Source organism: Nuphar pumila, chromosome 4 (assembly GCF_984573655.1).
Source record: "Nuphar pumila chromosome 4, dmNupPumi1.hap1.1, whole genome shotgun sequence".
NCBI classification, from domain to species: domain Eukaryota; kingdom Viridiplantae; phylum Streptophyta; class Magnoliopsida; order Nymphaeales; family Nymphaeaceae; genus Nuphar; species Nuphar pumila.
This window is the reverse complement of record NC_143252.1, coordinates 138,594,788-138,666,876: the sequence shown is the minus strand read 5'-3', so window position 1 is coordinate 138,666,876 and position 72,089 is coordinate 138,594,788. Positions and strand designations below refer to the sequence as shown.

Here is a 72,089-nt window from a genome sequence, read left to right as displayed (position 1 = left end):
TTAAGAACCGACACGTGTCGCCAATGAACAGTACGGTCGAGCAGGCGAGCCCATGTGATGGCCAGTTGGCCCATAGGGCAATGCATTAACCCGACTCGATCGTCCTTTTTCTCTCGCTCAGACGATTCCTCCCACCCCACACGGAGAGAGTTGCTGCTTTTCACTACATACCACTGAGTACCTGTGCTTTGATCTCAGCCGTTGATTTTATGTGATGGACGATTGGATGAACACGGTGTGTCCCATATTAAAGCATGATCACAGTGGGACTCTGTTGGAGGTGACCATTGTGAAAACTCTCTCTCTCTCTCTCTCTCATCATCATCATAACAGTAAAGATGCTAGTGCCTGAACAAACTGACAGGCAATGGGATGAGTTATTGTATGAGGGTTGATGGACCATTAGTAAATTTCTTTTGCTGGCAATCACGAAAACGCTGGATCTGTTTAAAAAAAAGATTAAACAAGATTTTTACATGTTAAAATTTTACAATGGCAGGATTTTAATCTGAACCTGAATTAGATCCAATAAAAGCTACTGATCTGAATCTGACGTAAATATTAAAAGACTCTGATTTAGCAATTTCGAATTCTATCCCAGAATATATTTGGATCCTACCGTAAGGATCATAATCAGGAAATAGTATGTCAGATTCAGATGGGATATCAGACTATATCCTAACCTTTTCACCCCTATTTTGCACCAATGGATGAAACATAAAATGTGAAGTAGAAGAGAAAGTAAGAAGCGTTAATGAAAATGAGTTATGGGTAGGAAGTAATACAAAAAGAAAAAGATAAAACCTTGCTTTTATTCAAATGCATCCTTTAAGCCTTTTGTTCAAAACCATCTATTATATTTTTTAGGTTTTAGAATAAGTGCAATTTTTAAAATTTGAAACATGTAATTCCAACATCAAGGAAGTTCAAATTCATATAAAAAAACGAACCAAAATGAGCTTCTCATACAGTTCCAAACATGTGAATGAAGTGCATGATTTTATGCTCTCTATTAAGGTGATCTTTTGAAGTTTTTAAAAGCTTCTAATAATTATGCATGGAATTATGATTATTATTATTATTATTATTATTATTATTATTATTATTATTATTTGACTAGGCCAAGGGAAAACAACTCCAAACAGAAAACAACACATTAGTAGGCCTTTGGTTGGTAAAATAGTTGAGGTCCCCACTACCTGCTAGGAATATACACAGCTTCAACCTTGTGGCAAAGAATGTCCCTTATAGGTAGGGATGGCAGTGGACCCAGGGGAATCAGGCCCCACCCTGCCTCGCCCCGTTTGAACAGGAGATGGAGGACATGAAATGGATTAAGGATACAAGTTAAAATCAAAACCCGTGCAGGGATGAAGGCGAGGATGAACTTACACCTACCTCCGCCCCACCCCATCTCTCTCTCTATATATATATATATATATATATATATATATATATATATATATATATATATATATATATATATATATATATATATATATATATATATATTATAAAATCTTATATATTCCTAATCCTAACGTAAAACCAATTTTTGAATCTCTCTTTCTTCTAATGAGCCGCACAAGCTCTCATTTTCTCTCTTCTTTTCCTCTAATGGCGGAAGACGGCAGTGGCAGGACTGAAAAATGGAGTCTCGCCTCATCCCGTTTGGACCGGTGAGAGAGGACATGAAATGAAAAATAGACTGGTAATGAAGGGCAAAATTTTCAGATGGGGCAGGGATGGAGACCTTGTTCCCCGCCCCCACCTGGTCCACTGTCATCCCTACTCGCATGTTAGGTAAGAGACCACAAAAACTAGGAATAGGACTTGACAATCATCAGTAAAGGTATCAATGGATTGGATCTGGTTTGGATCTAAGTAGGTTCAAGCTTAAATCTGACTTTGAGGTACTGGTATCAGATCCAGACCCAGATTTAATAGTTCCACCATAAGAAAAACCATAGTTCTATAAGGATTGCATTAGCCACATCTCATAAAATAATATTTGTTGACTTTTTTACATTGAAAATTCATAAATCTTAATTGGAACTTGGGTCGGACCCAAATCCATTAGGGAATTTCACAAACCATATCTTGCTCCATATACTAATAAGACCCTTTGGGTCTCACCTGAATTTTTGATTGGGCCTCCTTTATTACCAAACCCTGACCCTATATATTTTATGAGTGTAGTAGGAGTCAAACCCGACCCATTGACACACCTAAAGGTCGGTAATGAAGTAAGAATAGAAAATGAAAGATAGATAAATTTAGGGTAATGTAGAAGCGAGAGTAACGAAGTAACTAACTAAGAGTTATAAGGTTAGAGAGACTGCAGGAACCAAAGGACTTCTCAGTTAGATGTTTCATCTTGGTGAGAGTTTGCAATTCAGTCATGTTCAGACCCTGTCAGGCTAGTTTAAGATGAATGGACTTACAGTCAAAGACCAACAAGCCCCTTGATGTTTATTGTTCGGCCCTTTTCACATGAACATTGACTGTATTGTCAGGCATCTAGCCGAGACTGACTTGAATATGAGAGAGAGAGAGAGAGAGAGAGAGTATTTCCTTCTCGTTTACTGAAGACATTCATTTCCTAGATTAAGTGATTAGCAACTATGGCAACTAGGGGTGGCAAAACCTGACCCGACCCGCCAACCCGCCTCTTAGGCGGGTTCGGGTTTGGAAAAAACAAACCCGTTTAATAAACGGGTCGACCCACCCACCTAACCCGTTTATTAAACGGGTCGGGTTCGTGTTAGGTGTATGCCAACCCGGCTAACCCGTTTAATAAACGGGTTAGGCGGGTGGGTCAACCCACCAACCCGCCAACCCGACCCGCGAACCTGAGAACCCGTTTACCCGACCCAACCCATTTATTAAATGGGTTGGCGGGTTGTGTCGGGTTACCCGTTTATTAAACGGGCCGGGTTCGTGTTTGCCACAGCCGACCCGTTAAATAAACGGGTCGGGTTCGGGTTGAGGTATGCTGACCCGCCAACCCCACACGATTGCCACCCCTAATGGCAACCTAGCCGTGTAATGACCCCAAGTCCCCAACAACTACTGAAACATGTAGGTTATAAGTCTTCTATTTATCGCTTTCCTATCTTAGAACTATAAGAACACTCCTAGAGAGAGAGAGAGACCCCAACAACTACTGAAACATGTAGGTTATAAGTCTTCTATTTATCGCTTTCCTATCTTAGAACTAAGAACACTCCTAGAGAGAGAGACCCCAACAACTTCTACTGAAACATGTAGTTTATAAGCCTTCTATTTATCGCTTTCCTATCTTAAAGTATAAGAAGTTAAGAACACTTATATATATATATATATATATATATATATATATATATATATATATATATATATAGAGAGAGAGAGAGAGAGAGAGAGAGAGAGGACAAAGGTGACACAGAAATAAAAGCAAAGAGCAGAGTGCTATTATTATAACTTGGCCGGTGTGGCATAGTTCACCTCTCCCCTTGTCACATTCTCATAAAGGAATTTTTGTGGTGCCTAGCTCTGCTCTGACCGATCAGGCAACTACTGAGAACTCAGTTATAGCTTACAGGTAAATTCCACGCCTAACATTTAGGATATTTCCTGTATATCTTAAATAGCATAGAGGGCTACCCAGTTTGTCTTGTATGATCTGAGTTTATCTCAATCCATATCCCTCTTGTTAGGTATCGACCTATGTTAATTGGAGACGAGGATACGTGATGTGGGTCCTACTCATAAGTTCGATTTTTTTTTTTTGAAAAACAAGGCATGAGGGCACAAAATTTCTTACTTTTTAGTTAATAAAATTTATTTTTTGACCTTTTAATGTTAAAGATATATTTTTTGTTGGAGTGATATCCAAAGGCAATAAAAATATTAAAATAATATATGTACATAGTGTCTGTTCACGTCACCAAGGACACGTTGCAAAAATGGTGTGCCCCTGTGCCCCAGGTATCAACCCTGATCTAACTGGTTTCAACCCTAAAGAAACCATTGATGTTGATCATTTGTGGGACATGGCCACTTGTTTAATACATATGGCTAAATATTTTGTGCTAATATTAATCAAAAGAAAATATTTGGTACTAATAAAGATATAAAATGTCTATTAATGATGGGACACAGGATCATGTCTTTTCAAACAAAAGAACGCATTCTTTTGGGTCATGAGGTTTTGGTACATTTTGGGCCATTGATGTTTGAAATCTTTGAAAAACTTGCATTATAAATCACATGATTTAAAACCCTTTTTCTATTAAACAAACTATGATGTAGATTATATGTGTTGGGTCCTTTTCGCAAAAAATGTTCATTTTTATTCAATAGTATTGTACCTTCATTTGTACCAAATATTTTATCCCACACACATGCAAGCTTTATGCTAGTTTACCTCAATTTATGAAATGGTTCTTCCAAAAATTGCTACTTGTTAGCTTCTAGACTGTTCAAGACTTTCCATACACTTATTTGCATGTGTTTTTTTGCTTAATCCAAACTTTAGATGTATTTATGATTACTTATTCACTAAACATCATCCTTTGGATTGAATCAATTTAACAAGAATTTTTTATTTTTAGTTAGTCAAGTTTTTAGTGTAATATGAATTGTTAATTTTCTTTTGAGCTAAAAATACATCTAAATGTAAACAAATATTTAAATTAATATATGTTTCTATTAAAAATAAATAAATATCACATTTATAGATTTAGATTAAGCAAAAACACATGCAAGTATGTTTCCTAAAATTGTCTAAGACCGTTTGTGAGATAAGCAGTTTGAAAGCTACATGCCTTCTATATATCTCTGCCTTCATCCTCTCACGGGTTTTGATTTTAACCTCCATCCCCGGTCCAAACGGGGTGAGGCGGGGTGGAGCCCCATTTCTCCCAGGTCCATTGTCCACTGCTATCCCTAAAGATATTTTAGTTATATTACTAACGGGGACAGAGGACGGGACGGGGTGAGAGAAAGCGGAAGTTTATCCCTGCCTCCATCCCCACAGGGGTTTTGATTTTAACCTTCATCCCCCGCTTCCATCTCCGTTTCATCTCCTCCGTCCTCGGTCCAAATGGGGCGAGACTGAAGAAACCCCATTTAAACTCGTCCACTACCATCCCTACTAGCATGTTTTACAAGAATTTACATATTAATCTGATAAGCACAATAATTGACTAGCACTATTAGTATCATACTATCTAGTAGACCATCATTTTTTAACAATTTTTTTGAATGTTGTGAATCAAACCTAGAGATTTTTATATGTTTGATTTATTTAATAAAAAGGCTGAATGTATCATGTAATTGTGACATAGACAAGTTTTTCTAAGAACTAAAAATCAAACATACATGATGCACCAATTTTTTAAAATTGAAAAGTCCAAACTTAGCGTTAGAACAAGTCGATCGAAAGTGCATTTTCTAAAGCAAAACACGAACAAAATTAATGGAGTGTGAAGCAGCAGAGGTAGGGAACAACGACATGACTGTGGTGGACGAGTGGCCTCCACCACCAGACATAGACAGGGGGGAACAGGTAGATGTGGACCAGTATGGTAGCCAAAACATTGTCAAAGGCGTGAATAGGGACAATGGGAACCGATGGTAGGCTCGTGTGGGCTCTAGGGGGGCACCTGCAACCATTTTTGGCAGTGGAAGTGACTAAAGCGAACCCGGATAACCTATGGTTGAGGGTGCAAATTCCGGTGAGCAGATACTCCCAACTCTTGGAGCCAATGGGACTAACGGTATTAGCGAATTTTCTCGAAAGTTTGACGGATAAACGTATGAATTACTGGTTTATGATCGAGTCGCTCAAAGCCGAGCAGGTTGTATGTTACCCCCTGAACACGGGGCCACGTGTTCAGGGGTCCGAATGAGTGCCACATGGCACTCATTCGGCTGGTTATGTACGGAGGAAGGAATATTGCAAAACCCAAGATCTTCCTCCGTATATAACCAGTTGAATGAGTGCCACGTGGCACTCATTCGGACCCCTGAACACGCGGCCCCGTGTTCCAGGGGGAACATACACCACCCTCTCCGCTCAAAGGGCATTGGGATGGAATGAAGGGGATTTCCTTCTCAACTTTCAAAGATTGGGTTGTTTTTCATAACAATGAGCACAATGGAGCAGTTGAAGCATGTATATAAGGTAAGGGGGTAGGAAGAATACTTTTTGAATGACTCATTCCAATATGTACAATGGAATCAAATTCATACTTTTTCTTAGTTGGCTAGCAATTCTGCCAAGCATACAAGGCCAAGTTTCACCCATATTGGGGCAGATGAAAGGAAGGGCTTTTCCAAATCAGCAGCACCATTCTTTTAACACGATTAGTGATCTTCCATTGACAAACCAAGGCCCGGTCGCCTTGGCTCGCACTTCTAAATGAGCACCTCAGGCGAATAGATTCACGGTTTTACATGACGACTCCCCGGAGAAGGAGGAAGCCGAGAAACTCGATTTTTGTTGGACCCGCATTGCAATTGGCATAACCAAGGACCCACAAAGGGAAGCATGGGGGAGAGAGTACACCCAACAACGATGAGAACGATGGACGGAACACCCCAACTTGACTATCCAAAAAACAAAAAAGTGCAGTTTCTAGTTAACAAAGTGATAAATACATGTATTGGATAGTTGAAAATCATACATGTAAGATTTGTCTATCCAATCTATCTCTATAAATGTGTTCACCATGACATACTGGACGTTCTGTAAACTTAAAAACAACTTTTTGAATCGTTTATTTTTGTACATCATGGAGCTTGATTTAAAAACCCTTGAAAAAACACAGTTACAATCGCATGATCTGAGCCACCCAGGTGGTATCCCATGTGGTAAGCGGGGTCCTGTGTCAAGCTGAAGGTCAAGGATCGAATCCCTCTGCTACATGGGGCGGCAGTTGTTCCGGTGGGGGTCCGCCCAACCCCAGCTTGCCTTTAAAAAAATAATATTAATGTTAAAAGTTGCTACAGTCGACTTATCAACGTCCATTTTTTTGTCTTTTTTATCCAAGTGACCCCATGCATGCGATCTACATATTGTTTTCCGTGCAAACCAGCTTTTGAATCACCGGCATCTGGCTGGAAAAAAGTTTTTTGGGTGACACAAAAATCAATGATTGTAAATGCACCTATTTTTTCAACATAAAAACATTTTTTTTTTGTTGAAAAAACATGATCTTCAATGGAGCCTGACCTGGGCCCGACCGGACCCAAACCCAATAAGACTCGGGCTAAGCCCGAGCCAGTAAAGGTTGGATAAGGTTTTCAACAGGTTCTGGCTTGGGTTGGGCTTATCTTGTTGGAATAAACAGGATTTAAAAAAACAAACAATATCCCAAGCTTGGAGGCACACTCTTAAGATCGTTATTTTTAGAACTTTAATCGCTCCATTTCAAGATTTTTGAAAAAGTGAAAAGGGTTTATTTGTTACCGAGTTCTCATAATACAATTAGGCTTGGACCTCAAGAAGGTTACTACTTTGTAACATCAGGTGATCTCTCCTACACGTGAACTTAGCAAGCCAAAACAAGAGCCAAATAATAGAAAAAAAAAAAAGCTTGAGAATAAAAAAAAAATCTAATAAACTAAATAACAAAAATGAAGAGAATTATAGTTTTTTGAAAGGCCAACATATTTTTTGTGATAAATAAAATTAAAAGTCATAAATTCAATGGTTTAACAATTGAACCAAAATAACCTTGAATGGCCATTCGCCTTTAACCAACTGTCAAGGACCTCCAAAACCGTCTAACTGTTACCATGCCTCATAAAAATAATATAAATATATATTTTTAAGTCTTTCAAACTGCCAAACCAATTGAGAAAATGATAAGTCAAAGACGACTTGGTCAAATATTAAGTTGCGATCAAAGTGAACCTTGATGCCTCGCGATGCTGCGAGTGTGCGAAATGCAAGTGCACAATCAAAATGTTACATTACACCTCAAACACCCTTGCGCATAATCTGCAAGCTACCAAACTAAAGAATAAAGAAAAAAGCCAAAAGAATTTTTTTTCTCTTATAATAGAGACTAAACATTTTCAAAGCACTTTTGGTAGAAAGCAATAAAACACCAAAACTTTACAAAATAAAATATATTTTAAAACTTTTTCCAATATATACAACATTGGATCGGGTCAAGTCAGGCTTGTCCAATGGCTGTCCTATCATCTTTGATCCACAAAAACATTCCCAATAAAAAGGAAAAAAAAGTATTTTCCAACAGGGTAAACTGGGTAAAATGTTTCTCTTTTACCTATCGAATAGTTATCCATCATTCCTGTGTAAAGGAAATGTTTAATATGAGAATTGACACAGATTTTTAAAAAGGTACTGCCAGCTTGCCCCATGTGAAAGCTTTTATAGACAGGGGTTGCTCTGGATGAATTTTATTATAAAAAGTGAAAGGTGGAGAGGAAAACTGGGGCTCACTTGTGCCAGCCACTTTTCCACAGTCATGTTTGTTTCATTCATGGTAGGAAAGGACTACATCATAGTTGTCAGCTCTACTTAAGATGCAAGAAACAAATGAAGCCAGTATATGCAACTGATTTCCCGGTTCAAAAATAACCAAGGGGATCATGTCAGAGGTGCTCTTACACGGTTAAATCTCAAGATGAAAGATGAACGGCATCCGAAACCTCAAATATGAAATACCTGTCACATAGGGTCTTCTTCATTCATTCCAGTGTCATTCATCTTGTAGATGGATACACCCACCGAGTCATCCAATTGGCAGAAGGCTTGGAGAGAAGGTGCTGACCCCTTCATCACAGGTTCTACTCCCAGTGGGTGTTTGGGTGCCTTTAATTGGTGGGCTCTGTAAGAACTTGGGTGTTGATGACCCCAATCGGGGTTTACCTTTCAGGGGCGAACCCATTAAGTGACTCGGTTCTCGATGAAGGTTCTTTGTCAAAAAAAAAAAAAAACTTGAAGATGGACAGCTTGGTGTAGTTTAAATGGCTCATTTAGAATTGTTCAAGTGAGCAAAGGACCGGTTTTGGATGCCATTGGTCTTGAGATGAACAATGCCAAGGACAGGGGTTGCCTTTTAGCTAGGAGTGGACATGAGGTGGCATAACTGATGGGTAGTCAGGCACTGACTTTGGTTGGGTCAAGTTTGGGCTGTTGGACATTTTGGGTTTTACGGGTCCAACCCGCAGTCTGACCCGGTTTGACACAGCCATTAGTGGGTCATGTAACTGGCCAAGTAATGGAGATAGTGGGTGGGAGTTACGTGAATGTGGAGAGACCACATTCACGTAACTGCCTAATCTCCCATTACAAATAAGGGGTTAGGGGCTACTGGGATGATGAGTGACTTGTAGCTGTTTCCCTGCCCAAATTCTGCTCCGCATTCGGACGCTGCGGAAAGGGTCCTGCTCACCGTCGACATAAGGCCTGGGCTCATTGTGGGCGTCGACCGGCTGAGGAGAACGCCGAATCACCTACACGATAATGGCGAATCCAAGTACGCACCCTGTCTATTTGTTTTCACAGGGATTTCGTCTAACAATGGGTTATGGGCCCACGGTACCACGCATTCCCGCTGCGCGTGGCCGTGTAGGCTGAAACGGCGTTTTGGCGTCGGTGGAGTCGCCGTGGAGCGACAACCACCGATTAGCCAAAGACTGTCGTTGTGAGGCGACAGTCATCACCGGCAAATGTCACCGGAAAAAGGCGACTTAATATTCCCGGTTCAGGCAAACAAAAAAAAAATCATTTTATACCTGTGGTCGTTGGGCTGCAGAGAGGGTTTGCCATCGCCGGGTTTCATTTGCCGGAGATATTGCCGGGGTTGAACGCCGGATGGCCGGCGTCAGGGGCTTTTGCCGGAAAACAGCAGAACTGCCACTGCAGTCTTGCCGGCGCCCTGGTTTTCCCACCTCATCGCCGGAGTTACCTGTAAACCGGCGACAATAAAAAAAAAAAAAAATATTTAAACCCTTACCTGTCGCCGGGGAGGGGGTGGGTTTTCGCCGGGGCTGTCGCCGGATTGGACCATCGCCGTAGGGCAATATGCCGGCTGAATCTTCCGCCGTTCGCCGGCGATCTTGCCGGCACTGTATTTCCGGTCGTGCCCTTCAGCCATCGGTCGGCACCGCCTCAAATCGTCGCAGTGGGGCGACGTCTTCAATCGGGGATGACGCCGGACCGGCGTCACCGTGGGGTGACGCAGGTCGCCGGCAGTTGCGCCGGTCGCCGTGACGGCGACGTGGGTCGCCGTGACGGCGACGTGGGTCGCCGTGAAATCGGTATAGGGGGAAACCGAAAACCTTTTTTCCCTAAAACCGAAACAGAAACCATCGGGTTTCTGTTTTAGGTTTTTAAAATAAGACCGGATCGGGTCCGGCGAGCTGACCCGTGGACAGACCCGATCCAAACCCTTTTGGGTGGATCGGGTCTGCTCTTTTCTTTTGGATCTGACCCGGACCCATAAAGGTACCGGGTCTGGGTCTGATCCGGAAAGGATCGGGTCCGATCTGGAACCATTAAGGACCGGGTCGGACCCGGATCCGGTTTTGTCCGGATCATACCCGGGTCCATGTTGGACCGGGTCGAACCCGGTATTTGGTTTGAACCGGGTCATACCCGGGTCCATGTTGGACCGGGTCGAACCCGGTATCCGGTCTGGACCGGGCCGTACCCGGGTCCATGATGGACCGGGTCTAACCCGGTATCTGTTTTAGACCGGGTCTAACCCGGTATCTGTTTTGGACCGGGTCTGATCCGGTCCTGTTTCGGACCGGGTCTAACCTGGTTTTTGGTTCGGGCCGGGTCCGACCCGTATTAAGTATGGGTCGGGTCAGACCCGGATCCCATTTGAAACTGGGTTGGATCCATAAAAACAGGATCCAAACACTATTGAGACTGAATCGGATCAGGAACTTGATCTGACCCCTTCCGGAACCGGTTCGGAGCCATTTTTGACCGGTTCTTTCCAGTTTTTCACCGGTTTCGGGACGCTGAGACCCTGTTTTCATAGATTTAAAGAAATATAGGGATGTTGGCATACGGTTATAGGGTTTTATGAACTTTTGTTCATATTATGTATCGGTTTATAAGGTTCAGAACCGGTTCGGACCCTTAGATGACCGGTTCGGGGCGGTTTCGGACCGGTTCAGAGTGTTTTTAGACCGGTTCCTACATATGGATCCTGGGTTTTACCCATATGAGCATGCTTTTGTTATTTTTTATGCTTTATAAAGTATTTATTTTGAATAATGCATGACTTATGCATGTTAATTCATGTATTTAGCGTTGGTTAAGTTATGCATGATGATTTTAAGCATGAATTATGACTAAATTTATGATAATTAGTTTATGCATTTTTGTTATAGTATAAACTAATATTATGTCATGAATATACATGCATTAAAATGTGTGCATGGGTGTGCTCCATAATACGAATAAATTTTTCGGTAAAAGATTTTGATTAACCGATTCATGTAATCACCAAAGTGATCTGAGTCGTGTTAATTGAGGATTCTTTGAACCGTATTAAAATTCGTAATTATGATTGTGTGTGAATTTATGAAACATCGATTCTACCCAAAGGTAGGTCGTTGTGTTCCAAATTTACACAGGGTGTGATAGTAGATATGCATTCCAGCCCATGAAGCATGTTCGTACCCAAAGGTACAGTGCTGAATTGCCTCTGGATTCATGATCTACTAGTTTCACCAATTGAAGTCAATTCCTTGGGAATTGAAGAGACGGAGCAATCATGAGTATTATCGTTTTCACCAAAGTGAAACGATAATGGCTCAACTATGCTTGTCTCAGAAAAGGTGAAAATAAAGGGTCTCACTTTTACCTTTTCAACACGAGTCTCGTTTGAGCAATAATAGTAACATCTTTCTGTTTTTCGTTCATTTTATCAGGTTCCTTCCATATCGACGGTTCTAGTAGTATCCCTATCTTAGACGGATCGAATTTTTCTGATTGGAAAGAAATTGTGTTGTTCACTTTGGGCTATATGGATTTAGATCTGGCCCTTAGAATTGACGAACCTCCCACTCTTACAGAGCAGAGTACAGCTGATCAGAAAGCTGCCTCTGAGAAGTGGGAGCGCTCGAACAGACTTAGCCTGTTGCTTTTGCAATCTCGGGTGGCTAAGAACATTCGAGGTGCAATTCCTCATTGTAGGACTGTGAAGGAATTTCTGAGAGCCATTGAGGCTCAATTCGTCACTTCTAATAAGGCAAGGGCCAGTACCCTTATGTCCAAATTAGTGTCTATGAAATATGCTGGTGACAGTCACATCCGACAGCACATTTTGGAAATGAGGAATATTGCGACTCAACTGAATGACATGAAGTTCGCCATCTCTGACTCATTTTTAGTCCATTTGATCTTAACCTCGTTACCTACTGAGTATGGACCCTTTAAAATCTCCTACAACACACATAATGATGAGTGGTCTTTTAATGACCTCTTGAGTAAGTGTGTTGAGGAAGAGGAGAGGTTGAAGGGTGAGAGGGTGCCAAGTGCACATATGGCCTCTCATAAGGATAAACAGAGGTCGAGGCCAAAGAAAAGCTCTTTCAAAAAGAAGAATCAGAAGAGAGCCACTGGGGAGAGTTCAAACTCTCAGGCGAAAGCCAAATCCCAGTTTGGTGGCCCTTCTATAAAGTGTTTCTTCTGCAAAAAGAAAGGGCATAAGAAGGTGGACTGTTTGAAGTTCAAGAAGTGGCTCGAAAATAAAGGTAATAAGTCATTCGTTTCTCATGAGTGAAATTTAATTCATGTTCCATTGCATAGTTGGTGGATTGATTCTGGTGCCACGGTGCACATTGCCAACTCTTTGCAGGCATTTCTGAACAAAAGGCAACCAACGGAGCATGAAAGAAGCATCTTCTCAGGAAATAAGATGCGTTCACATGTCAAGAGCGTTGGGACCTGCAGAATTGTGTTGGAGTCGGGATTCATGTTGGATTTGGTCGATACATTTTATGTTCCATCTTATAGTCGGAGCCTAATTTCAATTTCAAAACTTGATAAGTTTGATTTTATATTTAAATTTGAAAAATCTGAACTTATTATTATGAAAAATTCAATGAATATAGGTTCTGCATATATGTGTGATGGTTTGTATCGATTAAGAACCAAACTCCAAATTCAGGAATCTCACTCCATTGAGAACACAATGATTGGCAATAAACGTGGTCTAAAGGATGATCAATCCTATTTGCTTTGGCATCGGAGGTTAGGACATATCTCGAAAGAGAGAGTCCAAAAACTCGTAAAAGAGGGAATCCTTGGATCCCTTGATTTTACGAATATAGAGCCACGTGTTGACTGCATAAAGGCTAAGCAGTCTAACACATATAAGAAAGATGCCAAACGCAGCAATGGAAAGTTAGAAATAGTGCATACGGATGTCTGCGGCCCTTTTTCACCGTGTTATACGGGTGAAAAGTATTTTGTCACCTTTATAGACGATTACTCACGGTATATGTATCTCTACTTATTATCTGAAAAATCAGAAGTCTTTCAGGTTTTTAAGGACTTCAAGAAAGAAGTAGAGAAACAAACCGGTGAAGTTATTAAGGTTGTCAGGTCAGATAGAGGTGGCGAATATTATGGTCGTTTCACTGAGATGGGACAAAAGGAAGGTCCATTAGCACGGTTTCTAAAAGAGGAAGGCATTGTACCTCAGTATACCATGCCTGGTAGTGCTTATCAGAATGGTGTAGCTGAGAGAAGAAACCGTACGCTTAAAGAAATGGTTCGAGCGATGTTGAATCACTCAAACCTTCCTTTAACCTTGTGGGGTGAAGCTCTTAGGACTGCAGTGCATATTTTGAATAAGGTTCCTACGAAAGTTGTTCAAAAGACTCCTTATGAGTTATGGACAGGTAGAAAACCTTCTTTGTCATATATGCACATATGGGGATGTCCAGCAGAAGCTAAATTGTATAACCCACATATAAAAGCTTTTGATCCTAGGACAACTAGTGGTTTCTTCATTGGTTATCCAGAAAGATCAAAAGGCTTTAGGTTTTATTGTCCATCTCATACACCACAGATAGTGGAAACAGATAAAGCAAGATTTCTTGAAAATGGTTCTATTGGGATAGATGCATCTCAAAATATTAATTTTGAGGAAATGCAGGATTCAGGTTTCTCACCTGCTAAGGATAATGACCCGACTTTCTCTATCATTGTTCCTTCGAGTAATGTAAGAGAAAGTACAGTCAATGAACATCAATCCCAACTAGATCCGGTTGTTGATGAGGATATACAACAACAACAAGATACAGAGGTTCATTTTGATCCACCTGTAGCACCTGTATGGAGGTCCACCAGAATTAGGAAATCTGCTATCCATCCGGACTATGTGGTGTATTTACAAGAGTAAAATGATTTCATAGACATTGATGAAGATCCCTTCACATTTGCAGAAGCCATTGAAAGTGAAAGATCAACACATTGGATTAATGCCATGAAAGAAGAGCTTGACTCTATGGCAAAGAACCAAGTGTGGGATCTTGTACCTCGACCTGATGGAGTTAGACCTGTTGGTTGCAAATGGGTTTACAAAACCAAAACAGACTCTAAAGGTCATGTGGAGAGGTACAAGGCTAGGCTTGTTGCAAAAGGTTTCACACAGATAGAGGGCATTGATTATAATGAGACTTTTTCTCCTGTCTCAACTAAAGATTCATTAAGAATAATCATGGCCCTTGTAGCTCATTTTGATTTAGAGCTGCATCAGATGGATGTGAAAACCGCCTTCCTAAATGGGGATCTGGATGAGGAGGTATACATGCAACAACCTCCTGGTTTCAGTATAGATGACTCAAATAACTTAGTTTGCAAATTGAATAAGTCAATTTATGGACTTAAACAAGCCTCCCGCCAGTGGTATAAGAAGTTCAATCAGGTTATAATGAACTTTGGATTCACTGAAAACATTGTTGATCAGTGTATTTACATTAAAACTAGTGGGAGTAAGTTCATAATTTTGGTTTTATATGTTGACGATATTCTTCTTGCAACCGATGATTTGAGTCTTTTACATGAAACAAAAGATTTTCTTTCCTCTCATTTCGATATGAAAGACATGGGTGAGGCTACTTATGTCCTTGGAATTGAGATCCGTCGTAATAGAACTAAAGGTGTCCTTGGCTTATCTCAGAAATCCTATATCCTTAAGGTTCTTAAAAGATATGGGATGGAGAATTGTTCTCCTAGTTCGGCACCTATAGTGAAAGGGGATAAATTGAGCTTGAAGGATTGTCCTCAGGATGATATTGTGAAGGCTCAGATGGATGCTGTCCCATATGCTTCAGCAGTTGGGAGTTTACAGTACGCGCAGACCTGCACTCGACCTGATATAGCATTTGCTGTGGGAATGCTTGGTAGATATCAGTCAAATCCAGGCATTGCGCACTGGAAGGCAGCGAAGAAGGTCATGCGCTATTTACAAGGAACGAAAGACTATATGTTGATCTACAGGAAAGCTGACCACCTAGAGGTCGTTGGATACTCTGATGCGGACTTAGGAGGGTGTATTGACAGTAGAAAATCCACTACTGGATACATTTTCCTTCTAGCGGGTGGTGTTGTCTCATGGAGAAGCGGAAAGCAGTCTACCACTGCTGCTCATACCATGGAGGCGGAATTTATTGCTCTATACGAGACTTCGTCACAGGCCATTTGGATAAGAAACTTCATTATGGGTCTTGGTATAGTGGACTCTATTGAGAGACCACTAAAGATCTTTTGTGATAATGAAGCAGCCGTGTCTTTTTCAAATAACAACAAGAGCTCAACATCGTGTCGGCACATGGAGTTAAAATATTTTGTTGTTAAAGAAAGGACTGAGAATCATCTGGTATGTATTGATACAATTGGGACGAAGGAAATGACTGTGGATCCCCTTACTAAAGGGCTAGCACCGGGATTGTATTCCCAACATGTAAAGGGGATGGGTCTTTTTGATTCCTTCTGATGTATGACAATACATTATGTAATCACATTTGTGTTTATGTTTTGATTCTCTAAAGTTTTGTGTTATTGTTAATTTTGCATAAAGAATCTCTCATATGTGTTAGAGAGAATAGCAGAATAACAATATAAAAGGACCAATAGAATAGGTGAGAGACCAACCTATTCATAAAGGTAATTACTTTACATGCCTAAGCACTGAAGGTGAATTGTAGTGTAGTACAAGAAAATATGACATTTCATAAAGGGGTGTTCATATCCTTGACTCATACGATTTATCCTTGTGATAAAGGGTGGCATGTGAACCCACATGAAGAATTAAATCGAGATAACGGTATACACCTCGATTTAGTACACTTTTGGTGTCAATGGGTCAAGTGGGAGAATGTTGGACATTTTGGGTTTTACGGGTCCAACCCGCAGTCTGACCCGGTTTGACACAGCCATTAGTGGGTCATGTAACTGGCCAAGTAATGGAGATAGTGGGTGGGAGTTACGTGAATGTGGAGAGACCACATTCACGTAACTGCCTAATCTCCCATTACAAATAAGGGGTTAGGGGCTACTGGGATGATGAGTGACTTGTAGCTGTTTCCCTGCCCAAATTCTGCTCCGCATTCGGACGCTGCGGAAAGGGTCCTGCTCACCGTCGACATAAGGCCTGGGCTCATTGTGGGCGTCGACCGGCTGAGGAGAACGCCGAATCACCTACACGATAATGGCGAATCCAGGTACGCACCCTGTCTATTTGTTTTCACAGGGATTTCGTCTAACATGGGCTGCCATGTGCTGGTTCAAGCCTAATAAGTGTTGGGTCAGACTTCCATGGTTTTGAGTTTGGGCTAGGATCGTTGGGCGTTGATGGGCCTGGGCCAGGCTGGGCACGGCTAGCCGGGGGGGGGGGGGGCTCACTTGTTTGGTAGGAGCAGCTAGTGCATGTCACCTTGTGTTGGGATCTTGCAAGTTCAAATCCCATTATATAACTGGTAGGAGTCTGCCTAACCCGAGCTTGCCTTTCAGAAAAAAAAAAGACTATGCCGGAGAAAGACCCAATGTAGCGGAGCTGCAGTCTATATTTTATGTTGATAACAGAGCCATAGGGGTACCTGAGCTTGGGCTCATGTCCTGCAAGACTCGGGACATTTAGACTAGGGTTGAACATAGTCAGATGTAGGTTAGTCGGACTCAGAGCGAACTAGGACGAAGAATACCTCTGCCAAAACCCTGATCTGATTATACTATATACCCTAATCAAGTTTTATAGCTGAAATCGAGCCCGATAGGTAATTACATACAGTTCTGCTTCTGCTGTACATGGGATCCAACAAAACACTCTTGGAGATTCAGTTCTGACCCAAACCTGAACCATTTCCGATGATCTTGATGCATCACTTCTAGAGATAGGGATGGCAGTGGACCGGGACGGGGGCAGGGGACAAGGTCTCTACTCCCACCCCGTCTCAAAATTCTGCCCTCCATTCCTGCACGGGTTTTGATTTTAACCTCCATCCCTGTTTCATGTCCTCCATTCCCGGTCCAAACAGGACGAGGTGGGACGGGGCCAAGTTTCCCCTCGGTACACTGCCATCTCTAAAGATGGATCGGGGATGGGGCAGGGCAGGGCAAGGCAGTGATTGGAGACGGAGACAGGGCGGGGCGGGAAAAAGCGTAAGTCCATCCCCGCCTCTATTTCCACACGGGTTTTGATTTTAACCTTCATCCCCGGTCCAAACAGGGCGCATAAGTCTATCCCCGCATCCATTCTTACACGGGTTTTGATTTTAACTTTCATCCTCGCCTCCATCCCCGGTCCAAATGGGGCGGGAGGAAAGCGTAAGTCCATCCCCGCCTCCATTCCCACACAGGTTTTGATTTTAACCTCCATCCCTGTTTCATGTCCTCCATCCCCTGTCCAAATGGGGTGAGGTGGGGCGGGGCCCGTTTTCCCCATGTTCACTGCCATCTCTAATCACTTCCTAATAGGCAGTCTATCAGCTATAGAGGCAGGTCCCACCCGAACTTATGTTACAACTGAATTTTATGTTGTAGGGGCGGGACGACTGATCAAGTGCAATCACATTGCATGCTTTAGTATGCAGCTGCACCTGATCTGCCCTCCATTTGTTGTTGGGCCCCACAGCTTACAGGCTGTAACCCTCAGCCCATAGATGAAGGGTAGCCAGATGCAGCTCAAAGTGTGCAATGTGATTGCACTTGATCTGCCCTCTAAGGGTGGAGGAACTCAAGGTCTGGGCTTGAACACACTTCATGAGTATCATGCCCATGTAAACCGACCTGGCTGTAAATAATGTCAATGCTTGGTGGCAGGTTCAAGGGGACACTTAATCGAATGGATAATTTTCCTCTCATTCGCAATCGACAACAATCTTACCAACGGGGCTCCGTGTGGTTGGTAGGAGCTGTTAGTGTAGGTGTTCTTATGGTGGGATGTTGCTGGTTCAAACCCCAGTGATACGTTGAATAATAACTGGTGTCGTGCTTGCCTTTAAAAAAATAACAAAATAATAATTGCCAACAATCTTTCTTTTTATATCAGGTTTTACTGTATTGAAGTCTCAAAACCCATCTTCTGACAATGCCACTCTTAACTCTCTCTCAATGTGTTGGCCAATCGGCTACGTAGCGTTGCCCCTCGGATTTTTTTTGATTTTCAGCTCACATTCATCCCTAGTAGGCGGATTTTGCATTGTTTTATTCTAGCATCCGAAGTTATGCACTCTTTACAATGCAACAATCAGCCTTTCTTCACTCTGAAGCTCGACTTTCATAAGGCATTTGACTCGGTTCATTGGCCTTTTTTCTTCCAAATGCTAGACAACTTTGGTTTCGGTAGTCGCTTCACTAGTTGGGTGTGTGAACTAGTCTCTAATGCCCACTTTCAAATTAAGATTAATGGAGTCCAAGGTCAGCAGTTCAAGCTCGGGCGAGGTATCCGGCAAGGGTGCCTTCTATCTCCTCTTCTTTTTAATGTTGTCACTGAAGGCCTTGTGGTCCTATTAAGGAGGGCAACACTGCACCGGATCATTGATCCTATCGTAATCGAGGAATTCTCATTTCATATTCTTACTTATGCCAACGACATGATCATTTTCGGATGCGCAACCACTCAACAAATGCTTCATTCCAAGTTTATCATCCATTTCTTCCTTTCTCTGTCCGGTTTATCCCTGAATAACAGTAAATGTTGCATGTCCATGGTAAATGCGTCTCCCTCTCTGCTTGCCATTGGCCAGAAGATTTTCAGTTGCTCTGTCAAGGAGCTTCCTATGTCCTACCTGGGCCTTCATTTTCATCTTTCGCGTATTTAGGCTACCTCTTGGAATGCTACTCTTCAGAAAGTCCAAACCAAAATTTCATCTTGGCAGACTTCTTACCTATCTATTGCGAAACATTTAACTCTAATAAAAAATGTTCTTTCATCTATCCCGAAATTCATAATGTCCATATTCGTGATGCCTATCGGTGTGCACAAAAAGCTCTCTCGCTTAATGGCGAATTTCCTTTGGTCTGGTCGCTCCCCTCAGCATAAGCATCATCTGGTGGGCTAAAACTTTATGCCACTTGCTCGGGGTAGGGGGGTTGGAGATTATTGACTCTCATATGTGTAGCATCATTCTCGTCGTTAAGCTAAGTTGACAAGCTCACCAACATGGATCTCCTTGCGCGAATTTCCTTCTCGCTAAGTACGGCTCCTTCGAGTCGCTTCAATATGATTCTCGCTCGAACAGACTTCTTGCCTCCCTGCTGCGTAGGTCCTGGATCAAAGCTTAGTCGGCCATCATCTCTAAGAAGGGTAACCTTCAACCCATTTCTCAGTTTATCCAAAGAGCTATTGTGCTAGGAGGCGAATTTTGCACCAAATCATGTTACTTGTCTATGTTGCCGTCAGGTGCTGATTGCTTTCCTGCTAGCCTTATTTGGGGCAGAGGGCCTACTCCCTGTTCAAAGTTCCTTGCTTGGCTAATCGTGCATGACCGGGTCCAGACAGACTATCTTCTAAAGCGCTTTGGGTTTCATCTTTCAAGTAGGTGTATCTTGTGCAAGTCTACTGAAGAATCCGCGTTTCATCTTTTCTGGAACTGCCCCACCTTTAGAGACATTTTCAAGCATACCTGGAATGAACCTGAAGTCATCGTGCGTCAGGACTCTTTCACTCTGGACCTATTGTGGGGTCCGCAATCTGTTAGAAAGTACAAAAGATGGAGTCTCATCTGGAGAACGTGGCTTCTTTCCTCATGGTAGGTGGTTTGGATGTCTCGTAACAACGCTCACTTTCGGGATTGCACAATTACTTTAGGCAAGCTAGCGCACTGCATCTTATCAGATGTGCACTATATTTTATGTTTCTCAATCCCTGACCTTCAACGCTTTCTGACGCCTCGGTTGCCTTCTGAACCGGGCTGATCAGCCAGTGCTTTTTGCTTTGCATCTCTATTTTGGTTTTGTTTCTTTGGCTTTCGGGCCTGTTCTTCTGTGTTTCTGGGCTCAACTATGTTGACCCTTTATCTTTAATGTTGATGCTTATTTTCGTCTCTCTCTCTCTCTCTCTCTCTCTCTCTTTCTATATATATATATAGCGCTCTTTCTGCCCACCTTCTCGTTTAATCCTGTTTTTTTCCCTAAAAAGTCATAGTTTTCGCATTTTTTCTCATATCTAACACCATAGGTGTGATCTATAGGTTTTGTTTAGTGGGAACCGGCTTTTGGATCACCGGAATCTGACATGTATACAAGTTTTTTCAGTGATCCAAAATCAATGGCTATGAAGGCACCAGTTTTTCTTGGCTCATAAAAGTGTTTTTTTGTCAAAAAAATTGATTCAAGTCAATTCCTACTAAATCGAGCATGCTAAACACATAGATCTATCATAAAACAGTTCAAAACTATGAAACAGAAGGAAAAGAATGAGAAATGAGAACTAATATGTTCAGTTATATATATGTTACAGGGATACATCAGTTTATTTTAGTGCCAGTGTGGTCTCATATGTTATTCTAAATAAAAAATTACTCAAAAAGAGAGTATCCCATCTCCATTTTACCGTGTTCTTGGGGCTCTCTCCAGACAACATTTCTAAGAAAAATTAACAAAAACATGCCTGACTTTGACCCATGTACAAAAGCATGTCTAACTTTTGAAAAATTGCAAACACCAGCCTGAGTTAAGAAACTAATTCTCAAAGACACCTCCCCTCTAAAACCAGGTTTTGGCATGATAAAATTATTTGACTGCCCTTCTCTGTATCTCTTAACAATGGTGTTTGAACCTTCTGCCATCATTATAACAACAGCAAATATACTAAAAAAAATCAGAGTTTTCACTAGTCATTTAGTTGAAGGCCCTCAATCATTAGACTTTCCTTCCCTCTCAAACAAGAAGAGATCAACATTCCATCAATAATCTACAAGGTCCATAACGTTAGGCAATCAAATCAAAATCATTACAAGAAAACTGTTGGGGAAAACCCTTATTCTAACATGAATGGGAAACACAGTAAGAGCTCTCCAACTGTAAACTAACATGAAAGAAGAACAGCCGATCAAAAGGGTTTTGGAAGGTCTTGTTGCTTCATCACCATTCAACACCTCAAAACCAGTACACACCGGCCAAAGTTTGTGTGGGGATACAGCATGTCTAAGGTGTGAACGGTGATAAAACAAGCCAAATAAGTTTCAGAGCTGCCTTTAACACCATTTAAACACCTAACTTTTGGTTTGTTTTCCTTTTTGTAAGGGGAAAGACATCTCAGACTTCCTCTTTGAGAGAGAGAGGCGAGATGATGATGATCATCATCATTAGCATCTCTTTCCATTCTTTGCCTTCTCCCTCCCCTCCATGGCTGTCGATTGAGGGCATAAGATGATAAGGCGTTGAGAGAGAGAAAGAGAGTGGTTTGACTCAAGTTGAGGGTCAAATGCTTAAAAGATACATTATAAGGCTATTTTAAGTAATTTTATTATGCCAGACTATGGTAAAGCGAGCTCAGTTAGGAGAAGGGTGCCTTTGAGAATTAGCTTCTTAACTCAGGCGGCTATCTGTAATTTTTGAAAGGTTAGGACTGCTTTTGTAAATAGATCAAAACTCAAGCGTGTTTTTATAAAATTTTCTATTTCTAAATGTGATGAAAAAATAGCAGAAAGTCAATGAACAAAAAGGCTTATCGACTTGGGCACCTAGAGAAGCTAAAGTATGATTCACAAAGTAGCTAGCTTAACCATCACAGCATACATCTTAAGTCAAAATCTCAGGCCTTTTTCTTCCATGACCATTTACCAAAATCTAACCATGAAACATACATTTTAGAAGATACATAGTTGGCCAATTTGGCTAAAAATGTGAGCCTCTAGATCTAGAGAGAAGGGTAGGTGCATCCCATCCAACCAATGGCCTTGATAAACTTCAACCTCCCCGCACACACACTTGTTAGAAATCAAAACCAACCAGGGCTCCGCTTGTCTGGTAGGAGCAGCTAGTGCACTTCACCTCAAATCCCAATGGTATCAATGTATAACTGGTAGGGGTCTGCCTAACCCCAGCTTGCCTTTCAAAAAAACAAAGAAAAAACTTGTTAGAAAGCAAAGAGAGGTGTGATGATGCCTCACATACCGATCACTATTGCAGTTGGAAGATAGTGAGAATGTAGTAAGTAGTCCACGGCAGTCACGGATAGCTGTTGATTGAAAGAGATTGGACACAGCCTGTGATGCATATCCTGACAAGACAAATCATGGGGATGAATGAATAATATAATCTCAGTTTGAGATTGTTCACCCTGCCTGCTCAAACCATGTCCATGGATGAAAAAGGCAGCCTTTTTTTCGAAAGGTAAGCTGTGAAAAAGGTACATTTGTATAAAGGAGACAGGAAACTTTAAGCTCCTCCGAGTTCTGAGATCCACCCTTAACAGGACAGTTAGGACACTGTTTCAGCGGGGGTCAGTACTCAGAGAACCCCTCTAATCCTTCCATAGCACTGTTGACAAAGATAGTGATGGCGGTTCATGCAGTACAACCCTCATCAATGAGTTCATCATATAATAATATTTTTTTCTGGCAGTTTATCGGCAATTAATCAGGGAAATATTTTTGTAATATCATGGAGGATCAAACAGGATTCTTGCATTAACAAATTTCATCTGTTGCAAAATTTTCTTGATAAGAACACGAAAGCCATTTAAAATTTTCAAAATAACCTGAACATTTCGCCTAAATTACTGTTTTTCTAACTTCTGACATCATGGACATGCTTATCAAAGTTATCTGAGGTTTGAATCGTGCCAGAAGCTCTCTCTCTCTCTCTCTCTCTCTCAAAGGGGTAAAAGGTAAAAATAGTGAAAACAGAACAGTGAAAAACACTAGGTTCCACCAACACCGGACATAATACACCAAGGACATTTATGAGGCTTTTGATAGAGCGGACAGGACTGTGTAAAATGGACCGGTCTGAACACTGCTGGCTGGGCATGGAGTTGTCCTAGACAAGTTGGTTTTTTGTCCAAGAGTTCCGCTTTTTTTTCTTTTGGTTTTCCTCTTAAATGTCTGGGAACCAATGCTCCAATAGGAGGGGTGGAACACCGCAAGATACCCAAAAGGTGTTCCGGTGGACATAAAAGACACCATGTTTCAGGCATCCCACACGTCGGACGTTTTGTATGGGGTGGGTGGGGCACAGACAGCAGCAACCCGTGGACCACATCAACCACCCATTCGGATAGAAGTTGTTGCTTGGGAGACTCGGGCAGTCACTTTTTCAATTACATAAGTAGCCACCATTCGCACAGTCTGGTAACCCAAACGTTTTCGACTTCCCCAAAGAAACAAAATTTTAACTTTCACCACCGTGGCCTTCCATGCTTGATAGCCTTGATGCTCCCAAAGATCAAACCTTTGTAGGATAAATAATGTTTCCATGATACCTGTCTATTATGCATAAAAAATCACAACCAACCTCCAAATTAATGTGCCGGCCAGGTTATACATTATTGCTTAGATTAGAAATCACGAGACAGGAAGAGAGAGGAAAGTGACTCATAAGCAAATATTGAGACAGAAAAAGAAACAACTGGAAGTTTAATAGTCTACAAGTGCGTTCTAAGCATGTGAGCATACGATGATGGCTAAGATTCCAATGTAAAGGCACACTTCATCTCTTAATTTTGAAGGTATTATCTATACAAAACCGAAGGAAAAGGATTCAAGGAATGTGATTACAAGAGGGTGGACAACAAACAAAATCCACATTTCAAGTGTAAAGTATGAGAAATAAGAACGTCATTCTTCGATAACAAATGCTAAGGGCAGTCCGATAAAGAGTGGAGATGAAACAAAGGAGCCTGCTGCATGTTCCAGGATTCCTGTCACTGAAGGAAAATGATGAGCAAAGCTCATTCATCCCTGAAAGTTAACAAGCACCACATCATTATATGTTGTCATTTTAACTGCAATGCTAGAAAGTAGAAATGCTAGTCATACTAAGAAATGTAATCTTTTTTTTTTGATAGGCAAGCTGGGGTTAGGCAGACCCCTACCAGATAACTCTTAAGCCCCATGTGTCAGAGGGATTCGAACCTGGGCCTTCAGCTTGGCACAGGACCCTGCTTACCACATGGGATACCACCTCGGTCTAAGAAAAGTAATCTTACGAGTATGGAAATTGCACCTATAAGACACCACAGCCAATATGGAGCAACACATATAGCACACAGCAAAGCCAAGCCCCAGGAATCATCAGACAATTTTTCTTGGAATTCCACAATAAAAGGAGACTTACTCGACAATAATACATACATCAATGTACAGGGGTGCGGCAAAAATATAAAAAATTATATATATAAAATCTAAAAGTTGGACATAAATGACCCTGGGTGCGTTGACTGCACCCAGGGTCAGGTTGACCGCATCGGGTGCGACGCAGGTGTGGCACCTAGTTGAAGAGTCCCTGTGACATAGGTGGAAAGACTTACTGTTCTGCCGGTGATAGCATGCTTGTCTTGGAGGGCATTGTCAGCAGAAGAGGAATCAGAGAAGAGCACAAACCCAAAACCCCTGGTGCTCCCATGTGTTCCTATCTCTCATGATAACTGAGTCAACCACAGAATTTGTTGCTCACCTTCCTGCTCATCTCTACCCCCCTCGCCACCAGTGGTGCCGCCTTGGGGTTCAACTGCAGCATCAGCACCAGCACCACCACCACCAAAAAAATGCCAAGCCTTTGTGCGTTACACCCCCAAAGAACAGAAGGAAAGAACACAAAGAGGAGAAGAGCAGAAGGAAAGAAGAACAGGAGAAGAAGAGCAGAGTGACGGTGAGGCTAAGAGGAGGGGCCAGAAAGTTTTTTATAGGAAAGACTCATCCACCCCCTCCCCCACTGGAGGAGTCTTTCCTATAAAAAACTGTACATTTTTTGAAAATGTTTCTCAGCGAAACATTTTCGCTCGTTTGGAAAGGTCGAAAAAACCGTTGGTTTTCCGACCTCAGTTCACTTTTCCTAGATTTTTCTCGCTTCCAAACGTGCCCTTAATCTTCTATTCTTTCTGTTTCTGCTTCCTTTGCCTCACTGTCTGGATCACTTGCTGATGTCAGCTTACACGTGTTGCCGACATCCCTGTTATATGCAGTACCATACCTAACATCTCTTCATTACCAGCATCCAGAGATTTGGTCATGCTAGTTCCTTAATCTAGTTCTGAACCTTCTTATAAGCTTATCATTTCGCCTACATGGATCCCTCATTGCCAAGTATTTCTATCCATAAGTTAACGTCAAGTCGACCTATGATAACTTTATGGTACTGAATGGAATTAGTGTTTGGTTGGGGCATTTGGCATCATTTGGGTGGCCTTTTTATGGATAAGAGTGAAGAAACAAGTTTGGTGCTCATTGGAGGTGCATATTGAGTACAATCACGTTATTTGTGGTGTATCAAGGCTGGTGGCAAGAGGGTTTTAGGTTGTATTCAAACAGCTAATTAATATCAGCCTATTTCCGCTATGTTTGGTGAATGTTTGAAATAGCAGAGGTAGAGTCTTGCATTTGGGATCTTGTTTTTTAGCATTTATGTTCGAAGACTTGTGTTGAAATAGTCTTCTTGGTGTGTTGCTACATAGCGTGCTGTTGGTAGAAGGCTGTTTGCATTTGTTTGGTGAAAAGATAAGGGAAATATGGTCAAATATGAATCCATTCAGCTGATGAGTAAAATTATGTGGAATTAACTATACATATTGGCCAGAGTTTATGAAAAGTGTGAATAGAAGGGGCTTGGAGGATACAAAGATGGAACAAAGCATAAGCCAACAACAGGATTTGCAAATTATGCAATTGCAACTACTGTTGAAAAGTGAACAATGCACATTGCAGAATCATGGTTGTTGGCTTCAGTTGAACAAAGCATAGATATCAATTTTACTAAATAGAAATGAAAGATGCTTGGAAGTTTTTGAAGGAAGCATATCATCATGCCAAGTAGACGAGCAAATAAAATATCAGTTGGTCTAGGAGTTGATGGGATTGCTACAAGAAAATAGATCTTTTCAAGAGATCTATTCCTTGATTCAGCAAAAATGGAATCATATACACCTTATGGAATCAACTTGTTCTTCTTGCAGTGTAGAGAGTAAAGCTTGCATAGGAGAAAACAACATTAGAGAAGAAACAAAAATTATAGAGTTTCTTATGGTGTCACGACCAGAGTTTGATGGTGAAGAAATGCTATACCTCACAGGGACACCTTGCCTTCCTTTGCACAAGCGTTAGCTGAACTAAGTGTTGAAGAGATAAAGATGAAGTCATTGGGGCACAAGTTGCTACGAGATAGTGCATTTACCAAGGTTACCAGACTGGGAAGGGGAAGCAATACACGAAACAAGAAGCGAGAGCGAGAAGCAAGGTTTTTAAAATTTATAAGAAGCAGGAAGTGAGGAATCAATTTAAAAGGAAATTAAGGAATAAAAAAGGAAGTGATATGAGATTGAATGGAAGGCGAAAAACTAATTGAATTGGAAGGGAGTAAAAACTAAAATGAAAATTCTTAAATTTCATGATTTTGTAGTGTAAGAATCTATGTCACAGGGATTCGGCTAGCAGGGTGCCGCACCAGCGTCAAAGAGACACGACACGGGTGCGGGTGCGGCACCGGGTGCGGCACCGGGTGCGGTCAACCCGACCCTGGGTGTGGTCAACGCACCCAGGGTCATTTTGGTCCAATTTTTTGGACTAAAAAAAATGTTTTGCCAAGAATTTTTTTTTAATATATGTCACAGGGATTCTCCAACTAGGTGCCGCACCCGCACCCAATGCGGTCAACCTGACCCTGGGTGCAGTCAATGCACCCAAGGTCATTTATGTCCAACTTTTGAACTTTATATATATATATATATATATATATATATATATGCCGCACCCCCGCACCCGGGTCTTTTGAAAGTGCCGCATCCCCGCACCCGCACCCATGTGACATAGGTAAGAATTAATAAATTCTTATCAAAATCTAAAATTGATGATTGCTAAGTTAGAGAAAGTACATGAGAAGTGAGTGGGAAGCGTGAAAGGAAGCACATGAAAAACATGAAAAGCTGTAATGAAATGATAGTCTTCCACGAATGCACTTGAATCTCTCAAAAGAAAGTATCTAAAAGATACTTTATACAAGACCCAAAAAAGAGTATAAATGAAAAAACAAGAAATAAATGACAAGCTTTATTTACGAGAACAAATGCTTAAAAAGCATTTTTAGTGAATGAATTTACAAAGGGGGATGCACCCTTATTTATAAGAGAAAAGGAGGAGAGCTCATAAGGAGCTCTCCTCTTAGCCATTGGAACTAGTTCTAATGGCTAGAATTCTAGCCGTTGGACTAGTTCCAACAGCTAGATGCTTGGTCAAGTTCTAACCGGAACTTGACCAAAAGAAAACTATCTAGTTCAAAATGAACTAGATAGTTAAAAGGCAAAAAATAAAAATTAAAAATTAAAAATATATATATATATATACAAATTTATATAATAATAATATAATATTATTATTATATAAATATGTATTTTACATTTTAACACTCTCCCTCAAACTTACGGTACAATGAGCAAAAGTTTGTCTAAGAGGAAGTGAAATCGGGAAGCCGCAAGAGGTTTGGTGAAAAAGTCTGCTAACTGGTATTATGACGTAACATATGGCAGATCAATGGTTTCATGCAAGTACTCCGCTCTGACATAGTGACAATCCATCTCAATGTGTTTGGTGCGTTCATGGAACGTCTTGTTCACTTGTGCAAATCTGAATGGAGCACACAGGAACCGAGAGAGAGAGAGAGAGAGAGAGAGAGAAAGTCGATCATCTATTAGGGCTAATCTCCTCAGGTTTAAATAAAGGAGATTAGTCTAAGAATTAAATTACACATGGGTCCCTCATTATATATAAAATACCAAAACACTACTTAAGAATAAAAAAGACTTCAGACGACTAATCTTAACACTCCCCCTCAAGCTGGAGCATAGATATCAATCATGCGCAGCTTGCTGCAACATTTTGAGAAATTTGGCCTTGCCAGAGGCTTGTAAAGATATATGCAACTTGGTCCTTCGAGTTTAGATGCTTGGTAGAGATATGATCAGCTTGAACCATATCTCTTATGTAATGACAATCAACTTCAATGTGTTTTGTTCTCTCATGAAATACAGGATTATTAGCTATATATGTAGTCACCTTGTTGTCACACATCATTACCATAGGCGATGAAACCTTCACTTAAGATCATTTAGTACAGTTCGAACCCAGATCAATTCAGTTGTTGTTTGAGCCATAGCCCTATATTCTGATTCGGCACTTGACCTGGCGACCACTGTTTGCTTTTTACTTCTCCATGAAATTAAGTTACCTCCCACAAACACACAGAATCATGTGGTAGATTTTCTATCCTCTATAGATCCAGCATAATCAGCATCAGAGTAAGCAACTATCTCCAGGGTCCCTCCTTTCTTGAAAAATAGTCCTTTTCCGGGAGAGGATTTTAAATACCTGTGTATCATTATTGCAGCATTCCAGTGTACCTCAGTTGGTTTGTCAATGAATTGGCTAACCTTACTTACTGCTAGAGCAATATCAGGTCTAGTCACTATCACATATAGTAGTTTTACTACCAGTGAGCGATAGCTTATGCTATCAACAGGTTTTGACCCCTCTTTCGATAACTGAACTTTGTGATCCATGGGAATATTTGTTGGTTTAGCTCCCAACATTCTTGTCTCTTTTAATAAATCAAGAACGTACTTCCGCTGAGACAAAACCATACCTTCACTGTTCCTGGCGACTTTTATACCCAGAAAGTATCTAAGTAGACCACGATCTTTTGTAACAAAATGTTTTTAAAGATGAGCCTTTGTAGCTGCAATATCTTTCATATCATCTCCTGTAAGAATGATGTCATCCACATATACCACCATAACAACTAGACCCGAGCTAGTTTTCTTAATAAATAATGTGTGGTCCGATGCTGACCTGTTAAAGCCAAATTTTGACATTACTTCAAACAACTTTTGAAACCACGCACGAGGACTTTGCTTAAGACCATATATTGCCTTTTTTAATCTGCACACCTTTTGACACTCCCCCTCAACCTCGAACCCAGGAGGTTGATGCATGTAAACTATCTCAGACAAATCCCCATATAGGAAAGCATTTTTCACATCTAATTGACAGAGGCTCCATCCATGGTGAACAGCGACAGATAGAACAAGACGGATGGTACCCATCTGTGCAACGAGAGAAAATGTTTCAAAGAAATCAACCCCATATGTCTGAGTATAACCTTTTGCAACTAATCTAGCCTTGTATCTCTCAATCGAACCATTAGAGTTGTACTTGATGGTATATACCCATTTACATCCAACAATGTCGGCATCCAATGGAGGATCGACCAGGTCCCATGTCCGTTGAGACAATAGGGCATCCATTTCATCTTGCATTGCCTGCTTCCACCTGTCGTCGAGCATTGTCTGTTGATAGCTTAGAGGAATAGTTTCAACAGATAAGGTTGAAATAAAAGCTTTCATCTAGTTTCCAATTCTGGCATCGGACACAAACTGAGACATAGGATATAAGGTACATTGTCTTGTCCCTTTCCGTAAGGCGATTGGCCTGTTATCATCAACTTGAAGGTCACAGTTATCAAGAGTACTTACCTCGGGAGAAAAAGAAGGTGAAGGCACGAGAGGAGGTGGAGCTCTACGCACATATACCAATGGAGGATTATGAAACCGTGAGGAAAGTGGAGTTGGGTTCGGTAATTATGGTACAGATTCCAAAGGAAAAGGAGGGACAAGAAAAGGAAAAGAGTCATCTTGATCCACTTGCATCTGAGCACCAGAACTAGAATAATATGGAATGCACTCCATAAAAGATACATCTGCACCGACATACTCCCGACGGGAATTCGGTTCATAACATCGATACCCCTTTTGATTTTTGGGATACCCAATAAACATACATTTAGTTGTTTGAGCTGCTAATTTATCACGGTCAGGACCAAGTCTATGCATAAAGCAAACACATCCAAAAACCTTGGGTGAGAGAGAAAAAAGTGAAGCATTAGGATACAAGATGTGCAAAAGAATTTTATCTTCCACGGATGATGATGGCATGTGATTGATCAGATAACAGGCTGTGATAACTGCATCACCCCAATATGACGCAGGAACATTGGATTGAATCATAAGGGTACAAGCAACATCAAGGAGGTGTCTGTGCTTTAGTTCAGCTACCCCCATTTTGCTGAGAAGTATAGGCACAAGAGGTTGAATGCCATGGTCTTGATAAAATTGCACCAAGGCTTTGGTTTTAAACTCAAGAGCATTATTAGTGCGAATAATCTTGACAGCAGATTCAAACTGAGTTTTTATTTCAATAACTAGAGATTTGATAATACTAGAAACTTCAAACCTTTCTTTTATTAAGGATACCCAAGACAACTTAGAAAAATCATCAACAATAACAAGATAATATCGACACTGAGTCCTGGTAGGAATTTTACTAGGACCTCATACATCAACATGAAGAATTCAAAGACCCTATGACTGGACTGACTCTGACTCGAAGGAAACGAACTCCGATGATGCTTTCCCAACTGACATGCTTTACACTGAAATGATGTAGTAGACGGAATTTGAGGAATGACACGACGGAGCTTTGACAATGAAGGATGACCAAGACGACGATGCCACTGAACAGGACTCGAGGAACAATCGACTGCAGCATGAATGTTTTCCACTGGATGATGTAGGTAGTAGACTCCATTTTCTTCATAGCCTCCACCAATCTTCTTCCCCGTCAGCAAATCCTGAAAATGACAACCCACCGGATCAAATATCACTCTACAATTTAGCTCTTTTATAAGACAACTTACGAAGAGTAAACTTTGAGGAAATGAAGGAGCATGAAGGACATTTTTCAATTGTAAGGAAGAAGATATAGAAACATTTCCCTGACCAACAACCGGAGAGGAACTCTCATCCGCTAATGAGACTCCCCGATGTGCAGTAGTATTCTTTAGATCTGAAAAAAAATGAGAGATGCCACATAGATGTCTGGATGCACCAGAATCAATAATCCACTTACTATCATTGAAATGAAGATGATCCCATGTTGAGTAGGCCACACCAGCTACAGGAGAAGAAGAACTTGAAGGGAGATGAGCTATCAGTTCACCATATATTCTGCACGACTCAGGGTAATACAATGACTAGGAGAAGAAGTCTCATTCGCATTTGCTGCTTCTAGTTTTGTGACATTAGCTTTTGGAACATTTGGCTTCGATGCCGGAAGAGCAGGCCGTCCATGTTTATCCCAGCAACGATCTTCTAAATGTTCGGATTTTCCGCAAAAAGTACATTGAAGTTTACCTCTACCTACCATGCCTCTTTCACGACCTCGTCCTCTAATATTCAGAGTATCCTCACGTCCATAACCAGATGAAACAGCTAGAGCAGATGTCTGGGACATAGGATGAGATTGTGGAAGAGAAATGGCTAGTCTACTCAAGCGATTGTATGCATCAGCAAGAGTAGGCACATCTGATCCAGTCAACATTTGGACTTTAGCAACAGAGAATTCTGAAGATAAGCCTGTGAGGTACCGAGCAACCATAGTCTGTTCTTGATGATCCTTTTGCTTTGAACAACAAAGAGGTCTATGAGCATTAAGTCTTTCAAAAGTTGCTTTAACGGATGCATAGTACTGGGCCAAGGTCTGATCTCCCTACTGCAAATTATATATCGCTTGTTCGACTTGTAATATACGGGTTACATTAGTCTCTTGAGAATACGTATCTCGAAGGTTGTTCCACATCTGTTTAGCTGTATTATAATAAATTAGACCATCTGCAATGTGAGGTTCAACACTATTCATGATTCATGACATAACTATGTCATTATCTTCATCCCAAGTAATATATTTTCCCACTTTATCATTCGGTTCAGTTTCCAACAGAATATGTTTTCTACGATGTCCAGAAACCGACATCATAAAAGTTCTTGACCACCTGGCATAATTTACTTCATTTAATTTCACGGAAGAGCCATAAGAGAAGAGATTTGCAAATGCTTTATATTCTCCAATAGCCTCATTCTTAGAATCGAATTTCTGAGTTTCACCCATAATAAAAGAATTGCTAACTCAGGAGATATTGCTGATTACTCTGCTGCAATACACGACCAAAAAATTTTTATCACAGGTTCACAGAAAAAATTAACGATCAGATTTCTTCTCCAACCTATTTAGAGTCCAAATCTGGATAATACACGACCACAAAATCTGCCCAAATCTGGATACTACACGACCACAAAATCTGCTCAAACACACTGCAGAAACCACGACACCACCAGAATCAGCACCAAAGACAGTGATGAACCACGACACCTGATCTGAAATCAGATCTGAACAACCCTTTTTAAATCCAAAAGGAACTTAAAGAAAATTAATTCTCCACTGCACCTATGTAAAAAAAAACTTTTAATCGATGATTTTGTTCTGAGCACATCTCAGACAACATACTCCTCATGATACATGTTTCACGGCAGCACCAAATCATTTGAAACACACTACTTCTGACATCCATAATCGTGAGAATCCAGATCCACAAATGAACAAAATAAATTTTATTCAACCCACTCAGATTCGATAAAAAACATCACGGGAACAACATACTCCTAGTGATACAGGTTTCACGGCAGCACCAAATCATTTGAAACAAACTACTTCTGACATCCAGAATCATGAAAACCCAGATCCACAAATAAACAAAAAAAAATTATTCAACCCACTCAGATTCGATAAAAAGGAAATCACGGCCTTTTCACGTCACCCATATCCTGCCGCTACTTGATCCAGAAAAAAAACGAGGCCTTTAGATCTGATTACAGATCCGTGTCATGACAAATGTCAGACATCATATCCGTTATCAGATTTGCACACTCAAAAAAATATTCACGCACACCTTTTTTTCTTTTTTTTTCACTCGAGCTTTTGTGCAGACCGAAGTGCTCACGCTCCCCAGAACCTATTGCTCTGATACCATGTGCAAATCTGAATGGAGCACACAGGAACCGAGGCAGAGAGAGAGGGAAAGTCGATCATCTATTAGGGATAATCTCCTCTAGTTTTTTATAGAGGAAAGAGAAACATTATGTTGCTTATTTCACCTCCACGATATTAGAGATTCACCTAAAAACACACAGAAACCAGTGGTTGAGTGTCTATTATTAGAATCACTTCCTCAATCAGCATCAGTATAAGCAATTAGATCTAATGAGGATGATGCAGACAAAAAGAGTCCTCGTGAGAGAGAGGACTTTAAATATCTAATAATACATAAAACCGCTCTCATGTGAACAAAAGTGGGAGCATGCTGAAAATGGTTAGTTGTGTGATGGAGAGATAGGAAAGTGCTCCAACAAGCTGTCTGAATAGAGTAGGATCATCAAGACGCTCTCCAGCATCAATTTTCATTTTAACATTGACCACTTCTGGGGTGTCCACCTTCTTATTGTTCGTAATGCCCGACCTGGAAACAATATCAAGGGAAAATTTAGATTGAGACATTAAGTATCCATGAGGGGAATAAGCAACTTCAATTCCTAAAAAATATCTCAATAATCCTAAGTCAGATATTTCAAAATGAGTTTTAAGAAGAGTTTTGACATTGGCAACTCCCTGTTTGTCGTCACCGGTGATGATCATATCATCCACATTGTTGAGAAGCAGTCACCGTACATATGCATATGCATATGGGTAGTTTGGTAACTACTTAAGAGGTCAGGGGCATTATTGTAAACAAGGTATTTTACTCTAATCTCTCTATTTAAGTGAGATTTAAGTGAGATTAGACCTAATGAGCATATACGATTCTCTCTCTCTGATTTGCTAGAAACCCTAGCCGACTTCAACATGGTAACAGAGCAGGACGTAGCTCTGGGCGTCTGACTTGATCGATCCACACGTTGATCGGGTGGCATTGTGTATATCGTGAAGAGCGATCTGAATAGCGACAAAGCTGATCGCTATGTATAGCGTCTACAGCGATCGTTGTGTACAGAGTGTACCGCGATCTGGAACTTATCCAGCCAGCAGGAACATGATCGGGTGGCGTTGTGTGCCAGCGTGAACAACAATCTCAACAGCGTGAACAACGACCAGTCTCTCCAGCAGGAACACTGATCAGGCGTGCATTGTGCGTGTAGTAGCAGGTATGTGCGCGTAGCAGCTGGGAGACCCCGACCGTGTCGATGGTGGATGATGATGGTTGTGTGGATGTCGAAAAGGCCTGCAGTCTATGTCATATGGGTGCGGGTGCGGGCGCGGGTGCGGGGATTCGGCACTTCCAAAAAACCCGGGTGCGGGGGTGCGGCAAGGGCAAAAATGTAATATATATATATATATACGACGCGGGTTTTTTCAAATTTCATTTTATATACAGTTGCACGCACCCATCTCGTCAGGAGAACAGTGAAAATCCTTTACTAAAAAAAGGATCAGCAAGGCTACCACCATCATTATCATTTATTATGGAGAGAGAAAATCCTTTACGAAAAAGAAGAATCAGGATTGAAAAGGCAGGAGCAGCAGCAGCGGTCAGCTGCTGTCATTTATTGTGGAGAGAGAAAATCCTTTACGAAATTGAAAAGGCAAGAGCAGCAGCTGCTGTCATTTATTGTGGAAAGAGAAAATCCTTTACGAAATTGAAAAGGCAGGAGCAGCAGCTGCTGTCAGCATAATTTTTTTAAAAAAAAAATCGCAGCCCATTTCATAGGACAAATTTTTTTAAAAAAAAATGGACGTAAATGATCCTGGGTGCGGTCAACGCACCCGGGATCGGGTTGACCGCACCCGCACCCGCGTCGAGTCGCGTCGACGCGGGTGCGGCACCCTGCTAGCCGGATCCCTGTGACATAGCCTGCAGTCTCCATCATGATGCAGTCATGGTATGCAGGTTGTCGAAATTTTTTTTTAAGGTGAATAGTTCAGATTTTATCAAGGTGATTAAAATCTGGTAGAGTCGGCTTCCCAGTCAGTAGTTGGTGCGCATGTTAGTTTTGAATTTGAACAACGTATTACAGTTTTTTTTGTATATCAGATTTTATCAGTATGATTAAAATCTGGTAGAGTCGGCTTCTCAGTTGGTAGTTGGTGTGCACGTCAGATCCAAGTTTTCAACAGTTGATAGTTGCATGTGGTTGTATTTCCATTCATATGGATCATCTGTAAAGTTGGATAAGACTAACTAAGCTAGATGGCCGCGTACGTTCATGATGTTTGTTTCAGGGCATCATAGAAAACATATTTTGTTCGAAAATGAGCCTACGGACAAAACTGGAAAGTATGCTACATGGGAAGAGGACAATGATATTGTCATGTCTTGGATTATGAATAGTGTGCAACCTCACATAGCCGACGGGCTTATTTATTACACTTCTGCAAAACAAATGTGGGATAATCTGCAAGATACTTATTCTCAAAAAACTAATGTTAGTCGTATTCTTCAAGTAGAACAGGAGATCTATAAATTGCAGCAAGGAGAGCAAACTCTAGCCCAGTATTATGCCTTTGTGAAGGCAGCTTTTGAGAGACTAAATGCTCATAGACCATTATGTTGTGACAAACAAAAACTACACCAGGAGCATACCATGGTAGCACGATTCCTGACTGGCTTGTCAGTTGAATTCTCAGTTGCCAAAGTTCAGATGTTGACAGGCTCAGATGTTCCCACTCTTGCTGAGGCATATGATCGACTGAGCAGGCTTGCCATGTCCCTTCCTTTCTCTTAATCGGAATCACAAAGCTTTGCTCTGTCTGTCTCCTATGGTCGGGGCCAAGGTTTTCTTCCTAACTCACGAGGTCGTGGACGTGGTTGAGGCACGGGAGGATGAGGCAAGCTCCAGTGTACCTACTGCGGGAGATTTGGGCATATAGAAGATAGATGTTTTGACAAGAATGGACGACCTCCCGCATCTTCAGCTAAAGTTGTTCCTGAAACACAAGTGGCCAAACCCGAGTCACCCACTGTTTCTCCTAGTGATTTGGTTACACTTACTCGTGCTGAGTATGATGATTTGTTGGCACATCTTCCATCTAGTTCCCACATGGCTGATATTGCATGCTCTGTAGGTGATGAATTATCTTGCCAAGGTAGTAGGTGGATTATTGATTTAGGGGCATCTAGCCATTTACGTGGAAATAAATGTGATTTTTCAAATTTGCATAGTGTTGCTAATCATAAAAAGGTTGTTCTTGCCGATGGGAGTTCCTCTTCCATTCTTGGTCAGGGAAATATCTTCATCTCCCCTACTCTTCAGCTATGTCACATGGGTGCGGGTGTGGGTGCAGGTGCGGGGATGCGGCACTTCCAAAAAACCCGGGTGCGAGGGTGCGGCAGGGGCAAAAATGTAATATATATATATATATATATATATATATATATATATATATATATATATATATATATATATATATATATATATAATTTTGAAGTTTTAACAATTTAACATTTAACGGTTAACATTGTCATAATATCATTCATCATGCATGCAGTATATCAACCTAAATATCAAATTATCAATCAAATAAGTAAAGCAATTACATAAATCAACCTAAATATCAATCAAATAAGTAAAGCATAAAAGAACTAAATTACATACTATATATGTTTGAGACTCATGCTATATATATACTTTTTTAAAAAAGATATAAAAATACCATTTTTTTTATTTTTTTCCTAAAAATGAACATTTTTTGACTCAATCAACGTTGACGAAGTCCAAAACAAGGACGGACTCGGCCTCGACTCGTTGACCGAGTCCGACTCGGCGTTGACCGAGTCTGGGCCGTGTCCGAAGCCGCACCCGTGTCGGGGCGTGTCGACTCGGGTGCGACGCCTCCCTAGCCGAGTCCGTGTGACATAGCATCAGATACACCCAGCTGCTTCAGGAAAGAGGGTTACAAATGATCCATCAAAATTACTGGTGAAAATCTTTGTAAGAATGGACCTTTCTACCAGCATTCTTCAAGTGAGAATCTTTTCAGAAAAAAGAGAAAAAACTAGTGTCTTTTGCTGCAAATTTTGTTTTCTGTTTCGGCTTTCTATTACATAAAAATGAGTATCTATCTACTGGTAGACTTACGGGTCCTATTGTCAATCTCTTGAAAAAGCACTAATTCCTTGCTTTCCATTAATGGAACAACACCGGGAACCTCCATTGAGGAATTCGGAACCTCCATTGAGGAATTCCGCTGGCTTCAGACCAGCTGTCCATGACCACGTGATCTCCAGACTGCTCTCCCAGGCACCCAAACCGATAAACCTAACCATCCTTTTTTACCAAATGAATAACAAAAATTGTTCAAAGCATGACAAACCAACACCAAATTGAGAACCAGTATTCTCTTAGATGGGGTGCATTGTTGGGGTCGTCCGGGAATGCCTCCCCTGTGACAGGGCAAAACCAGAGAAACTGTTATGTAAAACAGTAAAACATAGGAGTGTTGCGTACCTAAGGCAGCCATGGGTATTGCGCTTGCTGAAAATCGGAGGTCGCTGAAGCAGAGGAAAACGTTGAGTAGAGGGTGGTAATCGATTAGGCAAAGGGGGGATTTTTTGCTCAGTCGGGCTGCAGCTGCCACGAGCGCAGACTCCCTTAGGCAGCCGGTGAGTAGACCTCTTCCTTCTTTTAGATTGCACACGCACTTTTTCTTGATTTAGGGTAGCTCATGATACCCTATGATTTATAGGGCACAGGGTGGAAACGGCTTGCGTAACCGTTCCCCCTGATCCTGTGCTGATTTATCGAAAGGATCACCTCGTATGTGGGGATGTATCCACATTGTGGATAACCACCACTACTTTAGTGGTGGTTAATCCAACATTCTCCCACTTGATCCGACGATAAACCCTTTAACCAGAAAACCTTATGGGAATAACTTGATGAATAGAATGGCCTTTTTATTCTATTTTATAGGTCCTTGGTTAAATCTCTAATCCTTATGAGATTAACAACAAAAAAATGAGAATCAAGAACTGAAAGTGATCACTTTATTTATATGCATATGTCAAAAAGAGTTTAATAATCCCATCCTCATTACATGTTCAGAATATAATCCCGGTGGTAGCACTTTAGTAAGAAGATCAGCGATCATCTCTTTGGTACCAATATTAACAATATGCACTAAATGATTCTCCATCATTTCTTTAACAACAAAATACTTCAATTCCATATGCTTAAATGACGTAGTACTTTTGTTGTTGTCCGAAAAGGACACCGCAGCTTCATTATCACAGTAGACCTTTAATGGCTTCCCAACGAAATCAATCACCTTTAACTGTGATATGAAGTTCTTTAACCATATAGCCTGCGAGGTAGTCTCGTACAATGTTATGAATTCTGCCTCCATGGTGTAGGCAGCAGTGGTCGTTTGCTTCCCACTCCTCCAAGAGATCGTGCCCCCAGCAAGTAAGAAGACGTACCCAGTAGTAGACTTTCTACTATCAAGGCATCCTCCTAAGTCCGCATCTGAGTAGTCAATGACCTCGAGGTGATCAACTTTATGATACGTCAACATATAGTCTTTTGTTTCTTACAAGTACCGCAAAACTTTCTTGGCAGCCTTCCAATGAGGTATACCTGGGTTAGACTGAAATCTGCCAAGCACCCTTACTGCAAAAGAAATATCTGGTCGAGAACATGTCTGCGCGTACTGCAAGCTGCCAACAACTGATGCATATGTGTGCTTTGTCAATATCGTCCTGTGGACAATCCTTTAGGCTCAGCTTGTCACCTTTTGATATGGGTGTTGAACTAGGAGAACAATTCTCCATCCTATATCTCTTTAACACCTTATCTATATAAGATCTTTGGGAGAGGCCTAGAAAACCTTTTGCTCTGTCTCGACAGATCTCAATGCCAAGAACATAAGCAGTCTCACCCATATCTTTCATATCAAAATGTAATGCAAGAAACTGTTTTGTCTCTGAAAGCAACTTTATATCGTTGGTTATAAGTAAAATATCATCCACATATAATATCAATATAATGAACTTACTCCCACTTTTCTTAAGGTATATACATTGATCAATAATATTTTTTATAAACCCGAAAGTCACAATGACTTGGAAAAATTTAATATATCACTGTTAGGAGGCCTGTTTAAGTCCATATATTGATTTGTTGAGCTTACAAAACAGACAATCATTTTCAGAGAAACCAAAAGGTTGATCCATATATACCTCTTCATTCAGATCCCCGTTGAGAAACGTTGTTTTCTCATCCATCTGGTATAGCTCCAAGTCATAATGAGCTACAAGGGCCAAAATTATCCTCATTGACTCTTTAGTTGAGACAAAAGAAAACGTCTCATTGTAGTCAATGACCTTCATCTGGGTGAATCCTTTAGCAACCAATCTTGCTTTATGTCTCTCTATGTTATCTTTGGAGTCCTTCTTGGTCTTAAAGACCCATTTACACCTTACGGGCTTTACTCCCTTAGGTAACTCGACAAGATCCCACACTTGATTTTTATTCATAGAGTCTAACTCTTCTTTCATAGCTTCTATCTAGTGTGTAGATTGTTTGTTTTCCACAGGTTTCATAAAAGTCAACGGGTCATCATCGATATCTATGAAATCACCAGGCTCCTGAAGGTACACCACATAATCAAGATGTATGGCAGATCTCCTAATTCTTGTGGATCTCCAAACAGGTCGTTCTTAAGGTTCAGATTGAACCTGATCATCCTATTCGTGCTCTTCCGCATTGTCCACAATAGGTTCACTTTGAATTTGTGCATCAACAACCGAGTGATCAACCACATCATCATTAGAAATAATAATGTGGTATCTTTTGGTGTTTTCCTTAACAGGTGACGAAACTGTATCCTGTACTTCCTCAAAACCAAGGTTTCGAAGTGCACTTAATCCTACTAAACCATGTTCAAGGAATTTTGCCTTATCTGTTTCAACAATCTATGGTGAATGAGATGGGCAATAAAACATGTACCCTTTTGATCTCTCTGGATAACCAATTAAATATCCACTGGTTGTTCATGGATCAAAGGCTTTAATGTGGGGGTTATACAACTTGACCTCTGCAGGACATCCCTATATGTGCATATAAGACAAAGATGGTTTTCTACCTGTCCACAACTCGTAAGGAGTTTTAGGCACAGATTTTGTAGGTACCTTATTTAAAATATGCACAGCAGTCCTTAAGGCTTCACCCCACAACTTCATGGGAAGTGTTGCATAATTCAACACAGCTCTGATCATTTCTTTAAGCGCACGATTTTTTCTTTCAGCTATACCATTCTGATAGACACTACCAGGCATGGTATATTGAGGCGCAATGCCTTCCTCTTTGAGAAATCGTGCTAATGGTCCTTCCTTTTGCCCTATCTCAGTAAACCTACCATAATATTCGCTACCTCTATCAGACCTTACTATTTTAATAACTTATCGGTTTGTTTCTCTACTACTTTCTTAAATTCCTTAAACATCTGAAAAACATCAGATTTTTCAAAAATCAAGTAGAGATATATAAATCGTGAATAGTCATCAATAAAGGTGACAAAATATTTTTCGCTTGTGTAACAGGGGGTAAAAGATTTACATACATCTGTGTGAACTATCTCTAATATCTGACTACTGCGTTTGACACCCTCTTTATACAATCAACATATGGGTCATTGTCGGGAAAATCTAGAGATTTCAAGATCTCTTCATTTACGAGTCTCTTTATTCTCTTTTCAGAGATATGACCCAACCTTCGATGCCAAAGCATGTAAGATTTATCATTTATCAAGCTATGTTTATTTCCAACCAATGCGTATTCAGAAGTCAGGGACTCCTGAGTTTGGATCTTCACGTTCAATCTATACAAACCATCATAAACTTATGCAAAACCAATTTCAGTTGAATTTCTATAAATGAACAATTTGGAATTTTCAAACTTAAAACAATATCCAAATTTATCCAATTTCGAAATTGAAATTAAGTTTCTACTATATGATGGAATATAAAAGACATCATGAAGATCCAAAACTACGCCTGTATCTAGAGTAATCATGCAGGTTCCAACACCCTTCACGTGTGAAAGCATCTTGTTTCCCGAATAGATGTTCTTCTCATGCATTGTTGGTTCTCTTCTGCTCAGGAACAACTGTAGACAGTTGAAAATATGAACAGTAGCACCAGAATCAACCCACCAACTATTTTCAAAAAAAATTAATAAATTACATTCATGAGAAACAAATGACAAATTACCTCTCTTTTTCAACCACTTTTTGTACTTTATGCAATCTATCTTCCTGTGTCCCTTCTTCTTACAAAAGAAACACTTTATGTGATCAGAGTCGGATTGCTTGCTTTGGGATGTCTTATTCTCTGTTGGCTTCTTCCTAGCATTTCTCTTAAATGCGTTCTTCCTTGGTCCTACCTTTGATGCATGAGAAGCCATATGTGCACTCTGCACCTTCTCCATTTTCAACCTCTCTTCTTCTTCAACACACTTGAACATAAGTTCATTGAACGTCCATTCATCATTATGTGTGTTGTAAGAGATTTTGAAAGGTCCGTACTCCAAGGGTAAGGACGCTAGAACTAAATGCACTAGGAAAGAATCAGAGATAGTGAGTTTCATGTCATTTAGCTGAGACACTATGTTCCTCATCTCCAAAATGTGTTGGTGAATGTTTCTTCCTTCAGTATATTTCATAGATATGAGTTTAGACATCAGGGTACTGGCTCTGACCTTGTTTGAACTCACAAATTGTGCTTCAATAGCACTTAAAAACTCTCTAACTGTCCTGCATTATGGTATGGCACTACGAATATTCTTAGCCAACTTAGATTACAAAAGCAACATGCTAAGTCTATTCGAGCGCTCCCACTTCTCAAAAACAGTCTTTTGATCAATAGTGCTTTAATCAGTTAGAGCAGCAGGTTCTTCTATCCTTAGGACCAGATCCATATACTCTAATGTAAAAAGTACAGTTTTTTTCCAATCACTAAAATTCAATCCATCTAGAAAAGGTATACACCTAGAGCCATCTAAAAACACAGAACTAGAAATTGCACGACAAAAGACATGTATCAAGAAGCATTCGTACGAGATTAAAACTTTAATGAAAAAAACAAAAGAATAAAGGCCCTTAATATGCTTATTTTCGGGCGAGTGAAGGGGGTCATCGGAGTCCTACTTTGGTAAGAGTTCCGACACGCGAAACAACTTCCCCTACTGACCATATTCGGTAAAACTAAGGTTCTTGTGAAGTTAGACCATCGACACAAGTTACCTTTGGATACACATGTGTGATGTATCTCGACACATTTACCTTATTCTACCCTACTTAAATTTCAAACACGATAAAACTACCTTTGAGTCGTTTATCGTTTCATGAATCTAAGTACAACAGTAATATTGGCTAAAACCATATGATAGTATAAAATTTTGACAACATAGGTGTATTGAGTCACTTTGGTGACATGAATTCACTAAGTCATCTAGCTATCCTTGATGTCAATATTAAACAATCATTTACACATGCAAAATTACAAATAAATGCATGAACAATAATATAAGCCAAGCTTAAATGGGTAAAACCCTGGTCTTCAAGTAGGAACCGGTCTGAAAGCACTCTGAACCGGTCTGAAACAGCCCCAAACTGATTATCCAAGGGTCTGAATCGGTTCTGAACCTTATGAACTGGTGTCAAGTATGAACAAAGATTCATAAAAACCCTATAATCGTATGCCAAAATCCCTATATTTTCTTATATTTATGAAAACAGGGTCTTAGCATCTCAGAACCGATGAGAAACTGGAAGGAATCGATAAAAAATGGCTCTGAACCGGTCTCGAAAGAGGAAAAATCAGTCATTGATCTGGTTCAGGCTAAATAGTACCTGGACCATACTGGATCCGGGTCAGAACCAGTTCAAACTGGATCCGGGTCGGACCCAGTTTGAATTGGATCTGGCCCGACCCGAATCCGGGTCGGATGCGACTTGGACTGGATCCGGGTCAGACCCAACTTGAACTGGATCCGGGTCCGACCCGGTTTATAACCAGATCCGAGTCTGACCCGAAAGGAAACCGTATTCGGGTCGGACCCGGCACTAGCCGGATCCGAGTCAGACCTGGAATGAACCGAATCAAACCCAATATCCGGACCCAATTTCACTGTTTTTATAAACAGAAACTGGTTTCTGTTTTTCATTTTAAACAGCGAAAGAAGCCGGAAAAAGGGGGGCTTTCCCATTTACCTGTCGCCGACCAACGTCGCCGACAAGCGACTGCCGGCGACCAATGTCGCCTTCCGACGAGCCGCCACACCTGCCGACGACCCTCACGAAGCCCGGACCGACGCAGCATCTCTCCTCGCCTGACGGTAGAGGAAACAGGAAAACCCTTGTGTTGTGTCGCCGGACAAATGTCGGCTGCGTCGCCGGACAAATGCCGGCCATTAAGTCGGCGTCATTCTGTGGCTGCCACCGGCGACGGCTGATGCTCCTGTAGCCCAACGGCCACAGGTAAAAACCCAAAATCTTTTTTTTTTGTCGCCCTATGGCGACCAAGCTGCAGCGTCGCCCCACAATGACCTGCACAGCCAGACAACCAAGACACACCCCGCGTAGCAGATGCAGGATGTGGGCCCATAACCCATTGTTGGGGTTGTCCGGGAATGCCTCCCCTATGACAGGGCAAAACCAGAGAAACTGTTATGTAAAACACAGGGGGAGTGCTGCGTACCAGAGGCAGCCATGGGTACTACGCTTGCCAAAAATCGAAGGTCGCTGGAGCAAAGGAAAAATGCTAAGCAGAGGATGGTGATCGATTAGGCAAAGGGGGGATTTTCTGCTCAGCCGGGCTGCAGCCACCACGAGCGTAGACTCCCTTAGGCAGCCGGTGAGTAGACCTCTTCCCTCTTTTAGATTGCACACACACACTTTTTCTTGATTTAGGGTAGCTCATGATACCCTCTGATTTATAGGGCACAGGGTGGGAACGGTTTGTGTAACCGTTCCCCCTGATCCTGTGCTGATTTATCGGAAGGATCACCTCGTATGTGGGGATGTATCCACATTGTGGATAACCACCACTACTTTAGTGGTGGTTAATCCAACATGCATATCATAGCCAGCTGAAGCGGGATTCTATGGGCGAGAATAATTTATTCTTGGTGATAACGAGGAACTTTGTCTTTTTTTCTTTTCGAAACCCCATGAATAAAGTCAGGTATATAAGTTTTTTTTAGCAGCACTTACCACTCGACTTGTTTGCTGAACCAAACCACACATCCAAGGGCAATAAATTCCAACCCATACTTCCTGATAACAATTTTTCCTCAAGTGCCAGGAAAGAACACTCCAGCAATCCAGAACAAAGATACCATCAAGTTTCCATAGTCCTACACCATTAAAGAGAAGAGAGAAGGAAAAGAGAAGACTGAAATTTCAAACTGCGACACTAAATCAAACTACTGCATCATACATCTTTCAACTCAAAAACCAAACCAACAAAAGTGTATCTGGCTCTCTGATGTTCCTCACTATCAACAAATATTTCGACACACATCATAGAATACAGTCGAACAAATCATGTACATTTAAATGAGTTTGAAGTTTAACCCATCCAAGAATGATAAACAGCAACCAAATTGTCGTAAATAGAACCAAAACAATCAAATCTATACAGACGTATCAATTTAATCAAGACTTACCACTTAATGATCCACCCAAAGAGAAAATGCTGCATGATCGGCACCTTCTCCAGAACCTCCGCCTTGTACATCTTAAGCATCCCACTGTTCACCTTGTTCCACGTTGGCACCCCACTGATATCGTCCAGCATTGGCGAGTGCTCCGCCAACACCCCCTTCTTCACCTTCTTCACGAATGCCACGCACGCGATGTACAAGTACTCATGGGAGAAATTATCCAGGATATCCTGATTGTGGATCGACTTAGGCTTCATGTACTTGTGATCGATCAACTGCGATGAGCCGAATATGAATGGGAGGAAATGGTAGTCGTCGAGCCCCCAAACCCCGTGCGACCCAGCCGGCTCCAGCCAGTAAACCGTCTGCAGCTTTCTCATCAACTCAAGGTACTTCACGAAAACCCTGGAGACAAGAGCCTGGTAATCCTCCTCTGCAACCACGCCCAGCCGCGCCAGACAGTAGAGCCACGCCACGAAGTTTGTCTCGTGCCCGGTCCCACAGTCGATCCTCGTCGAATTCCCGAAACTATCAGCGAAATAAGGGAAGATCTCCGCCGCACCCGATCGGAGATCCTCGGGGAGGACCCTCACCATCAAACCCTCGCTCTCGGTAAGCAGGAGATGCCAGTCTCTGTAGGCCAGGTTCCCGTAACGGGACGGCTGGTCGAGCGGGGGGATCTCGCCGACCCAGCCGATCATGGAGCTGAGGATGTCGACGATGGCGTTGATGACAGGCGATTCGCGGCAGGGGTCGGAGATCTTGCGCCCGCGGATGGACTCGCTCAGGCTGACGACGAACCCGAGGAAGTTCTTTCCGGATTCTGAGTCGTGGAAGCGGCGGATGTCGTCGGGGGACTGGATGCGCTTGACGGGCGTCTGGAAGAGGAAGGGAGGGGGGAGGACGGCGACCTTCTGGGCTTGGGGAACGGGGGAGACGATGGTGGATTGGGCGTTCGGGGAGGAGAGAACGTCCGGGGCTCTGATCGGCCTGTACTGGTTTTGGGCCGGCGGGGAGTCCATCCACGGCGTAGGTTGGCCGCAGGAGGAGCAGGCACCGCCGTCGGTGGTGGAGGAGCAAGGAGGATGGGTGCTTTTCGAGTGGTAGGTGTGCTCCAGGGTTAGGGTTCCGTCAGGATGGCGCCGATCGTCTTCCCCTCGACCGTCCGCCATTTTTTCTCTGTGTACAAATCGGTGGTAAGGAAGACGCGCGAGCGAACGGCTTTTATAGGGAGAAGCAGGCAACGGGGCTTGAAGTAAAAGGTGAAGAGTGAGGAAGAGGTGGGTGCTTCGCTTTCTAATCGAGCTTTGCGAGGGATACCATCTGAGACGTTTACTTTCAAGTATGGACGGTTGGGATCTGCTTTTACAAAGCTTTCGTGAATGATGAGTCATCGTGAGGACGGAGCTTGTGAATGTTGGCGTTAGGGGTGTCGTAGGGTCCGGGTATGGTGATAAATAAGAAGACTCGATTAAGACCCGGGTCTGGACTCGAAAGTTCGATTAATACATGGACCCGGGTAAATTTTATACCAGACGCGGTCCCCAACCGAGTTCCAATTAAGACCCGCAATTTTTCAATGTAAAAATGATAAAAAATATAGTTTTGCCGGGTATGGACTGGGTTTGGTTCATATCGGGTCCGAGTATGGTTTTTCTTACAGTGAACCCAATTAGACTCAGGTTTAGACCTGATATCATACCCAAAAATCTAATCCAAGTCTGAACCAAACCAGACCCATTGACACCCCTAATTGGACGTAAGATTTGTGTGATCAACGGTTGGGATCGTCCCAACAGGCTTTGTGAGGTTTCAGAGAAAATTGGATCGAACCGAATTAAGTGTTTGTCATTGGTTTGGGTGCAACCAGGCTGGGCCCATTAGGGAGGCCGTCAGGTTGGACTTGTTGTTTGCAGAAGAAGGTCTCGGTGGGGTAGACCCGTCTGCAGGGATGGCAATGGACTGAGGCAGTGGCGTAGCTAGGATTCATGTGTGTGTGTGTGGGGTGGGGGGGGGCAAACAGGGGCGTAGCAAAAAAAAAAAAAAAAATTGTGTGATAGTCGGGGGTTCGGGGGTAGCGCCCCCAAAAAAAAAATTTTTTGAGATAAAATAAAAAATAGCTACAATTATTAATAAAAATCTATTTCATATGGACGAATCAAACTATTTGCTGCAGTCAGGGCTGGGCTGCGCTACAAAAATGGATAAAAATCTATTTCATATGGAATCAGGGCTGGGCTAGGACTGGGCTTTTAAAAAAATTAAATTTTTTTTAACTGTTTCGGGAGGCAGGACTGGGCTACACCTAGCTACGCCTTTGGACTGAGGGGAAATCCCCACCTTGCCTCGCTCCATTTGGACTGGGGGACGAAGGACATGAAACGGTGATGGAGGTTAAAATCAAAATGCGTGCAGGAATGGAGGGCAGGATTTTGAGACAGGGCGGGGGGTGGAGACCTTGTCGCCCGCCCCGGTCCACTGCCATCCCTACCTGTCTGTTGCCCAAGTCATGATTTGAGACACATCCTTGTCGTTGCTTAGCAAATCTGGTTCAGTTTCAAAACTGGATCCAACTTAGGTTTGATCATAGGTCCTGGATGTGGAGCTGGTATGGATTTTATAGTATCAGATCCACTTAAGCAGTTGTTTTCGCATGTGAAAGAAAAAAGTTACAAATAGGTCAGGTTATACCTGATTTGGACGCTGATCTGATGTTTATATGATTACCTGGTTCTGGTACAGATCCAACCCGAACCAACAGCTTATGATTCAAAGTAGAACCGGGGCTACTCACTGCCTCTGTGACAAATATCAGGATATTTATATTTTTTAAAGATATTTATCATGAAAACCCATGAGATTTTTATTTTTAAATGTGTCTTATTTATATTTTCTTGTAAAAATTTATTTTTTATATTTTTAATATATTTTTAAAAAAAAATTATACCCAAGATTTTGCCTAAAAGATGCAAGAGTTATGAAAATTTTCAAAATCTCCAAAGTTTTTTCGCCTGCCTAGATTATGCCGTTTTTAACTTTTGTCACTATGCTCACCATAAATAGTTACTCCGTAACAATGTGATGTAACCCGAATCCAAGGTCACAAGAAAATCAATGTTTAATTACTCCTACACAACTAAACTATGAAAACTCGAATCTAATAAAAAGTAAGCAATTAAATTGGAGAAAAATACTCAAAATTCATTCACCAACCAACTATTGCAAATATTTATTAGTAACTAGTAGAAACCCTATTTCTTATGGCAGATTTTGGATAGTAGAAACCATAGTTGCCAAAGAAGGGGACGGGTACCAGTATGGATACGGGGTATGGGTCCAGATATGTAAGACCCTTAAAAGTTTCGGGTACCTTTTAATTGAAACATGCCTCTCAAAATTTTCGTATGAGTTTCTCATAGACATTGTTTTAATGGTTTTAGCACCTGTCACATTCTGATTGACACATAATATTTTTAAATTATTTTTTGGCCAATTCAGAACGATTCACTTGAGAATCGGTATCGGTCGATTCACCTGAGAATCGTTGGCCAAATGATACAGATTCTGATACTGACAACATTGGGTAAAACTAAAGAAGGTTATTTTTGGACTATATTCATGTTTGACAAAATGGGCTTAAGAGGCTTTTAGATTAGGATACAAGGCATAGATTGAAAGGGTTCATTATGGGCCAGGTCCAATTGGTTTGTGGATCAAAATATTGGGTAGGATATGAGAAGACTTACCTTGGATTGGATCTAATGCATTTTGGTTAAGGTTAAGAACCAAATTGGGTTTTACTATGGATTAGATACAGATTCTAAGGTGGAGGTTAATGGATTCAAATTGGATTTAAATTCATCATATGGTTCTGGATCAATTGATGTAAGTCTAAATCTGAGGTCACGAGAAATCTACCTCTACGAACTACCCCTATGTAATTAGACTACGAAAACTCAAATCTAATGAAAAATAAGCAATTAAATTGATTCATTCATCAACCAACTATCGACAATTCCACGTAGCAAATATTTATAAGCAACTAGTAGAAACCCTGATTCTATGATGATCTTGAATAGATCCGATATCTAGATTGAATCCAAAAATATAAGCTGGAAATTTGGGTGTTAGGCGGTTGTCGAATTTTAATATTGCCCTCCTATGTCCTTGGTGGTGGCGTTTGACGATCAGGATGCTGCTCTAGGCGGATTTTCTGAAGCAAAAATATAAGCTGGTGGGGTTCTCCCCTTCAATGGTATAAGAACTATTCCTGGAAAAAAAGGCTCACCAGTTTGGAAGGCAATCTCTAAAGCATTTGAGGTTTTCTCTAGCTGTCTAGTTTTATCAGACGAGTCTCATTGTTTCAAGTGGCCGCTCACACCCAATGGGGTGTTCACAGTAGCTTCCTGCTATTCAGCTTGCTTGGAAGCGGGGATCCACAAGGAGGGGGATGGCAAAGGTGGGGCTGGATCCATGGATCTATGTGTTTATATAGATATTGATCCTCTTCATGGGAATTCTCTAAATATCTCATTCCAAAAATAAATGGTTGAATAATTGAAAAATTAGGTGCCCTTCGCCCCGTGCTCGATTCCTAGCTTGGGTACTATTGGCTGGTCACATTAACACCCTAGATCGGCTCAAAAAATGGAGTGTCCAACTTGTAAATCACTGTTGTATGTGAGAATTATTTAGAATTCGCCGAGTATCTGCTATGGTTCTGCCCCTTCTTTCAGACCATGTTTAGCATGGGTATATTAAGAGAAGCATGAAAACACGATGATGAGAGGGAATTGATTATTTCATTCATACACAGTTGCACATTCACGTGTTCCTTATATACACATTACAAAGTTAGACTATCTCCTATAAAAAAGGAAAACTTACAATGGTGAAACACATTCTGCGATATCTCTGTGATAGAGATGAGCACAATCTTGAAATTCCGATAATTAGAACAATGGCCGTTGCTACAACCCAAATGTAGCAACTTCCCACACGATATAGAGCACGATCACGATAAGAAGATCGACTGTGAGGATAACAATATTCACTTATCGTGGAATGAGTCCAACAATATCCACGATAAGTGGGATGAATTCAATGAGCCCAACAATATCCACTTATCGTGGAATGAGTCCAATAATACCCACGATAAGTGGGATGAGTCCAACGATAACACTCCCCCTCAAAGTTGGCGCTTGAGGATCAATCAACCCCAACTTGCCAAGTAAATAGCGAAGTTGATCGCGGCCAAGTGCCTTGGTGAAGATGTCAGCAGCTGAACTTTGCTAGGAATGAATTGAGTTGTAATGATGTGTTGCTGAAGTTTTTCTTTGATAAAATGACAATCGAGTTCAATGTGTTTGGTATGCTCATGAAAAACTGGATTTGTCACAATGTGCAAAGCAGACTGATTGTCATAATATAGAGTGGTAGGTGCAGCAGGGGAAAAACCAAGATCATGTAGTAAATATCTTAACCAAATGATTTCACTGGTGGCCATGGCCACAGATCTGTATTCGACTTCAGCGGATGAACGGGATACAATGTTTTATTTTTTAGTTTTTTAAGAGATAGGGTCGTCTCCCAAGAAAGTGCAATATCCGATGGTAGAGCGCCTTGTAATAGGGCAACCAGCCCAATCTGAATCTATGTAGCAAGAATGGTGCATAGGACTGTTAGCACATAAAATAATTCCTTTTTTGGGGTTTCTCTTCAAATATTTGAGCAGTTTCATGGTTGCATCCCAGTGAGGTTGGCGAGGTTTCTGCATAAATTGGCTATGAATATGAACTGGATACGTGATGTCAGGCTGTGTAATAGTTAAATATATGAGCCTTCCCACAAGCTATCGGTATGAAGTTGGATCTTTAAGTGTTTCGTCAGTGTGAGACAACTTCAAGTGTTGCTCCATCTGAATGTCACTGGGTTTGGATCCAAGATATCAGATGTCTTTCAATAGATCTAAAACATATTTTCTTTGATTCAATAATATTCTATGTCGGGAGCGGGCAACCTCAATGCTTATAAAATATTTTAATTTTCCTAGGTCTTTAATGTGAAATTGCTCAAGTAAGGCCTTTAGTTTGGATATGAGAAGATCATCATAAACAGTAATGATGACATCGTCCATATAGACAAGAATGAATATCCTCTTGGTTTTCACTATCAAGGAAAATAAGGAATAGTCAGCCAAAGATTGCTTGAAACCTACGTGCTTGAGGGTTTGAGAGAACTTGAAGAACCATTGATGGAACACCTATTTAAGTCCATAAAGAGACTTGTTTAGTCAACAAACAAGTTTCTCTCCTTTTGTGGTATATCCGGGTGGTAGCTTTATGTATATTTCTTCCTCCAGATCCTCATATAAGAAGGCATTATTGACGTCTAATTGGTATAAGGGCCAATTAAAAATGACTGTGACTGATAATAAGCACATTATGATAAGTTTGGCAACTGGGGTGAAGGTATCATGGTAGTCGAGACCTTCTTGTTGAGTGTACCCCTTTGCCACCAGATGTGCCTTGTACCTTTCAATGGAGTCATCAAAATTATATTTGATCTTAAAAACCCATTTATTGCTAATCGCCTTCTTTCCTGGGAGCAAGTTGGTCAGGGTTTAAATATTGTTTTCTTCCAACACCTTGATCTCAGTTCTCATGGCCTCACACCATTTCTTATCTTTCATGACAATACGGTAATTCGTTGGTTCATCATGAGAGGATATAGAAACCAAGAAAGCTACATGTTATTTAGAAAACTGAGAAAAAGACAAGTAATGTGAAAGTGGAAAAGAGGACTTCTTTACCTTAGAGTCAGATGTGTATGCATAAAGTGTGGCATGTGAACATTGGTAGTCATTTAGGGGCACGAGTCTAGTTTTGATCCTAGTAAATCTCTTGCATTGTTCTGGTGAGTTTATAGAAACTAGGAGGGGTGCGATTTCATGTAAATTTTTATTGTATTCGAGGTGTGCAGGGTTATTTGGATTGGACGATATGGTTTTTGGATCTTGGTATGAGTCATCTAAAACAGGAAGGGGTAATACATGGTCACTAAGGGTTTTCTCAATATGTGAACGAAAGAAAAATACCTTCTCATGAAATATGACATCACGACTCACAAAGACTTGTTTGTCAAGGTCGAAAACTTTGTATCCCTTTTGTCTATGAGGATATCCAACGAAAATACATTTGTGCACGTGAGCATCAAATTTGCGTTTGTAATTGATATTATGGGTAAAACACAAACAACCAAAAACCTTTAAATGTTGATATTTTGGTTTAGTTTTGTACAACATCTCATATGGAGTTTTACAAAATTCTTTATCTAATCCCGAAGTGAATAATATGTTTATTAAATAAGTTGCCTTGAGAATACATTCACCTCAAAACTTGATAGGTAAATTTGCTTAAAATCTTAAGGCTCTTGCAACTTCTAGTAGATGTCTTGCGTTCAACTACTCCATTTTGATGAGATTTTGAAACACAAGAATGTTGTTGCAAAATGCCATTGGTAGAAAGAAAAATTCTCATATCATGAGAAAAAAGCTCAAAACCATTATTAGACCTAATACATTTAACTTGTGAGTTAAATTTCACTTTAATCGTATTGATGAAGGTCTAAAGTAATTCCTTAGTTTGAGATTTTAAATGCATAAAAATTAGCCAAGTTGCACGTGAAAAATCATCCACAATAGTCAAAAAATAATGTGCATGAGTAATAGAATGAATGAAATATCTTTCCCAAATATCAACATGAATTAAATAAAAAATATAAGAAGCATATGAGTCACTATCAGAGAAAGGTAAACGAGTTTGTTTTGCTAATAGGCATATATCGCATTGGAAATTATTGGAAGGAATCATCTCATTGTGTTGAGATAAATGCCTTTGGCACTGAGATGATGCATATCCTAATCGCCAATGCCATAGGTCAAAAGAATGCATTTGGTTGGTGGAGGTTGCAACAGTATGACTTGGCTCCATCTTTAGATAGTATAGTCCTGCACACACTTTACACATACCAATTATCCTCTTCGATCGATGGTTCTAAATTTCACAATTGGCAGGAAAGAAATGAACCTCACAATTCAAAGATTCAGTAAGTTTATTAACAGATATTAAATTAAATTTAAAAGATGGTACGTAAAGAGCATGATCTAGTATAATGTCTGAAGAAATGATGGTTTTTCCAATGTGAGTCACATAAGAAAATGTGTCATTTGGAAGTCTAACAGGTTGTGAACAATGGGGTTGGTTTGAAAAGTGTGTGGTTAGTAAGCAACACATGTGATTATTAGCTCAAGAGTCAAGAATTCATACACTCGAAAAAGAATGAGTTAAGTTGGCAAAGTGATTACTTGTCATGTTCACCACTGGTTCTTTACCTTCTGATATAAGAGATAAGAATTTGTTATATTGGTCCATGGTGAGTTGTGGAGTAAGGCTATTGGTCGAAAGTGTTGGCTCAGATTGAACTTGCACTGTAAAGGTTTGAGAGTGATGACTTTTCCCATTTGAGGTCCTAACACATTGATTATTTAGGCTGGTAGATTTTGTTGAAAACCCGTGAATGTGATAGCAACGGTCTTTAGTGTGCCCCAACTTTTCACAATGATCACATTTCAGTAGTTCTCTATGTCCTTTACTCTTGAAGCAGAGATTGTTTGGTGAGAATCGATTTTGCCACCCACCATGATCCACAGCAGCAACCATATTATTTTTTACTACTAGCATTATTCTAAGTTTTTTCTGTCTTTCTTCTTGTAACAACAAGTTGTAGGCTTTACTAACATTTGACAATGAATCCATGATTAAAATTTGACTCTTTATGGGAGCATAAGATTCATTGAGACCCATTAAAAAAATATATAAGTCTCTCTTGTTGAAGTAAGTCCGAAAGATATTTGGAAGCCCCACAAACACATGTAGGAATAGCAAGTTGTGTTGACAACTCGTACCACAGGATTTTCATATTTGTATAGTAATTGGAGATAGAGAGATTTTCTTGATGAAGGGTTACAATGGAGCGACGAATTTGAAATATTCGTAGTCCATTGGTTTGAGAGAACCGTTCATGGAGTTCTTTCCATACGTCTACTATCGTTTCTCCATAAATCATGCTCTCTGTCAAATCCTTTGATAATAAATTTAATACCCATGAGAGGACCATATTGTTACATCTAGTCCATTGAGCATATGTAGGTGATGACATGTCTAGTTTCACGATTGAGCCATCAATAAAACCCATTTTATTTTTTACTGATAAGGCTACGATCATGGCTCGACTCCATGATGCATAGTTATCACCTGTGCGAGAACTAGTGACCAATATTTATCCCGGGTTATCCGAATGATGTAAAAAAAATGGATTGTCATTGGACTCACCGATTGTTGATTCTGGTTAATGCACGTTAGATCCACTACTTTGAATTGATTGAGCACTTTCATCTGCCATGATGAAAATGTCGCTTGAGAAAGACGTTATCTCACTTGCTCTGATACCATATTAAGAGAAGCGTGAGAACACGATGACAAGAGAGAATTGATTATTTCATTCATACACAGTTGTGCATTCACGTGTTCCTTATATATACATTACAAAGTTAGACTATCTCCTATGAAAAAGAAAAAGTTACAACAAGTGAAACACATTCTTCGATATCTCTGTGATAGAGATGAGCACAATCTTGAAATCCCGCTAATTAACACAATGGCATTAATTGCTACAACCCAAATGTAGCAATTGCTCACACGATATAGAGCACGATCATGATAAGAGGATCAACTGTGAGGATAACAATATTCACTTATCGTAGAATGAGTCCAACAATATCCACGATAAGTGGGATGAATCCAATGAGCCCAACAATATCCACGATAAGTGGGATGAGTCCAACGACGTTTAACAGGGTAGGCCTTAGTCCAACAATAAATCAAGCTTAGTGTTTTAGGTAGCTGATCTTGGGCCCTCCCTTGTGAAGTTCTTCGAGAAATGGTGGCTGTTATCGGATTGATGGCAGGTATGGTATGAAAAGAATAACATGTTATTTAATGAAAAGACTGTGAGCCAAGTGCTATTTGCTGTTCAATATGATGTTTTTCACTTTGGTCACACACTAATATTTCTTGGATTGGGGCCCGTAGTTTGGGTCCTTACCTGAAGCAAGCAGAATTAGATTCAAATTGACATTGTGTTGTCCTTCTCATGTAAAATCTATGATAACACGACGAAACCTCTTTGTCTATTAATAAATTCTCTCTCTAAAAAGAAAGATAATGTTCAAGTCTTTTCCTTCCATAGACAGTATTCAACTCATCTTTGACATATTGGCTGCTTGTTCATTGAATCCAAGGGTGATATTTACAAAATGATAGGTTGCACCGCCGTCCATCTTGCTTTGATTTGAGAGAACGAAAGGTCCAATCAATCAGAGAGAGAGAGAGAGAGAGAGAGAGAGAGAGAGAGAGAGAGAGAGATGAACTATAACCATCAACATTACGAAAAACAGGTTCAACCAACATTGAACCTACCGGATAACCCAACAGGCCCAAGACATGCCAAGGAGCCCCAAAAAGAAGGAAAAAGAGAAACAGATAAAGGAAAAAGAAAAAAAGATAAAAGAGAGACAGGAAACAACTACAACTAGTCGACGAGCATCACCCTAGATCATGAGTGAACCTTGTAAGAAGATTGTGCTATAGATCAGGGATGTTGATGCGAAGAATGGCATACACGTCCGCCAGAATAAGGTTCACCATTTTGTTGAACACTGCCGGAATATTCCGAAAAATAGCGTTGTTGCGAGTCATCCATACGGCCCACCATGACGAGAGAAGCCAGGTTCGCCAAATAATCCGCCAGTAGTTGCAATGACGAACCTACTGAGGACCCCACAGCAAATCGCTGGCGAACGATTCCTGGCGCACGCTGACCCCCGGCTTATTCCAAGTCACCTTAAAGATGTTTTGAAAAACAGAGCACTCCCAAAAAAGGTGAAACGCAGATTCTTCAGCCGCCTCACACAACACACATTTACACGCCAGATGAAAACCGATGGATTTGAGGAAGTTGTCAGTCTGCACCCGGTCGTGTAAGATTAGCCAAGCTAGGAAACATGATCTCGGTGTCGGACCCTTTCCCCAGATCAGGCTCGTCGGGAACCGATCCACCCCCGATGGAAGGAGAGCGAGGTAGCCTTCTTTTGAGCGGAAGGATCCATTCGGAGCAAAGTTGCGTCCAACGAACTGAGACAGCGAGTCAACATTACCATTATGTGACAAAACCGCAAACCAAGCTTGGATCCATGATCGATGAAGCTTTGACAATGTTCGCTGACACTCGCTTGTGGCCCCTACCAAGGATTCCACACCTCCGTATTTAGCCAGAAGCATGCTTGCACATGGGGACCCAGGTTGGTGCGCAAGTCAGCTCTGCTTCACTACAAGAATCATACTCCTCAGTCGGGGATCCTTGATTCCCAACCCCCCCCCCCCTATATAGGGGAAGTCGAAGAGTGTCCCACCCTATGAGGTGTCGTTTGTTGTTGGGACCTCACCCAGACCATAGGAAGTTTGTCACTACCCGGGCTAGCTTCTTACTGACCCCCACAGGCATCAGGAACATAGACATAAAAAATTCTGGCATAGTAGAAAGAATATGCTTGATAAGAGTCAGTCTACCCGCGATAGACAGGTAGGAAGCTTGCCAGCCCGATATTTTGTTCTGAACCATTTGAATAGTAGCGCTCCAGGCTGCCGATGTTACACGACTAATTTGAAGCGGCAGACCCAGATAAGAAAAGGAGTTTTCCGATACCGAGCACCTGAATATCCGTTGGCCCATGTCCAACATTGACGGGGGTGCATTGACTATGGATAAACAACACTTATCGTAGTTCATGGATAGCCCTGACATCGATAGGAAAAAAAGGACAAGCTTGAATCTTAACATTTGTTGGATGGAAGCCCTTCCAAAGATAATTGTCATCAGCGAAAGTCAGGATCTGACTACGGCACTCCTGTATACCGAGAGACTCAATTAGACCATCTTCCACTGCCCTCTTTACCAAAACCACAAGGCCTTCAGAGACGACGTTAAAGAGTAACGGAGATAGAGAACATCCTTGCCGAAGACCACGACCAAGTTTGAACTGTTTTCCCTTGACCCCATTGATCTGAATCTGTGACTGGGCATTAGTAACCAGCTCATTCACCCAGCTAGAGAAACGCCGTCCGAAACCTAGGTTTGCCAGCATGTTGAAGATGAACGACCAATGAACCGAGTCGTAGGCTTTATGAAAGTCAAGCCTAAGAGTGAAGAAGGCCCCCCCGTTGATCTTGAGAGAGTGCAACACTTCTATGGCCAAAATGAAGGAATGTTGAAGCCTTCTGTTAGGAATGAAGGCAAACTGGGCCTCCGAAAAAATCCTACGAGCGACTGACCACATCCTATTAGCCAAGACCTTGGCGATAATGCGATATAAACTCCCTAACACTGATATAGGACGAAACCGCGAGATATCCGATGCGGCTTCCTCCTTAGGAATAAGCGACACAATTGTTAGGTGAGAATGAACCGACAATCTACCATTGCGATGAAACTCAGCGAAGACACTAAGAATGCCATTCTTAACGCATTGCCAGAATATGCGAAAGAAGTCTACTGGATAACCATCAAAACCTGGAGCTTTCCACCCAAACGAATCCCGCACCGCCGAGACGATTTCTTCTTCAGTGAATAACCCCCCCCTGAATCGAGTTGGAGAGTGCTAGATCCAAGGACAAAAATAACGTCATACCCATATTGCCACCTGCAGCTTGGTTGCAGGAATACATGTTAGAGAAATAGTTGGTGACATCATTGATTACCTGGTCGCCCGAAAAAGAGACACCGTTGATATACATAGAATGAATCGCATGTCTTCGATGCCTGTGAGACGCTAAAGAATGAAAAAACCTTGTATTCCCGTCACCCGCTTTAAACCAAGTCACCCTTGACCGCTGCTTCCAACGAATCTCATCCTTCAGACGCCAAGATTTTACTAGAAGAGTCAGCTCGGCCGATCTAGCATTGAGGCTTTCAATATCGGGGCATGTTTGCTTGCATCTCCTTCGATTTGAACTCACATGTGATTCCATCTCATGTGATTTGGAATCACATCATTCAAAATCACAAAGTGGACCAACACATGAAAAGCGAGTAAAACGGGTTCAATTGTCATTTCAAAACCACTAACCCAGTTTCCTCATATTTGCTTGCACATGAAAAATGGGTTAACATAGACTCGTTTTCTCACAATGATTCTCGTTTGGGGCCAAGCAAACGAATCAACCGCATTGACGCTGGCAACCATAGGAAAGAAAACAATTCTAACAGCAATAAAGAATCAGAAAGAGCACTATCAACAATAATTGAGCTCAAAACTCACAACATAGTGTAAGGATTGCACATCACATGAACTATGTGACACAGGTATGGGATATGTATTGGTACAACATGAAAATTGCTAAAAATGCGTGTGTGAGGGTATGACTGGTCAGGTCTGACTCGATCCATTTACCCGTACGTGGGTCGATGCGGGGCATGTTACATACCAAATTGAACTATAACATAACCTGCATTAGTAACCAGCTTGGGAAAAAGAAAAACTGAGGCTAGGTATGTACACCAAACAACACAAGAAATGACATGGAGAGAATCTTGACGTGCTAAAGTCTAAATACGAGCAAGCAATGAGTAAAGATTCTTCCCACAGTGAACAGAGCATGCTGTTGATATCAAGTTGGATGTCCCTCAAGGCTCTGCCTAGAGCAGTTTGAGACCTTCCAACTCCCTTCCATATGTGGATTGCTTGCAATAAGGATTCGGTCCACATTGAACAAACAAAATCTCCACTGCTTTCAACATCAATATCTGCATCTGCATCCATGTCATCAAGATCCATGCTACCACCAAGCTGTGGAGCCTCTGCTGGCTTTTGGGCTTCCTCTATGATCATTAGTATCTCTTCAATGCTTTGAAGAGAATATTCTGGATCATCATTCTTGCAGTTTGCTGCTTCTCCTTCCATCAACTCTACTGGCAAGTTCTTCAGAAACCATGGGTGATTTTTTATCTCAGGAATGGTAATCCTCTGTAATCAACAGTAGAAAAAAAATACATAGTAAAATCGTTTTAATATCAATCCGCACTAATTTTGATTATGCTACTGGCCTACCTTCTCAGGATTAGCAACGAAAATTCGAGTAAGAAGATGCCTGCATTCGGCAGAAACACGCACATAGTTCGGAATAGAATAATGGACACCAAGTATTCGCTGTCAAAAGCCAATTTCTTTGTTAAAGATTTATCGGTATAGCTAAGCAGCAAATGCTTTAACAGAAAACTTACTGCAATTGTCTTTCTAAAGTTCTTCGGATTTTCTGGATCCTCAAAGGGATAAGCACCAACAAGCATGACATATAGGGTAACTCCACAAGACCAAACATCTGCAATCTGTGACTTTCATGAATTGAACATCAGTTGCTCTGAGAAAAGTATTAGGATGGACAAAATCAGTTAAGTGAAATATTTGAAAACTATAAGGCTTAACCTTCCCATCATATTCACGCCGAGATAAGACCTCCGGAGCTATGTAAGCCGGTGTTCCTACTGCTGTCTTAGGCTGAGAATGCAAAACAGATGACTGCAAATACAGAGATAACATGAGTATGGGAAGACATACAAATTCCCTTTCACTTAATGTTACCTTTGAGTAGCCAAAATCACAAATTTTGAGGCGAGGTGCTGCACTCCCATCCAAGAGAGTGTTCTCAAGTTTAAGATCTCTATGACAGATCTCCTGCAAAAAAGAGGAACAGGTAAAACCCAGTACAGCAAAACAAAACAGCAGATATTTGAGGATGAAATTCAGAGACCTATCATGAGGGCAGAGTATGTACCATGGAATGACAATAGCTGACACCAGATATCAGTTGCTGGAAAAAAAACCTTGCCTGTTCCAAATGCATCAATGACCAACAAAATCAACCATCAAAATAGACTGCATATGAAATGAATCAGAACATAGTAATTATATACTACACAGGGTTTCATAGAACCTCATCCTCAATGAATCTCCCAGCATTGCATATTCTCTCAAAAAGCTCACCGCCTGCAGCATATTCCATTACTATGGCTAAATGAGTTGGTGTAAGCAGCACCTGAAACAGTCAAGTTTAGTCCATATCGATCTTATGGAATTGAAAGTGATAACTGCAGTTAAACATCTTTATGACCGGTTAGTGGTTAGACTACACAAAAAAGAAATCAATTACAATATCAGATTTGCTGGATACTCTTGAAACCAAGGAAAAACTAGAAAGCCATTTCATGGTTTTAACAATTTCAACTTGGTCGTATAAAGGATTGAAGGGCAAAAAATTTCAGTCACTAATAATTTGAACAACCACTTCTACGCGTTCACGTTTTAGAATCGCTGAAATTTCGAAATAAAAATTTAGTTACATTAGGATCCTGACCAAGCTGTTTCAGCCTAGCAGGATAATCACACAGTTCTGTGGCTTTAATTCCCACTTGGCTGCCAATTATCCCTTTCCTTCAATAGAAAAAGAGTCCTTTCAGCAAAGGCCATATACAGATTCTATTCACATATGGAAACTGCGAAATTCACACAAGTCCCACTGAAACTCTTCACAGGAAACATATGTCTCCCGCAGAATAATAACAGCTATGAACTTGAAAAGGTTTGAGCTCTAGGGATTACAATATGATAAATGAAACCAAGATAAAAAAGAATGGATGAAATTCTATTTGAAGGCGCCAAACTTACAGGCTTCTGCCTCTGGCAATTTCTTCTCTTTCCAATCCCATAGACACCACACAAGTATACAAACTATTCCTAAAACATAATTGAAGTTTTTAAACAAAAACTGAACAGGGCAAGTTTCTCCGTTTCCCAACAATTTAACAAACTTGAAGATTCAAGAATCATCACCTCCTTGAACCGAACTATGTTCGGATGCTTCAAAGATCTGTGGTTCATGATCTCTCTCTTAACATTTTCATCAATCTGCCAAACAAAACAAAAATTATTAAAAAACCAGACTACCCACAAACGCCAATTCTCCAAATTGTGACGCACCAACAGAATTCCTTTATAAACCGGTGAAAAACAACAAAAGAGAAGAAGAAAATTTCAAACCTTTTGCCCTCTCTCAATGTACTTCACAGCAAACAGCTCCCTCGTTCTCTTGTCTCTGACCAACTTAGCAACCCCAAAATTCCCGGAGCCGATATCCTTCACCAATTCATAACGCTCCATATTGCCTCTGTTTTAGTGATGATGTCGACCAAAGGAAGAAGACCGACTTCTTGATTCTCAATGGTAGACAACGCTAGAGCATAACAATTGTTGGTTTCTATTTAAAATGGTAGCAGGAAGGTGATAACGTTCCAAAAATTAACGGACAATTATAGCAAAAGATTTTGAGCATGAAGGCAAGAAAAGAACAAAACATGAGAGAATTCGCCATCTGTGTGAGGACCATGATGAGGCGGTGGGGGCCACCGTGGCGCAATGCATGGATGTCCACGCTTACAATGTTTATTGTTATTTTTGTAAATACTTTTTTTCGAGACAGAAAGCTGGGGTAGGCAGACCCCTACCAGTTATATAGCCGTGCCATTTAAGGTTCGAACTTGCAACGTCTCTAACACAAGGTGACATGGACTGATTCTTTCTGCCAGACGCTCTGCCTGTCGCACTTACTATCACTGTCTTGGCACTGTAAAACTTGGTGGGCTTACCTCTTGCCTTCATACAGTCATGATTAGGATTACGCAAAGAGTGACACCCATAAGATTTGAACCCAGACCACCTGCCTAGCAACCTAGGCTCCATCCTATTACTCCAAACCCTTTTGGAGCTACAGTGTTCATATGTAGCTGACAAACCGTGAAGTCCCTTGCTTGGTCCTAACCTACTCTAAATTGGTTTCACTCATCCCTACCTTCATATCCCTTCTTGAGATGTTACTGATGCGAGTTGTTTTGATCAAATCAGACTCTCTAGATGTAATCTACATCGTTCATTTAGTAAAGATCGACATTTAAATCACCATATGACATGCAATCTTTTTGGCGATTAAAAAAAAATCAATGGTTTGACAAAACACAATTTTCTAATTTAAAATTTTATATTATTTTTAAAAAAAATACGATCTAAATGTCAATTCTTATTAAATCAAACATGCTAAATCTATCTATTGGGCTGGATGGATGACATGAGGAGATGAATTGATGACCCCTTCGTGCTCGCTCAGTAAGTCAAGCCATGTGTTCTCATGAACTTGAGTCCTTCTAAGAGCCAGAAGAACATAAGGTGGCTCGGCTCATAAAAAGCCCGCCTTAACTCGTGAAATAAGCTCGGAAAGCTGAACTCGATCAATGAGTGTTTGGCTTAGCTTAGCTTGTACAGGCTTGTTAACTACTAATAAGCATATTTTACATGTATTTTATGCCATAGACTGTAGATGGTTGAAATGCTTGGGTTGCAAGCAATAAGTTTGGAGTTTAGCTCTTATTGCTTGTAGCTTTGAAACAATGCATTTTAATTTGGAAATGAACTAGTTTGAACTTGGCTCAGTAGGTTCAAATTTCAAATTCGTTTATGAGCTTGAGCTTGCCCTTGCCAAGAGCTTTGCTTGACTCACCATAAGAATGAGCTGAGCTTGAATACATTCTATTCAGTTTGTTTGTTCAGCTCATTTACAACCCTACTTGGACCCCAAACTCAAGGTAACATGTGATCCATGTATTTTTAGCACACGAATCACTGGCTTAATATCCTTTCAACCAGACTAGAGATCAACATAGTTAAGGAGGTTTTTGAGGATTTTAAATTCACAGATCTGATATCTTAGGCTCTGCATAGGAGTAGGGATGGCAGTGGACCGGGGGGAAATGGGGCCCCGCCCCGCCTCGCCCTCTTTGGACTGTGGATGGAGGATATGAAACGGGGATGGAGGTTAAAATCAAAACCCGTGCAGGGATGGAGGCAGAGATGAACTTACGTTTTTCCCCACCCCGCCCCATCCCTGTTCCGATCCCCACCTTGCCCCACCTCAGCCCGTCCCCGATCCTTCTTTCGAGATGGCAATGGATAAAGGGAAAATGGGGTCCTGCCCTGCTCCGTTTGGACCGAAGATAGAGGACATGAAACGGGGATGGAGGTTAAAATCAAAACCCATGCGGGAATAGATGCGGGGATGGAGGGCAGGATTTTGAGACAGGGTAGGGGTGGAGACCTTGTTCCCAGACACCGCACCCGTCCAGTGCCATCCCTACATAGGAGCCTTGAATTGGAGGTGTGTTGTGATTTTCTCAGTGCTCGTCTACTCTCGGCTGTTCGAGAATAATGGCGTTATCAAAACACTGTATTCAAAATGGAGTTAGCAGCCCTACCAACGCATTTCAACACCATTCACACTAGGATATTTTTGGCAACTCCATCCTTAATACCGCACTTTCGCAACCTATTCTTGGTCAAGAGAAGAAAATTTAAACTTTTTCTTCAAATTCATATCTTTCAAGAGTTACCAACGGGGCTCCGCTTGTCTGGTAGGAGCAGGTAGTGTTGGTCACCTTGTGTTGGGAAGTTGCAAGTTCAAATCTCAATGGTATCGCGTTGTATAAACCCCAACTTTCCTTTAAAAAAAAATTCAAGAGTAAAGGTAGGTAATAAGAAATAAACATAAAATTATTTAACAAAATTGAGAGCCAATTTATTGACTCAATTAATTCAGATTATTCTTGAATTCAAATCGACCACACAATGTTCCTTATCATAGTGGCCATGGGCCTACTTTGCTGTTCCACACACAAACTCAAAAGACCTAGGTCAGACCTATACAAACCAAGCCCTAAATTTCAACCAAGCCATTGGGCTCTTTTAAGTCCACAAGCGACCCTTCTTTGAGTTGTTGGATCAGCAATGTACATCAAGCAAGACTCAAGAGTACCCTAACCTGGTCCTACTCCAAGTCTCAGCCAAGAGTCATGCATCTTCACTGATTCAGTATTCCTAATGTACCCTTGTAGCATATCCAGTAGTGATCGAGTTCGAGTACTTTACAAAGTAATCGGGCCACACAAAACTATAAACTGCTACGCGTGTAACAAGGTATTTGGCAGGAGCAATTAGTGCACGTCACCTTGTGTTGGGAAGTTACAAGTTCGAATCCCAATGGTATATGGTTGTATATCTGGTAGGGGCATTTCTAACCCCAGCTTTCTCTGTCAAGAAAAAAAAGTATCTGGGACACACAAGACACATAAAATCACTAAGTAATTTTTGACGTTTATGTTTTACGTATAAAATCGCTATATGCACAACGATGTTCCGTGTGTCCGAGAGTGTTTTGTAAAGCAGTCCAGCCTGATCGACCAACCACGCACGCCGTCCCTTTTTCAAACCGACCTGGTTGAATCCTCACGGTCGGTCCAATAAGTGGCACATCTACTCACCTCCTCTTGCACAACAAACACAAGCCCTACACGTGTTCCAGTGTGGATACTGTGGTTGTTCCCATTCTAAAGGGAACAGGATGAACGTAGACGGACGGAGGGAGGGAATGGACAAATGACTAAAATGAATGAACCCCTCAGTTTTAGGGCAACAGGATGTGAAAGGACATGACAATTCTGCACGGCCAGGGTTTCTTGTCCGACGTGTACACCCTGAGAAGAGAGTTTCTACTTCTATGGGGCAAGGAAGAAGTACACGTTGCTCGTTATAATTTAGCCTTACATTTTTATGGGGGTGATGCAAAATTCAAATTCGAGTAAGATATTTTTTATAAGCGTGAGGGCCCCAAAGGGGTTTGGCTCAGTGGGACCAGTTGAGACCTGAACTGGCCCGGCCTGGCACGTGGCTCTCCGGTTCAGGCTCATTAATGGGTTGGTTCATGAACCGGACCAATTGAGACGGGGCCGGTTAATTGAATCAGACTGTTTGTGAGAAGGTTAGACAGCCCCGGTCCAGTGAAACCGGTACGGTTGGACTGAGCTGAAAAAAAAAATTAGACAATTCGAAAAAAATAAAAATGGACATCATGATTTTACGTAAACCCCAAAGAAAAAAAAACCACGAGACCAAAGTTAGAAATTTCACTATGAAAAAAAATTACAAGTAGATTACAAATTAAAATTCTAAAGAAAAAATCTAAAACTATAAATATTACAACTAAAAATAAAATTAAGACTACTTGTTTTCTTCTTCACGGGTTAGACAGATTGAGGAGGGTTTGCGGGTTGGTTCGGTCCTATTCATGGGTTAAACAGGTCCGAGTCGTAATGGGTTTTTGGGCAGAGGGGTGAAACCGGCATGGTCTACTACACAGTTCAGGGGTTGTGCCCGGACCGTTACTGTAGCTCTTGAGCCATGCCCGTCTGGATTCCAATGGGCCGGCCGGTTCTGGTCCGGTTAATGGATCGAACCAGCCCATTAACCACCTCTACGAGACAGGTGGTTTAGGTCGAAGGGTGATGACTTTATAGAGATAAGGGATAAGCCTACGGAGTTTTCCGCTGCCAAAACAGTGATAGTAAGTACAGCAGGCAGAGCCAGTGCGGTTAAGTCTCTTATTCTGAAGATGGTTTCTCGGTATAAATATCAAAAAAAAAATTTTTTTGAGAGCAAAACCATGTCAATTTTACTCATGATTAGTTGAAGAAGCTATTTGCTGGTAACAAAAAAGGTGATGGATTGGACTTTTATTAGTTAAACTATAGTAAATAGGAAGCAAAATGGAAAGAGTTTTATAAAATAAATATATAAAAACAAAAGAGAAGCAAAGAAAAAACAAGTGAGAAACTAAATAAATGTGACAGAGAAGTGAGTGAGAAGTGTTTTTCTCACAAATGAGAAGCGAGTTTCCTTAACCCGGCACAAAGGGCTCTGTCCTTGGTTAGGGGCTCATCAAGTGCTCAGGTTTAGCTCACAGAGCTTAAGACTCTGCTCTGCTGGTGCTAGGCTTCAACCCAAATGAACTGAGCTTGAAGTTATATACTGATCGTCTCCTTTGCTGAAATCAGACTCAAATCTGACTTGATCTGGTGTTGCAAGAATCTGATCAGGTAAATTCTAGTTTGTTTAATCCAAACTTGTGTGCACATTATGTTGACCTTAATATGGATCTCGTGTAGATCCAGATCTATAATAGATATTTCAAAATGTGATTTAGCCCTGATTCGGCTTGAACTCTATCCAACATAACTAAATAAGTCTATTGGAGAGGCTTGGTCCTTAAAATGTCTTAGTGGTCAGGCACAAGGCAATCATGCAGATGGTTGAGTCACGTGTTATTTTGTAATGGCACAAGCCTTTTATGCACTGAATATGATATTATATGTAATGGGACTAATCTTATAAAATTTATTTGTATTAATTTATATCAATATATGTAAAATAATCATGTACTTTTAGCTTACACATTCCAAGTCATGTTACTTTTCTTGGAAGCTATGCTGTGATACAGTTGCGACATGGTTTCTTTAAAAAAAAAATGCAATTAGGAGGCAGTAATGATAAAATGGAACTTGTTTTTTTTTTTGCAAAAAACCACCTCCAAGATCATAGACATAGCTGTGTTGGATCTGCCTGTCCTACTTACTATCACTGTATTGATGGCGTAAAACTCCATGGGCTTACCCGGCTTACCCCTTGATATGTGTGATTTCTCGAGGTGAACTCTCATCGCCTCTTATGACTAAAGTTTATTACGTGGGTCCTATCACATATTTCTATCACATATTTCTTATGGACATGTCTGTTTCATCTCTTTTAGAAAAAGGACTCTCTTTCTTATGAAAGAGAGCCTCTTTCATAGAAAAGGACATGAAACAAATGCCCCGAAAGAGTGTTACTAATTGAATGCCTGTCAATGTGTGGCTAGCCATGAGGGTCTTTATTTAGCCAAACAAAAAAAAAGTATGATGTTGGCAATGAAACTTTATTGCTCTTATAATTGCAGTTGTTATGTCATTCTAATTGGACCCAACGCATTCAATGGGATATTTATAAAATATAGTGGTATATTCAACAAACGATATAATCTCGATAATATTAAAAAATGCAAAATATCACAAATTTATTAAAACATTATTGTTGTCACGAGCCTATTTCCTTTAATAGGCCAGCGCAACACGACAATCCTTCCTTACTGCTGTAAGCCTACTTATTGCTCGCTTGCTAGTCACAAAAGCTTGTAATCAGAGTGTAAGAGAGCAAGAGAGAATAGAGGGAGAAGAATTGCAATCACAAGAAGTAATCACAACGAGAGTGAACAAAAGAAAGCTCAACACATTTGATTCATTCACAATTTTAGCCCGTAGGCCTCTTACCGTTCAAGTATACGAGCTGCACCTTCGGGGTATTGATTAACCTGAACTGGGCAACTTATGTCAGATTCAACGAAAGCAAAACAGACTCTAGATGAAACTTTACAATGTAAGTCAAAAGGAAACATGCTCCCCCCTTCAAAACATGCGTCATTCTCGGCGCCATCTATTTCATGGTAAGCTCTGACTTCAGCCGGATAACGGATGTCCATCCGAAAAGCTGACTCTCACGTAGGTTTTGCTGTTTTCTCCAACTGCACTAGGTATTTCTCTGTTTCACCCAAGTAGTTGACCTTGTGACGAAGGATCTGACTGAGGTGCTTCTCGACCAGTTGTGTTGTCGGGGCCATCTGCATGATGAGAGTGCGTTGTGGCACACTACGTTTCAGATCTTCATCATCTGTATAGAACTGTTTGAGGTTGCACACATGGAACACCGAGTGCACCTTGAAATCTAGGGAAAACTCTAGCTTGTATGCCAATTTGCCCACCTTCTTTGTAATGGTGAATGGTCCTTCATACTTTCTGATCAGTCTGCGGTGCCGCCTGCGAAAGATGCTTGTGCAACCAGGATAAAGCTTCACCAACACTTGGTCTCCAACTTGAAACCCAGTAGGGCGACGATGCTTGTCCGCTCACTTCTTCATTCTCTTTGTCGCCTTGTGTAGGAATGCCTTCGCCAACTCATTTTGCTCATGTCAGTCTTGAACAAACTAATAGGCGAAGGATGGCCTTCTCTTTTCTTGCGCGACAAGAGTGTGCAGGGTCAGCGGCTGTTGCCCCATGGCTATTTCAAACGGGTTGTGGCCTGAAGATTCACTCTTCTGCAGATTGTAACAAAATTGTGCCACGTCAAGTAGCTTTACCCAATTTTTCTAATTGGCACTAACAAAGTGCCTAAGGTATTGCTCAAGTATTCCTTTGATGTGCTTTGTTTGTCCATCGATCTGCGGATGAAAGCTTGTTGAAAATAGCAAATCAGAGCTAATAGAATGAAATACTTCATGCCAGAACTTGCCGGTGAAGCGAGCATCGCCATCACTCATAATGTTCTTTAGTATGCCCCAGTGTTTCACCACATGCTTTACAAACAACTCTGCAGGGCACTCCTTCGAAGCTGGGATGAAGGTGACATATTTAGAGAAACGATCCATCATCACCAGGATGAAGCTGAAGCCATCTACCTTCGACAGACTAACAATAAAGTCCATGGAGATGCTTTTCCAAGGACGTTCTAGAATCTGTAGAGGCTCAAGGAGGCCGACAATCTTCTTGTTGGTCCCCTTGTCTTGCTGGCAGACAAGGCACGTTCGCACATACTCCTCTATGCCGTCTCTCATCTACGACCAATAGTAGCCACACTCAAGGAGTGCTAAGGTTCGCTCCTGACCATGATGATCGGTCCATAGTGTATCATGGTACTCCTTAAACAGTTCACAACAGAGGCTTTCCCACTGCGGCACGAAGACACGTCCTTCCTTTGTCACGAGGAGGTCATCCCATAGCCAAAATTGTTGAGTCTTCCCTGCCTGCGCCATAGAAACAAGGTTTTGCCCCGTCGGATCCTATTGCATACATTCGCAGATGCGGCTCATCAAAGCACCCTCCAAATAAACTTCGAAAGGCTCCGTACGCGCAGCAGCCAGTTCAGCCTTGTGGCTTAGGGCATCCGCAACGACATTGGTCTTTCCAACCTTGTACTCTAAGGCAAAGTCAAACTCAGCCAAAAACACCTGCCACCGAGCTTGCTTAGGTATCAACTTTTTCTATGTTTGAAAATAGCTCATGGCAACACTATCCATCTTGACGATGAACTGGGCACCCAGAAGGTAGTGTCGTCAAGTCCTGAGGCAATACACGATAGCTGTCATTTCACGTTCATGCACCGTGTAATGCCTCTCAACATCTTTTAGCTTACGACTCTCATATGCGATCGAATGGCCGTCCTGCATAATAACTTCGTCGATGGCAAAGTCTGAGGCGTTTGTGTAGACCTCAAAGGGTCTCAAGTGATCAGGCAGTCGCAACACTAACTCCCCCACTAAGGCTTTCTTTAAGTCGTCGAAGGTATCTTGGCATGCTCCTATTTAGATCCATACATGATTCTTCTTTAACAAGTCAATGAGGAGCGTAACAATGAGGGAATAACCTTCAATGAATCGCCGATAATAATTTATCAAGCCAAGAAATGATCGTAACTCTTGTACTTTGCTCGATGAAACTCATTTCTGGATGGCTTTTATCTTTTGCCCATCCATGCGCAGCACACCACGCCTCATAACATGACCAAGGAAGATGATTTCCTCATGTCTGAAGAGACACTTCTCTCGTTTAACATAATGATCATTTGCCTTTAACACCTAAAACACTGTTCGCAAATGCTGAACATGTTCCTCCATGTTGCTGCTATAGATCATGATGTCATCCAAGTAGACTATCACGAACTTGTCTAAGGATAGAAAATCTAATTCATTAGGGTCGTGAATGTGGCTCGAGCATTCGTCAACCCGAATGAAATTACTAAGAATTCGTAAGCACCATAGCGGGTGACACAAGTTGTCTTCAGCTCATCTTCATCTGCAATCCTCACCTGCCAGTAACCCGATCTCAAGTCTAGCTTTGAAAAGACTCGGGCACTGCCCAACTGATCGAACAAGTCAGCTACCAGTTGCAATGGGTATTTGTTCTTCACCGTGATCTTGTTCAGCGCACGATAGTCCACACATAATCTCTTAGAGCTATCATGTTTCATCTGAAATAGGACTGACGCATCGAATGAGGATTTTGATGGACAAACAATACATGCATCTAATATCTCATACAGCTGTCTGTGCAACTCTTTCAGCTCAGCTGGCCCCATGCGGTATGAAACCATTGCGAGAGGCTTCGCTCTTGGGGTCAACTCAATCTTATGGTCGACCTCACATCTAGGTGGTAGATGCTTCGACAATTCTGGAGGCATCACCCCCAAAAACTCCACCAACGGTGGGGCTAGGGTCGGTGGCACTATTGCTTGCACATTCTCTTCTTCTGCGCACACGGCAACTAAGAATATCTGCTCCCCATGCTTGACACCCTTCTTCAATTGCATTGTCGATAACACTGACGTCTTGCCTTTCTAAGTAAGGCACCGAACTGTGTGTGACATGTTTGGCCCCATAATCGTCAACGAATTAAACTTTGGCAGCAACATCACATTTTGGCTATGTAGAAACTTCATACCCAAAATCATCTTAAAATCGTCCAGGGGCACCACAAGGAAGTTGGCCTTGCCAGCACAACTCCCAATTTGGATAGCCACATCTCTTTCTTCACCAAGGATGAGCTTGGCCTCAGAGTTAACTGTTTTAATGATCTTCTGCTTTGGCCCAGGCTTCATGCCTAATCGCTCTGCCTCTTCCTACAAGATGAAATTATGTGTGGTCCCGGATTCTACCATTGCTGAAGTAGACTTTTCATTCGTAATGATTTCTAAATACATGAGTTTCTTACTGACCTGCATGTTTTTAGCTGCGCAACTTTAAGCTACGTTAATCGATCGCATGACCCCCATCATTGGTTGCATGGTCTCAGTATCACTGCATTTTGCCTGCGCTGCGTTGGCTTGCCTGTTGTCCTTCATGAGTCGCTTTGGGCATTGCCTTGCGATATGTCTATTGCCACAGAACCAACAAGTAACAACTGCTCCTATGTTGTTGTTGTTATACTTCTTGAAGTTTTGTTTCTTATCGAATTGGTGGGATATTGACGCCTCAACTTTGTTATCGTGTCGCTCATCCTTCTTGCCTCCGTGGTCAGGCTTCTTCCCGACCTTAGTTGATGGAGTGAAGGGCTTATGTCGAGTATTAGCTAAGCGCTCGACCGTCACGTATACATCTTTCAAAGTACTGGGGTTGCTCATTTCCACTTCGGATTGTGCCATTGGCTGAAGTTTCACAATGAACTAGTTGAGTTTATCCTCATCTAGCATGTTAGGCACCTCAAGCATAGGCTTCTAGAACGTTCTGATATAGTCTTGTAACCAACCATTATGTTTAAGATCTGCCACCACCCTGTAAGCCTGTTTTTGCGCATTTCTCAGCATAAAGTAGTTGTGCAATTTTATTTTGAAGTCATCAAATATGTCTATCACGCATTGACTCCTCTCTATGTTGCTGCGCTTCCGCCTCCACCAAGCGATAGCATCTCCATCTAGTAGAGTTGTTGCAGCCTTAATCTTGAGATCTTCAAGCGTCACATTCTGAATATCCAAGTAGTCTTCTACTTGAAATAAAATGCTCTCAATGGCCTTTCTGTCGCGAGAACCATTGAACTTTGCTGACCTTGGCACATCAATCATTGATGGCCTCTCACCATTTTTCCCATTTAGGGTCACTTTTCACTGCAATGTGCAGTTCTTCAACTGAAGCTCCCCTACTTCAGTCTGCAAGTCACTCA

The 72,089-nt window shown here is 41.3% G+C and overlaps 2 protein-coding genes across 6 annotated transcripts; both read right to left on the bottom strand.

The window, feature by feature from the left end:
• Positions 1–22,234: 22,234 nt before the first annotated feature.
• Positions 22,235–46,453, bottom strand: LOC149841262 (uncharacterized). 3 transcript variants are annotated; one of them, XM_090003723.1, is made up of 2 exons: positions 45,249–46,453; positions 22,235–22,544 (listed from the first exon to the last, which is right to left on the bottom strand). In XM_090003723.1, the coding sequence occupies exons 1-2, from the start codon at positions 46,415–46,417 to the stop codon at positions 22,427–22,429; spliced, it is 1,287 nt and encodes a 428-aa protein (XP_089859849.1). In that variant the 5' UTR covers positions 46,418–46,453; the 3' UTR covers positions 22,235–22,426. The 3 variants fall into 3 exon arrangements, with proteins under 3 accessions (XP_089859849.1, XP_089859851.1, XP_089859850.1); XM_090003725.1 differs by lacking the exon at positions 22,235–22,544 and adding an exon at positions 23,541–23,922; XM_090003724.1 differs by lacking the exon at positions 22,235–22,544 and adding an exon at positions 24,163–24,396.
• Positions 46,454–58,725: 12,272 nt separating this feature from the next.
• LOC149841261 (serine/threonine-protein kinase SAPK2-like) lies at positions 58,726–61,669 on the bottom strand. 3 transcript variants are annotated; one of them, XM_090004733.1, is made up of 9 exons: positions 61,456–61,669; positions 61,249–61,323; positions 60,353–60,454; positions 60,194–60,247; positions 60,001–60,093; positions 59,845–59,937; positions 59,643–59,747; positions 59,470–59,568; positions 58,726–59,385 (listed from the first exon to the last, which is right to left on the bottom strand). In XM_090004733.1, exons 1-9 carry the CDS (start codon positions 61,573–61,575, stop codon positions 58,873–58,875), a joined length of 1,254 nt encoding a protein of 417 aa, XP_089860859.1. In that variant the 5' UTR covers positions 61,576–61,669; the 3' UTR covers positions 58,726–58,872. The 3 variants fall into 3 exon arrangements, with proteins under 3 accessions (XP_089860859.1, XP_089860860.1, XP_089860858.1); XM_090004734.1 differs by lacking the exon at positions 61,456–61,669 and adding an exon at positions 61,084–61,152 and having other exon boundaries at positions 61,249–61,286; XM_090004732.1 differs by having other exon boundaries at positions 59,845–60,093.
• Between the last annotated feature and the right edge of the window lie 10,420 nt (positions 61,670–72,089).

Coding starts and splice junctions, on each gene's coding strand:
- LOC149841262 (XM_090003723.1), bottom strand. CDS start 46,417: ATGGCGGACGGTCGAGGGGAAGACGATCGGCGCCATCCTGACGGAACC. Junction 22,545..45,248: donor TTTGGGTGGATCATTAAGTG/GTAAGTCTTGAT, acceptor TTTTTTTGAAAG/GCAAGCTGGGGTTAGGCAGA.
- LOC149841261 (XM_090004732.1), bottom strand. CDS start 61,575: ATGGAGCGTTATGAATTGGTGAAGGATATCGGCTCCGGGAATTTTGGG. Junction 60,248..60,352: donor GGAGATTCATTGAGGATGAG/GTTCTATGAAAC, acceptor CATTTGGAACAG/GCAAGGTTTTTTTTCCAGCA. Junction 60,094..60,193: donor TCAGCTATTGTCATTCCATG/GTACATACTCTG, acceptor TCTTTTTTGCAG/GAGATCTGTCATAGAGATCT.